At 41.1% G+C, this 58,910-nt stretch overlaps 1 protein-coding gene across 1 annotated transcript; it reads right to left on the bottom strand.

Annotated features, from left to right (window-relative positions):
* Positions 1–26,450: 26,450 nt before the first annotated feature.
* LOC133108958 (engulfment and cell motility protein 1-like) lies at positions 26,451–53,497 on the bottom strand. The gene is made up of 7 exons (XM_061218523.1): positions 53,284–53,497; positions 33,765–33,926; positions 33,010–33,122; positions 29,749–29,856; positions 28,958–29,040; positions 28,085–28,162; positions 26,451–27,109 (listed from the first exon to the last, which is right to left on the bottom strand). Exons 2-7 carry the CDS (start codon positions 33,797–33,799, stop codon positions 26,909–26,911), a joined length of 618 nt encoding a protein of 205 aa, XP_061074507.1. The 5' UTR covers positions 33,800–33,926; positions 53,284–53,497; the 3' UTR covers positions 26,451–26,908.
* Positions 53,498–58,910: the final 5,413 nt, after the last annotated feature.

The raw sequence follows: 58,910 nt of genomic DNA, 5'->3' as shown, positions 1-58,910 counted from the left end.
ATGGTGTCTGTTGCCGCTTTTACTCTTGTGATGGACGGCTGATTTAACGCAGAGTGAGGAGTTTTCCTAAGCAGTCTCAGATTCCCAGACAGAGTGGATACTGCGCCCGTGGGCTAGATGCACTAACGTGAAGAAAAGCCAGACCTCAATCTGCTTAGCTTTCGGGAGGTCCACCAGAGGCTGAATACGACCATCTGTCCATGGAATGAGGAAGTAGGTTGGGCAATTACCCACAGTGCCTCTCTCTTGGGCTGAGCAGCTGTGAGTAACCCGCTTTCCCCTAAAGCGTTACAGTCATGTGTAAGAGGGTCCCTCCATAGCACTCACACCGACAGGGTCTAATGAGTAGCACTGGAATTACAGGTTAGCGTTTTCACCGCCCAGACACTGTGGATGGTGAATAAGTAAGGGGAGTGCTGAAACAGGGGCAGGATGTGTCAGGGTAACTGGAGGCAGACCCCAAGCTTTTTCTCCTGCTGCAAAATGACAGGTTCATTCAGGAGAAAGGAGAAAGGAGTCTGCAAGGAGAGGCAACACTCAAATCTTAATCTAGTCCAAATAACTCTTAGCCAGCCTAGCCTATGATTCCCTTAATGCACTTAATGCATGGCTTTCAGCTTTCAAACACACTCCTCAGTGGAGGTTAAAACTCCATCAGTAACTCCATCAGTACTGTGCTCCTGTGCACTGCAGGCCAGCTATAACTGCCAGCAGCTTAGTTTATAGTCTAGTCTCTGAATTGAACAAAATGAAACTATAGTCTCATTCTGCTGGATCCTCTACTCTTCCATGAAAGAGTTAACTAAGGAGGTCGCAAACCAAAGTTTTTTCCCATACAACTAGACACACTCCAGGAATTGGTTGAGATTAATCCAGCCGTCTGGATTGCTTTGGCAGGGGCAGAGTCAGAGCAGTATATCATTACACATCTGGGAATTGAAATTTTACACTGGAAGACACATTAAAGAGAGAAACCTCTCCATTTGAGGTAGCAACCTAGAAGAGCAGTGGAGTTTATAGGTAAGCAGGAAAGCAGAAGAAAGGGCAGAAGATTAACTGAATGAGGCACTGTAGAAAAAAACAGACAGTATGTACCTACATGAAAACAAATGTACATTTCCCTGAGCAGACATGATTCAGCAGTCACCAGGGTGTTTTTGATTAAGCAGGAAACGGCACCCGTTTGGCAGCTGGTCACTGCGGGACACACTGTTTTTATTTGTGTTTTTTTTTCTTTTGCACTTTAAAGAGTCAAGTTGAGGGCAGCTCACCGCCTCACTTCTACCCCGTTTCACCCCGCTCTCTCTCGCGTCAGCTGAAGCTCTACTTTAAAAAAATGGAGGGAATGCTCATTCCAGGGCTCTCCTTCAACTGCGTCCAAAAAGAAAAAAAAGGGTCTTATTTAATTCCAGTAATACGAAACCTCATTCTTATAACCCCCCTCCCCACTCCCCCTGGTCTCCACCTTCATTTTTTCCATCTGTCAACATTCTAGGTTTTTAACCCTGTGGTTTCATTTTTAATGCATGCATGCATGCATGCTTTTCTACTTCCCTTATAACATTCAATACATTTTACATATAAATGCAATTGTTTTCATTTATGAATGCCTACACAATGTCGAATGTGATTGTAATTAGGAAGTAATAAATGACAGGTCAGAGAAACCCTGCCACTTGGCCAGATTGTGACTCCTCTAACCCTTTGCTCATTTTGGCTGCACAGGAGCAGACGTAGATGCATGGCTCCGAGGCCATCTTGGCAGTGACATAAACAACAGGGTGGGGCTCTCATAATCACATGTCACAGAAAGGCCAGTCCACGATGCGGGCATTAAATACGCCCGCACCGAGTCTCCGCAGCAGAACTAACCTCAGAGTACATTCTTCTGTCGAGCTGGGATCGTATTTCCTCTTCTTACTCTAACAATTAAATTCAAATATAGCTCTCCAACTGCTTCTTTCCACTAGCTTTCCTCCAGGATTTAGATTCATCCACTGACAACTGAACTGAATGTGCACAAGTCATTTTGATGAATATTTTCCACTGGCAACCTGCTTCTAATTCTCATCCATGATTTGTTATCATGCTTTTTACTTCCAATTCCATTTCCCCCACACATTATAAAAAAATAAATAAATGAAAGTGAAGACTACACAGGCATAGGCATAGGGCCAGTAATGCATTAAAGATTACTGATTATGGGCTCTGACAAGAAACCTTTCATATATGCTCCATAATAGTAGTTTCATAAGCATCTACTACAATGCACTAAAGGGAAATACTTCTTATTGAACCCAACCAGTCTTTCATAATACACAAGGGGAAGTTTTGGTACTCCCTAGATTCCCCTGACCAATTTGTCTGCTGTACTGATATAGTTATCTAAGTTCCATAAAGGAAAGCTTTTATATGTATATTAGTTTGGGACCATTTATTAAGTCAAAAATGAAATGTGATTTACACCAGCTTCATTTATATTAGCACAAGTACACCTTAACCCAGGATAAAAAAAAGTATTTTACATTTTTCTGACATAATACCAGTGGAGTGTGTAAAAATATTTTCAAGATACTATATACTTTATATTTTATTTTATTTTAATTGAATGTTTAATTGGAACTCCAACAGGCCAACTGAATTCATGTGGCCACAAAATTCAAGGGTGCTTTCTCTTTCTGCAAGAAAGCCCTGGAAAAGTTAGGGTTGGGTTTTCAAAATTGTTTCTTTTATTTTCCATGAGCTGTTCCTTTCAAAAGAAGAAAAAATGATTAACTTTACAGTAGGTGAATTTGGCTTCTTTCTGTTGAAATGATGTCTGCAAACCATTTTCTTCTTCAAAATAGTTTTCCGTTGCACTAGCCAGTTTTAGGGAAGGTGTCTTTTCTATTGCGGCTTAAATGCTCATGTGGTTCATGAAGAAATATAGTTTAAAAATCTTCATAAGTTTGACCTAAATTGAATTTAAAAAAATCTAAACAACCATATTGTTTTACAGTCCATTGTTAAAGGAAAGTTAAACATATTGTTTTGAAGCTCTGACTCACTGGCTGAAATAGTTGAAATAGTTGTTAGGCATATGCCTTAAGGATATCAGAAATGTATATATCTATATATTATTGAGCTTATTGAGGTCCTAAAAATTTAAAGAATATCAATTTTCATGTCAAAATATTTTATATTACATTAGTGAAGAGTGAAAATTAAAAATACTGTCTTTTAACACACAGCAATATAACAAAGAATAAAAAATAACGTCGTAGCATCTAAGTTTAATAAATGGAATGAATTTATTCTTGCACTCTCCCTCTCAGTCTGTCATTCTCCTTAAATCTTTGGTGTGGAATGTGATCCACAAGATTTGCTAGCCAGATATAACAGGCATGAGCCAAAGCAAGCAACAGAGGTCTGTCTAAAGAGTAACTCTTTCTGGTCTATCCTCCTTCCTCTGCATAAACCTGTTAACTCACAACTCAGGACGACTGGCATGCTTGCATCACATTATAGCGTGGGAGATGGATAGGATCGACTCACATAATTGCCCTTAAATGTTTTTGAGGGCAATTTCCACCTATTTTGCACTAGTCCTATACAAGTATCAATATGTCAATATGCACACACATGGTTGAAGACTTAAATTAAAGAAGAGGCTTGTACCATTCAGATTTAGCACTGAATATCTCAATTTCAAAATTAGATTAACCAGAGCTCCGTTAGCCCTGTTAGCCAGTACAATTACAGGTTGACATATTTTGCAAGTCCCAATACTGTAATTACCCAGGTCTGTATAATCATTCTGCCATGCAAACGCAGCAATATTCCTAAACTGTCCATCACCTGAATATTACACATTATACCTTGTTGGAAAGGATAGGAAACCCTTTACAAGAAACTTACCATGTTTCACATTAGTTTGGTACTGAAATGACAGATCAATGCATTTACAGAACACCAAGAAACTTTTTTTAGGTATTTGCTTAGGTATTGTCCCAAAAAAAAATAGTTTTCCTGAAAATGGCTGAGCGGATTAAGAAATACTTCAATTTTAGTTTGAAAACAGTCATAGCTTCATAACCGGGTGAGATATTTGATTCCATATATGTCGTATTGGGGGCGGCACGGATGGTGCCGTGGGTAGCACTGCTGCCTCACAGCAAAGAGGTCCTGGGTTCGAATCCCCGTCGGCTGGGGCCTCTCTGTGTGGAGTTTGCATGTTCTCCCCGTGTTTGTGTGGGTTTCCTCTGGGTACTCCGGTTTCCTCCCACAGTCCTAAGACATGCAGGTTAGGCTGATTGGAGAGTCTAAATTGCCCATAGGTATGAGTGTGTGAGTGAATGGTGTGTATGCCCTGTGATGGACTGGCGACCTGTCCAGGGTGTATTCCTGCCTTTCGCTCAATGTATGCTGGGATAGGCTCTAGCCCCCCTGTGTCCTTGTTCAGGATAAGCGGGTTAAGATAATGGATGGATGGATGGATGGATGGATATGTTGTATTGAATAATTTGAAAAACAAACTTATATTTCTACCAACCAGGAAATATGTCTGCTGGACGTGCAATAAAAGTGAGCTAAAACTGTGTTTATTCATGCAACTTCTCAATAGTATATTTTTGTTCTGATACTGGAAAATGATGACATTGATGTAGAGAAATGGTATCAAGGATTGCTAAAATATACTTTTTATTGTCTGAGTCTGTGGTGAGGTCAGGGTTAGTGTTGTGGGGGAGGGTGTGTTTTATTTCCCTGCTTTGCAAATTAGAGGCTGATAAGCATCTAACCTACTGTTCTCGCTATCGGAGAGTCTTTTTAACAATCTGGTATCGCTGTGTTGTGATTATATTATGTGTTTTTGGTATTCTATAAATATGAACGCAACATCAACGACTTAACCACAAGGGGGCAAAGTGGATAGGGTTAAGACCATTTTTTTTAAGGTTAATACCTTCCTTTTAATGAGAGGGTCCGCTGTTTGAGTTTCAGGCATTCTGTTTCTTTTATGTTTTGTGTTGCGTTTTACGTTTTTATGTTTTGATAAGCTTGAGAGTTGAATTCATCCCTTTGTTTATATTACAATATCATCCATATCTGCCCTCTAAAGTACAGAGCCCCTCCGGGCTCCCCAAGGGACATGGATGAGAAATGTTTGTAATACTTATATCCTGATAATATTTATAAATAAAGTCACATATGTTCTTCCAGGTTATTGTCATGGTGTAATTTCCTGGGAACAGTAAAAAGATGCTATCCAGCTGTCTATCTCTTGCTTGCTAGCAATATACACTCACTGAGCACTTTATAATAATAATTATAATTATGTACACCTACTAATTCATGCGATTATCTACTCAGCCAATTGTGGGGCAGCAGTGCAATGTATACAATCGTGCAGATACGGTCAAGAGCTTCAGTTAATGTTCACATCAACAATCAGAAAGGAGAAACAATGTGATCTAAGAGACTTTGATCGTGGAATGATTATTGGTGCCAAACAGGGTGGTTTGAGTATCTCAGAAACTGCTGATCTCCTGGAATTTTCATGCACAACAGTCTCGAGAGTATGCAGAGAATGGTGCGAAAAACAATAAATATCCAGTGAGCAGCAGTTCTGGGAGCTGAAATGCCTTGTTAATGAGAGAGGTCAGAGAAGAATGGCCAGACTGGTCAAAGCTGGCAGAAATGTGACAGTAATGCAAATAACCACACATTACAAGTCCTAATATAGTGCTCACTGAGTGTATATTGAAATTACCCAAAGAACAATCTGTAAATTGCTACACACTATTTTGTAGAGTTCTGGATCCTCCCGTCTAGTTAGCTTGTGATACAACCAGATGTGTGTATAACCACACTTGGACACCATATCAATGATTATAACAATTTTATTTTATTATTTAGCAAGCTACGTTAGGAAAATTTTCTTGACAAAGTCAGCTTAAAACCCGAGTGGCTGAAACTCTGACTTGAGACAATATCTCAGTATCACTTTTCTCGAACAAACTTAAGAGCTATAGGCTACCACCTGCTCATTCAATAGGTGCTTTCTTCAATTTCCATTACATTCTTTCACAATAATTATTTTCTTTTACGCATAATTCCCATTGTTGCTCTCAGAATAATAATAAAAAAAGCTTCTGTAAAAATGCTTTTTTGCTCACTACCCTCATGATTTAGTCTAGGTAGTGTGCAGTCCATTGCATTTTATAATGTGTTACTAATGAGTAGTTCTGACTTCTAACTATAGCAACAAGGTGAGTATGTAATTAGCTTCAGTATTTACCTTGCAACTTGCATACATACTCTCAGTAAATGAACACTTGGTGTCCAGGCTATTATACATATAGTTGATTTTTTTTTGCACCAGCTCTCACACAAAGCTGAAATGACTGACCTTTGTGTGAAAGTTACTGTTAATTTCTTCAGGTTTAGATTGTAGCTTTACAACTGCAAACAGCACCATCCTCCAAAATGACCGTTATGTACTAAAATACAATTACTTGAAGGAGAGCTTTAGTGGGTTCTTGAAGCTTCACTGTGGCATTGCTAGGTAACGCCCTTCCTTTCTGTTGAGAACAGTTGAAGATGGTTATCTGAAATTCTAGTGAAAATTTCAGCTGGGCTTCCCACCCCTTTCTTCAAGAAGAGCAGGAGGAGGACCACTCATGGACTGCTCAGGGAAATCTCTGTGTTTAGAGACGATAGGAATCTTTAAATAGGAATCTTTAAATTTGAATGTTCAGTGGAGGTGTACAATTCTATTCACACTATAAATGTCATGGAAATCTCACAACCAAAGCAGTTTCACATAATGTAATCTGGTGAAAAGGTGTAAAATATAAGTTAAATATTCTGTTTAATGTACATACACCAAGATAAATTATGCCCTTTAATTATTGCATCACGGCCTGCATTTTCTTCCTAAAATGTTTAAATATAACATAAGCATTACAACGTGTTTGTAAAAAGAAGGAAACTGTGTTCATGCATATACTACATGAGGAACAGTCTAAAGTCAGGTTTTAAAACCAACTAAAGTATATGCAGGATATGCAAGATAAAACAAAGTTAAAGCCAGTGGGTTTTCAGATCCTCAGCCATCCCAGCAGCGCAGTGCAGACTGTCATTTCAGGGCTTTTTTGAGCATGGTGTGGTCAAAGGGCGGAACTATGATTGGTGGCCAGACACCAGATGAGCTATAGTTTGTGGTCATGAGCAGTCCTGACCTACAGCTGGGTTTTAAAACTCAGTGTCAGCCATAGTTCTGCTGATTTTCACACATTTGCTTTTATACATTTGTACTGTGAATATGCAACTTCCCATTCCTTATATATTCCTGTATATTACTTCAACCTAATTCTATGTGCTTGAATTGCTAGGATATATTGATCAAATTGTCTTTTTTTATTTTTCTGTGTGCATTTAGTGTCCTCTGTTTGGTCACAGGCCGGGCCTTAGTGAGTTAGATTCAGAACTTTATTTTCCTCATGCAAAAAGGTAGCACAGAAGAGCATGCCACCAACAAATGATAATGGCATCTTACTTAAATAGCCAAAGAACAATTTTAATTAATCTTCTTTCAGTTAATATCCAGTTTTAATAAGCCATGCCATGTTTTGGTGCGTGGCATTGCATTTATTTGTTATTGCAGTGCCCATATTTATTGTTCACTTGAAAAAAAACTTCTTGTCTTGATTCAACGGCACCTCACAATTAATTTAATAAACAAATGCTGTTTTAATGCATGCATATATGCAAAGTCAATAGCTACCCATTTATTGGTGTCATTGACTTTAAGATTATCATATGTATGCATTACTGATCTGGTAATTACTTAATTTAATGAAATTCTTAGAAGTTTGCTTGAAGTTATAGTGTGCATTGAAATAAAATGTGATGATGTGTGTATCACAGCAGGTCACCTGAGCTGGCTGGACTTTGCCAGCAGTGAAAGCTAATATTATATTAATAAATATACACGTCCATTAGGGCTGGGCTGATGAGGGTTTTTTTTTTGCATTCAGTCCCTTATTTACGGTGCAATTTTCAATCATATGGTAACAGGATATACCGTTTCATATCTTTTAAGTCCACATAGGCTACTACAAGAAATAAGGTAATGTCAGTGTCCTTTTCACAGCAAGGGTTCAGCGAACCAAATGCATAATAGTATTATCATTATCATTGGAATTATCATTGTTGCCTGTATTGCCGTTGCATACATCTATCTACATTGTATAGGCTCTCTGGAACACGATGAGCCCACCTAGGAGTTTCTCTGACCAGTATCGATAATACAGTTGCAGAGAAAATGCGATACCTCATCCATGAGTAAGAAAAAACAGTATAACTTCTGCTCATCAAAGAACTGACGATGGCCATGTTATTGAAATGACGACTGAAAAGCATTTTAGCTAATGACATTACCAGGGGCGTCACCTGGTCTGGCCTGTTTTTTCCCCCTCGGTGGTCTGCCACACGGGGAGTTCATTATGCACTTTATGAGTGCTCCAGTGAGAAGCTGCACCAATCAGCAAAATGTTGGGGGCTGGTTCAGACTGATACTAACATGAGCTAAGCGACTGGTGTGGGCTGGGCCCGGCTGGGAAGAGCTTTTGACGCTCCCCCACCTCCTGACGAGAGTGAGCTAGCTGAGTGAGTGGCAGACTAAGTCTGACACTGACAGAGTTAGAGTGATGTCAGAGAGGTAGGCGCAACAAGCTAGCTAACTATGGTGATACACATTTGTTTTGTTGTTAAAAAATATGTATCTCCATACGTTAAAACAACGTTTTCCATCCTCCTTAACCGAGGATGGAGCTACATGCCTGTATCGCCCTGGGCCAGGTTTGTGACTGTCTGGGGCAGGGAGGATAGATGGTCTGTTTCAGGGATATGGATGAGCTAACTTAGCTAGCTAGTTAACATTAGCATGGGCCAGTTTCCGTTTTCAGGGTATACCGTGGTTTGAAAAAGTCACGGTTCCAAAACCACAAAAATGTCCCATCGTACTGTTACGATGGTATAAGCTGTTTTGGGTTTGATTTCATTCGGTATTCCATTGATAGTGCTGGAAAAGGTTACGTTATTTGCCATTATACAACGGATTTGTCCATTGTCTCTACTGTTCAATTTGCGTTCCAGCCGTGCCAATATCCACAATATACACATGGCTAAATGGAATGTTGACACATTTTTTTTTCTTTTCTTTTTTTTCTACTTTGTAACCGAAATGAACGTAACTTAACGTCATCATCACCTCACCACTTGTAGCCTACCAAAGTAAAACAAAATGAGTGATTTTAAAGTGTTCCTTTGAGCTTCTCTGGGATTTGGGAAGGAGCATGACCGAAAAAAAGACAGCTAAGGCAACATCCTCGGATCGTAATACCAGCAAGACCACCAGACCCCGGTGAAGCAAAAGATGACTCATAACTCATATTTCAATAACTAGTGTAACGTAAACTAGCAAGCTAGCTGTGCCAATACCCACGATATACCATATCTCGTCCCATAGCGCTTAATTAGCAAACTGAATAGCTGTTGGAATAAAAATACTACAATACGTTTAGCAAAAAAGTAATGTTTGCCCAAGAAGTGCTTCTAGAGCTAGTTTCACCAAGCTAGCAAGCTAATGGTAGTCTAACTTCAGTTACCAGCAGGGCTTTTCCACACTTAGGCACATTTAACATTGACGTTACATGAGCATGTAAATACATTCTGAAATTTTTTTTTTATTATTATTCAGTTTGCTTAGGAGCCAGCCTGCATTTGAATAAGAAATAGCATTTTAAATTGTGGCATATATTTTGCTTGTTGATGGGGCCGTTGTTGAAACTTCAATCAATATGGATATAACATATTATTAGTATAATATTAGTATACAAGATGTTATATTGTGATTATTTATTAGAATCTTCTTGATCTGCTGCTGTATATACTGAGGAGAGCGCAAGTAGGGAGGTTGAGACAGAGGTAGGGGGAGGGTGACAGACGGGAAGTGCAAATGCTTTTTTTCCAGGATAAAAAGTGTTGTATAGTTTAGTAAGCAAAATGTGGTATTTTACACCTCATAAGACCCATAATATTATTTTGTTTCCATCCAAATGTGCTTTTTGGAAAACAATGCTGAATACAATGTTTGGTGATATTGTCATCAAATTTAAAACGGGATTTATCCAGTGTCATGTGTTATTTTGGGTATTTCATTTTCAAGCTTGTGTCAAGAAAAGGGACTGTAGCATTACACTTTGCTGACTTTGATTTCTGTACTTGGAGCTCAGTTAGCTCATTTCAAAAACTAAAAATTGTGGAATTATATTGCGTAAAAGTCCTAAAATTGGATGGGGGTGGGGCTCGAGCCTCGATTAGGTAGACCTGACTCCCCCATAGAACTTGACCTGGACCTGCCTGGATACAAGTAACATTTCTTAACCTTTCCACCCAGCTACTAAATCATGTGGTGCACAGTTTTTGATGATCATTTTGTCGATCTCTACAAACTAGTTAAACATGAAATTAAAAGTTAAGAATGTGAAACATGTTGTGAAAAATGCTATAATTAAATATTACTGTTGACAATACATTACTATTAATACTATTAATACTAATTAATGCTTGAATTGTCTCCTTGGACATTCAATATAAAATAACAAAATGCTTTTCTTCTGCAGCATACCAAGATGTGGAGGTGCGTCTCGTGCAAAACTTTCACCTGTATGATTTTTCAGCTTTTTGTTTATTGTCTTCCTTGATGAATTTAAGCAGCACTGTCTCAGGATGTCAGGTTTCTCCATTAAGCTGTGTATATGGAGGGGTGGGGTCGGGGGTGGGGGGGGGGGGGGGGCAATGTGAATTTTTCCTCTGCTATGTCCACAATCCCAGCTCTCCCTAGGAGCCCCAGAAATCTGGTCTTCTTCCAGGTCATCTGGATTTCTCCTCTCATTTTCCTCCTGCAGGTTGTCTCCTGTCAGGCATTTGTGAGAATGGAAAGGGGTGGGAGTAAGATCCCATAGAAAAATAAAAGTAATTTTGGCTGCCACATGCCACAATAATAATAATTATAATTATAAAATTATAATGCATTGTACACTGGTCCTTACTATTAAGCAGGGCTACTCCTTGTTATCATGCACTTCTAGTTTATGCTGTATGTCTTTTATATTATCTGAAAAACAACAAAAGCTTTAAAATGAGGTACCCATCAAACACTTTCACTACCGTCATCACTCTAAGTACCAGCACTCTGTGAGAAACTCTATGAAACCAGAAAGGGAAGCAATGAAACAGTGTGGTGAAGAGACAGGAAGCCTCTTATTTTGGGCCCCTCCCAAGGTGAAAGGTGATTGAATTGTGGTTTTACTGCGAGGATCACCTGTTCAGTTCCCAACAATACCAGCTGTTCCTAGGTGCAATTCAGTCCTAGGTGCAGTACTGTAGGCATATAAATGAATGGTGGAAGTTTATCAGATTTTAAAATGACAAATAACCTACGAACCATTATTATCCAAATGATTGGATTATTGGATTGACTATGCAGTGGTAATATTAATATAATGAGTTCACATATAATACCCATAAAATGGCACAATATGTTATTTACTGGGAGTGAATAACATAAACAAATTCAAGAGGATAGAATAATTTCACTTAAAATATGTATTTAACCTTCAATACAATGGACTGAAGTGTATTGGCCAGTGTTTCAGAATGTATAATAAGTTATTTGGAAAATAAGAAGATAATCTTTGTTTTCCCTTTTTAAAATACAGGTCTGCAATATTTTTTAATGCAGGCAGAGTAGGTGACGTGGCTTTGAAAAGCAAAACTATTTTCAGGCCTCATGCCCTGTGCACACTACTTCTAAAAGGAATGGGGGAGCATAATGATATGCCTGGGGAGCCAACGTCAGTTGGATTCTGGCAGCTGCACTGTGCATTTCTCCAGACTCCATCCGCTACTGTGGAAAGTTGTGAGCACTGGAAAAGAATTTGGCCTATAAAAACCTTGAAAATAAAGCAAGGATTGGAAGATGGGCTGGGTCTCTGTCTGAGGGAAGAGAGGGGGGGGGGCTGAGAGAAAAACAAAATAGACGTAGAAAAAACAGAGAAATGGCAAGAAATATGGAAAAAGGGAAGGCAGCCATATTGAATGGTTTTAACTGGTTTTATGCTGGATTAAATATCAGGTCTGAAATAAGTCACACACATTGTAGTTATTTTGTAATTATATAAAAATCTATATGAAACTTAGTTTTGGAAAATGTGAAGAATGCTTTTAAACTCATTGCCATAAGATTCTCATTACAATACATAAGTAAATAAGAAAAGGAGGAGGGAGAGAAAGAGAGAGGGAGAGAGATTTTTTGAAATTTAAAACCCCCTTTATTGGGACATGGCTCAAAACCAGAAATGACAGAACTTCAAACCCAACAACAAACAACCCCCACAGGCAGAGAGAGGTAGAGAGAAAGAGAAAAAACGGGGTGGGGAAGAGAGAATGTATTATTAAATAAAAAATGTGTCTGCGGGTTTTCAGTGAAACTAAAAACAGTATCCATTTTGTAATTCAGAACTCAGGAGCAGTGGAACTCTGCAGTCAAAAATGAAACTTAGAGATGAAACTGTGGAGTGCAGCACCCAGCATTCATTTACCGTGGATATTTTACATACCGGCATGATCTCACCCCCACCCCCAACAAACACACGTATGCACGCAAGCACACACACACACACACATACCCACACATACACACACACGCCCACATACTAACATACACACACTCGCACACACATGCACCCACACATACACACACACCCACATAGACACACTCGCACACACCCACATACACACACACACACCCACATACTAACACTCACACACTCGCACACACACACACCCACACACAGACCCACACACACACACACACACTCACACTCTTGCACACACCCACATACCCACACATACACACACACCCACATACACACTCACACCCACTTGCACACACACACACCCACACACACTTACACACTCACATACACACACACACACATACACACTCACACCCACTTGCACACACACACACCCACACACACTTACACACTCACATACACACACACACACATACACACATACACACACACACACACTCACATACACACACACACACACACACACACACACACACACACACACACACACACACACACACACTCACATACACACACACACCCACCCACCCACACACACACACACACACACAAACACAATCCAGGCTGTGTGTCAGGCCTGTAAGAAGGGATAAAAGGACCTGGAGAGACTGCCTCAGTGTTGCAGACCATGCCTCCTCTGACATGTTCATGACGTAGTTCTGATCTCAGCATTCACAGGAGACTCACAGGAGACTCACAGGAGATTCACGGCAGAAAACTGCTGTATAATAACGGCCATACCGGAGGGGAAGGGGTGCACAGGGGCAGGAGGTTCATGGAACTTTCTTTGGCTGTGTGACTCACTAAACAGTGCTCCAATGTGGATGCAAGGACTCCACCCATAACTTTTGGACCAGTAGAATAAGTGATCGTTTGCAGGGTTCTATGGGGTTTGTTTCCTAAGCACCAGTCTAAAATATACTCCACACTAATTTGTGGAAGTCAACCACAGGGAGATAAAAAAACAATCGTGGACACATGGAAGCAAACCAGAGATCACAAATCCTTGCACAAATTTCTGAAACAGTATATCTTGTATTTATATTTACAACAATGAAATTGTCAACAAAGCTTGGTTGGTTTGGATCTAAACAATATATCTAAGCACATACAAGCCATTGCATTAAATAATGATCGATGTATGGATCACTGAAATATAATGTATTGTATTGCCCTGTTCAAAACAAACATAAATATAGACAAAATAGAACTTTATCATTCAAATTAGATTTTTGTATTTTTGTTTGTATTGACTTAGGTCACTTTTGGTGGACACAAAATTCACTCGAGCTCTAGGTTAGTGCAAAACAAAAAGTGGAACAGGCAAAGTCAATTCTGAATCTGGCGTAGATTCTTTTAAAATAAGGAGGCACTTCTAGCCACAGACCTATGCTGCTACAAATTGTCCCCCAGGGAGAAGAATTCAAGTCTGGGCACAAATCAGCAATGCACGTAACACCCTCATTCTTTAAATGCAGCTAAAGTTTTTATTTCAAGCTGCATTTAACAGAGTTTAAGGTTATTACCTTCTGGGGAGGGTCTGACTGCTTTGTTTTTACTTCAGTCGTCAAACAATAATGGAACACACTCTATATTATTTATTAAAGTTTTGTGGATATACACAGTGACACTTTATTAGGTATTTATTAGACTTATTTTTGGGACTTATTAAGTCTTCTGCTGCTGTAGCCTAGAGTTATGATGCGTTGTGTGTTGAGAGATGCTCTTCTGCATACCACTGTTGTAATGTGCGGTTATTTGCATTACTGTCACCTTCCTGTCAGCTTTGACCAGTCTGGCCCTTATTCTCTGACCTCTCTCATTAACAAAGTTTTTTTGCCTGCAGAACTGCTGCTCACTGGATGTTTTGAAGTACTCTTACAGTTTTTTACAATCGTTTTCACACTTGTCTCAATACCATGTCCACTTTTTCAAAACACTTAACACATTCACCATATCATTAGACTATGTGAACTAAACTGTGGATATTTTTACATTGCTTTCATACTAAAGGCATTCAATCACCACTTCTTCCAAAATTCATGAATACCTCTCTCAGTCAGTGTTCACTACCAGCAAATGTTTGTACAAATACAGCAACTTTTGCAGACATTTAGATACTCTGTTCAAAACAGTTAACTTTCAGTTCAAAACCCAATAAAATTCTGAAAAATTCTGAAAAATGAAACTATATGCTTGAAATACATAAGACAGATCATTCTGATTTGAGCAGAAAGTTTATTCAGTTTATTAATTTTTTTTGTTTGCAGCCTTGTTACCATCTATACAAAAGTGATCATACTTGCATTGAAATGTGCATGTATATAGGGAAAATATAGATGTAGTTGTCACTGAAGAGATTTTTCCACTATTACTGCTGTATATGTACTGCTGAAACATCTGGCTGTCATTTCAGTGAACAACCTACCAAGGTGTTTATTCAGTTTATTAAATTTTTTTGTTTGTGCCCTGTTACCACATATACAAAAGGGGCCACCTTTGGATTGGCATTTGCATTCTTTAGCCTTGGTGGGGAAAATGGATGCAGCCAGAGGCAGAGGAAGAAGACGTCGCGGAAGAGCATCAACCAAACCAAGTTCAATTGATGTGATATTACAGCAGTACTGTGATTTCAGAAGTCTCCAGAAAAAGCAGATGTATCAGTGCACATTTGTCTTTGACTCACTACAGGACCCAGCGGTTACCTCACACAGTCACACAGGGGGGAAGGGGAAGAATGTTTACGCCTCAACAGGAGGATACAATAGTTGGGATGGTCATTGTCAATAACAGCATCAGGCTGTTAGAAATATGCAACAACATAATCGCAGACAACAACATATTTCCAAACATTGACACTACAACCATTCAGGATGAAACAGTTGTACACTGTCCCCTTTGACAGGAACTCTGAGGGTGTCAAGGAGCTCAGATACCAATATGAAGTTTATGAAGGTATATGTGAAGGTTGGACATGGTATTGAGACAAGGAACAATATGAAGTTTATGAAGGTATATGTGAAGGTTTAGGACCACCACCCACATGAACAGATGTCACTTCTAGATGCAATGGCTGCTGGGTGTATGGACATAACAGTGGAACACATCCAGGGCTGGAAAAGGCACGCAAAGAGATGTTTTCCTCGGTGTATAGCAAGAGATAACATTTGGAGTGATGTTGATGAAAATCTATAGCCAAATGCAGAGGACAGGATGGATGGGCCAGGCCAAAAGTAGACTTCTGATACTGATAGGCAGACAATATATGTGCAAATTACTGTATATAGTGAAAATATTGCTTTTTGGTATGTATTTGTTATTGATTGTAATGTACTTTGAGTAATTGATTGTATTGTATTTTTCTTTTCTGAATTACAGTATATTGCACTGTGAGAACAAATGTCAAAATACTGTAAACCCTTTGAAGAATACTGTTGCTTTTGTGATTTGTTTCTTTATCATATATTATTTTATGTTACATAGTAAAAATGTGGGATTCTGGGATTCCAATATAGTAAAACATTCATTCATTTACAGTTTACTGTAAATTTACCACACTTAGTCATGACATCTATTGTGAGAGGCAAACCAACAGATCAAAAGTTTCTTTAGCTACTTGGCTTGAAATATTTGTGGATGCAAAAATAGAGGAAAGGGAAACACATAATATATGTATTTAGCAATGCTCCAAGTTGTTTGTGTTTTGTAGTTCATTGTACATTGAGTGACAAAGTAGTCTTATGGGAGAAAGCATGCGCTATAGTTATGGCAGCAAGAGTCACTTTTGGGTGAAATATTAAGTGTTTTGGTGGTTGAAGTGCCTTTTGCACCAAAGGTTAACTGATGTGCTCAGGTGTGTGTTTCAAAAGCACACTGTGTGAAGAGTTTTGAAAAAGTGGACATGGTATTGAGACAAGTGTGAAAACGATTGTAAAAAACTGTAAGTACATTGAAGGTTGCTTGAATATAGATAATTGTGGATTGTCATCATCACCAAAATCTTCATCACAAAATTGAGCATTAGAAAAAGACTTGGCACATCATCGCCAAGGGCACGTTACATTTGGAAAATGGAAAAAAAGATATCTGCCAGGGGAAAAGCTTCAGTTTCGTTGGTCAGTAGTTCATTCATTCATTCATTATCCTAACCTGCTTATCCTGAACAGGGTCGCAGGGGGGCTGGAGCCTATCCCAGCATACATTTGGCAAAAGGCAGGAATACACCCAGGACAGGTCGCCAGTCCATTGCAGGGCACACACACCATTCACACACACTCATACCTACAGGCAACAATCAGCCTCCAATCAGCCTAACCTGCATGTCTTTGGACTGCGGGAGGAAACCGGAGTACCCGGAGGAAACCCAAGCAGACATGGGGAGAACATGCAAACTCCACACAGAGAGGTCCCGGCTGACACCATCCGTGCCGCCCCCAAAACGACCTGGTTATGAAGCTACGACTGTTTTCGAACTAAAATTGTATTGTAAAAGTATTTCTTAATCCGCTCAGCCATTTTCAGGAAAACTATTTTTTTTTGGTGTGTGTACCCTCTATAATTTGTACTACTAACGTCATATAAAAACAGTTAATTGGCAAAGGACCATAATAATTGCACAGTTTAACTTTCAGCAAATGAGCCATATGAACTATGGTTCAACTGCATCTGACTATTCAAAGGCTTTTGTGGATCCTATAAATAGCTGTGCATATCCAGTGGTGGTTTCAGAGTTTCTGGGCTCTAAGAAAACAGTGAAGAAACAGGGTATACCGGTGGGGTCCCTCAGCAGCACATAGAGGTAGTTTTAGTTTGTGTACCTAAACAGTGAAATAAGTTTCTTGTTTCATAGTGTCTATAAACTCACCGAGCACTTTATTAGGAACATTTTTACTTTATTACACCTACTTATTCATGTGATTATCTAATCAGCCAGTTGTGTGGCAGCAGTGCAATGCATACGATCATGTACAGGTCAGGAGTTTCAGCTAATGGGGGAAACCATCAGAATGGGGGAAAAAAAGGATCTAAGTGACTTTGACCATAGAATGATCGTTGATGGCAGACAGTGTGGTTCGAGTATTTCAGAAACTGCTGATCTCCTGGCATATTCACACACACACTAGTCTCTAGAGTCTGCAAAGAATTGCGTAAAAAAAACACAAAAAAATCCAGTGCGCAGCAGTTCTGCAGACAGAAACGCCTTGTTAATGAGAGACATCAGGACTGGTCAAAGGTGATAGCAAGGTGACTTCCTCTGGAACGTGTGGTCTGCTCTCAACTGTCAACTTATCTCCTCCAGAACAATCTTCACGATCCCAACCAGTCTGGCTTCAAGAGTGGCCATTCCACTGAGACCGCCCCAGTCACGGTCACCGAGGCACTCCACTCTGCTAGAGCCAAATCCCTCCCCTCTGTCCTCATCTTCCTTGACCTCGGCTGCCTTCAATACAGTCAACCATGAGATTCTGCTCTCATCGCTGACTGGGCTGGGTGTCACAGGATCTGCACTTGCATGGTTTTCTTCCTACCGCTCTGGTCGTTCCTACCAAGTGACCCACACCCCCTACAAACTGGAGTCCTGCAGGGCTCAGTTCTTGGTCCTCTCCTCTTCTCTCTATACACCATGTCTCTTGGTTCTGTTATCTCTTCCCATGGCTTTTCTTACCGTTCTTATGCCAATGACATTCAACTCTTTCTTTCCGTCCCTCCCAATACCCAGGTCACCACACAGATCTCTGCCTGCTTGGCTGATATCTGCGTGGATGACTTCTCACTACCTGAAGCTTAACCTTGGCTCTACATCCTTTTCGACAATTGACCTCTCACTGATTGTTGAGGACTTTGTAGTATCCTCCTCCCATATGGCCAAGAATCTTGGGGTGACTTTTGATAACCACCTCACCCTGGCTCCACATGTATCCTCCACTGCCAGAACCTGCAGGTTCTTCCTCTATAATATACGCCGTATCCGTCATCTCCTGATGGAGAAAGCCACCCAGCTCCTAGTCTTGGAACTCGTCATTTCCCGTCTGGATTACTGCAACTCCCTCCTGGCTGGTCTCCTGTGCCATCAAGCCCCACAAGCTGCTCCAGAATGCTGCAGCCCTTCAAGGCGCTAGTGTTGGCTAGCTGCTAAGGGGACTGCCCCACTTTACACACTATCTTTAATGGCTCCCTACTCCCCAGCAAGACCACTCCGGTCTGCCAGCTCTGGTCGCCTTGTGGTTCTCTCACTACGGGCACCGGGCGGTCGAGCTGCACGTCCACGCCTGATTTCGTTCTGGTTCCTCAGTGGTGGAATGACTTGCCTACCACTGTCAGGACAGCAGAATCCCTCCCCATATTTCAACGCAGACTAAAAACACACCTTTATACCTTAGTCCTCCCTCCTGATTTCCTCACCTCCTTCCGATATCACTCTTGAAAAAGAAAAAAATGCACTTACGATGACTGTCTTTTTGTTTTATCAGCCCTTCATGTGTATTTTACTAGTTATGGATTTGATGCTTTTAACCTATGCACTTTGGATTAAAAGCATCTGCCAAATTACTAAAATCTAAAATGGTGACTCAAATAACCACACATTGCAACAGCGGTATGCAGAAGAGCATCTCTGAACACATAATGCATCATAACTCTAAGTGGATAGGCTACAGCAGTAAAAATCTAAAAAAGAAGTCTAATAAATACCTATTAAAGTGCTCGGTGAGTGTATGTACAGACAGCATATTTTAACAAACTACAGTTGATTTTGAAAGAAGAAATACAATTAGATGACAAACCCATATACTGTATATTAATCCTCATTTTTGAAGCATCATCCAAGGAAAATTGTCTACTTATTTGGAGCATAGAAACAGACCTAGCAGACATATCGTTCTCACTAATGAGACCAGTGATACTTTTCTTTTTAAATCCAGCCAAATTTGATTTTGAACAGCCTAAAAGATGATCCAATTCACAGAATTTATTGTAATCTGTATCTCCTGCATCTCATAATCTGTTGCTATGACCTCATTCATCTTATTCCTTGAACCTTAGCATTACATTTGACAAATAATGTCAAGCTTATATTATCACATTTATTTTTAAAAGATTGTGATTTTTATGGTCACTGAAATTAAAGATACAGTGCACTTTGTAAGTGTTTGGACTGTGGTACAATTTCTGTTCTTTTGACTCTGTACTCCAGCATATTGGATTTGAAATAAAACAGTGAATATGAGGTTAAAGTGCAGGCTGTCACCTTTAGTATGAGGCTTAAATGAAGGCTTTGTGGAACCTCTGGTAAATAAATTCACATAGTGTAGGCTGCCCCTTGTAGCAATAGGGACCAACATATTCATATGACTCCTGCATCACTACCACCTCCTCTGGGAGTGGTCTTTCCCTCCAGTATGTAAGTATGGAGTGTCAGGCCGAGCTCCCCAATGGAAAGAAGGCAGCTTAGGGGTGATGAGATTCTGAGTGCAATCGTCAAGAAAATACTTTCCCCTTCCCGGTCCTATGACATTCCTATGCATGCTAGTTTATTTCAAGCAGAACTGTTGAATAATGAAATAATTTATTGTTAGAATTGCTAGTTGTCTGTGATATAACGTAAAGATGGACGTAAAGCTACACGTAGACCTGTTGTTTGAATATGGGTCTGTAACTGATGCCTCTTCTGCATTACTGGTTTTAATAAAATTATTTATTGGTAGAATGGTTAGTTGCCTGTGATAATAAAAATGAAATTAAAGCTCAATAAAATAAAGTATTGAGTAAAGAATATTGAAAAGGTTACTCATTTTCAAAGAGACAGAATAGGAATTGATACCAAGCCAAAAGTAAACCCTTAAATCAAGACTGCAGCCTTTCTGCTCTGCAGTATTTCTTCAAAAAATTGGAGAAATGGATTTGGGCCTAAACAGTCTATGCGACAATAGCATAAGGACTGATATTTTAATGCATACGGAGCAATGGTCTTTGTGTCTCTTCCATGTGCTTTTTATAACTCTAGAAAAACAAAAGACATATAATTTGACTGCATATGCCAGCGCCCATGCTTTTTGGCATGCATCCAAGAATCAAAGCTATCCTTCTTCAAAAGGAAGAGAGACAGTTGTTGTAATTATGATTTTGCGGGGTATTTTACTGGATAATTATCATGTGCTACTTCATATTTTTATTTACTTTTTAAGTGCGGGGGGTGGTGGGAGGGGCTGTCACCATGTCAATAAACCACCAAGCATAAAACTTACCCTTTCAAACTAATCTCAGGGATTGATATTCTTCAGTTATTTTTTTTTAAACTGTGATCTGAAATAAGTTGCATTGTCCGCACCTTCAAAACTCATTTGACTCAGGAAAGTTCAGATTTCATCTATTTGGCAGAAGAAAGATTCTTCCAGTCCATGGCCGTTCAAAATATTTCCTATGAAAGGAAAAAATTTGTTAACTATTTCTGGAGAGATGGGTATTTCAAAAAGGGAAGAGCCTGGATACCTCACAATACACATCTATAATATAACTTCTGAAGTTGTTTCTTTTGCATTTAATACAAAAACACCTAAAATGACAATTGTACTCTGTCACCGACATAGACTTTACCATTTACTTCTTGTTTTACCACAAACCTTTTGCCTGTGTGACGATGTTATGGTAACAGGTTACTGGAGGGTGGACTCACTGAAAGATAAAATAAATACAATTTATAAAAATATCAGCACAAAAGATTCCATCCAGCCTCAATAGTGTCTAAACTCAAGATGAGTGTCCGGGCATACGCTTCCCAGCTGCCTGGCACCCTGTTATTCTGACATCAGTTAGCATTGTAAAAGGGAGGAGCACCCACTGCTGGTATGAAGCTGCATGGACAACTGTCTCTTTATCCAATATATCCACGGAATGCCAGACATACTGCTTTTATTAATGTTGCAAGAAACAAATAAACAACTGCATTTTTTGACTGCGTGATAATTAATATGAGGATTTAAGATATCCAAAGATCAAATTCAGATGTCTTTATTTAAACCGAGGAATTTATTAAATACTTAAGTTGCTTCACTTGTGTTCTATATTGATTGATTATAGTTTCTATGGTATATATCAGCATGGACACCTATATGAAAATGTATAGGTTATTTTTTTTTTTTCCACGAAAAACGTTGCTGTTAAAAATCCACTAGATGGAGACATAGTTACCACCGAACTTGTGCATCTGAGTAAATAAGCCGGTGTCTGCTCGATTCCGCCCCCTTCAGGCAAAAGGTAGAGAGCAGTTGAGTTGTGTGAGTGGGATAATTCCTTTGTGTGCTCTCAAATAAGCATCTTTCACATTTAATACCACTCCTCCTTTAATACCAATCTATTGAGCCTGTTTATCGAAAACTGTGGAAAATGCAGTTTTAGAGCAATTATATTATATAACAGGCACAGATGTTTTGAATGGTTGAATGGCTTCATAGCACACAAATGATATTTTAAGCATGACAAGAACTAACTCCAATGCAGAATAATTTCTCTAGAGAGCAGTGGGATGGTTTTGTTGGCTTAAATCTGTTCTAATATCTGCCTAGTTAGCTGTCTGCGTAGCACTTCCATATTAGAATGTGCATGCCTAGATACAGAGGAAATAATAGGTGTGTATGAGTGTGTGTATCTGTGTTTGTGTGCTGTGCTCTATGCGTATGCATTAGTGATTTTTGACAGTACCAGAATGTGTGTGTGCGAGCGTGTGCGTGTGTGTGTGTGATTGTGTGTGTGTGCGTGTGTTTGGTTGTGTGTGTGTGTGATTGTGTGTGTGATTGTGTGTGCGTGTGTGTATGGTTGTGTGTGTGATTGTGTGTGTGTGTTTGGTTGTGTGTGTGTGTGTATATGATTGTGTGTATTCATACAGTATGTGTATATAACACATCCTTTCCTCTTTCTCTCCTGCAGGTTGTTTTTCCCCTCTCTGCAGAGCCTCCCTGAGCAGGGGAGTGATCCTCTGTGCAGTCAGGGCGGGACAGCCTCTTATCTACAGCCCAGCGCATCTGTTCTGGGTTATGGAAGCCCCCTTGGCCACGGAGTTCTGCTCCTCGTCCCGGAGGTATTCCTGGATCGGCCAGCCATGCTGCCTGGTGACTGCCGGCTCCTGCTGCAAAGATTCAGCTTGACTGATTTTGCCAAACAGGCTGGATGGCTCTGTTTTTATCGTTTATCGTTCTATTGCAGTCTTTATGAGGAAAAGTATTTATCTTCAGCAATTTCATTTTCCAGAACAATTGTAAGATATGTATTCCTCCACCATATCAACAGTATTAAAAACGATTACATTTTATTTTGAAACTATTATCAATAATATTTATTATTATTTGCCTTACAAGAAAGATGCTGACAGTTTCAATCAAACAATGCTGATGTTCCTGTATACAGTATATTGTCTAATCAGTGTTGTTGGAATGCTCTTGGTCACTAACCAGAAGCCATGCATTCCCTGATTACTTACTTCATATGTTTTTTTGTAACTCCTCAGATATGATTTTCAGATTATAGCATAGTGTAATATACAAATTGCAACACGCTGAACAGTGCGAAACCTCACTTGTGTTTCAGGTTTATAGATTTTACATTGTTAATACTATACATTACATCTCTTTTATTTCCTGTTTCCTACCCAGTGCAAGAATGTAGCTTTATTTAACTTAAAAATGGTGCTGTGTGGTTGAATGTCAGAATGAATCAGTCTGCAACAAACAATGACAGCATCCATTAGAGATCATAGTTATTACTAGCAAGCCAATTGTGCCACCTGCTGAAGGTGTTATTCTAAACTGGTTACTTTGGAACAGTCGTACCTTAGACATCCTGGACTCTTCTGCAGAAGCCCAAATTAAAGTGTTCTGCTACTGTAAAGTGTGTAAATAATGCCCTATGGCCTTTAGACATATGATTTAATTACAAATGGTTTATGTAAAAAGGACATGGGGAAATGCACATATAAGGTTTACTGTTAGGACCAGTTACCTTGCATATCTGCTGATAAAAACGTTACAAAACGAAGTTATGATTATTTTCTATGTGTATCGGGGCAGTGCATTCCACTGGTTGAGGAATATATAAGTCCTGAATGGAACCATGCTGTAGCCTTAACTGAAGTTCTATCAGTAGGAAATATACGGCTGGTCCACGAATGAAAATCTACATGCAATACCCTGGATAAATCAAATAAACAAATACTTAATGCAAAATAAATTCTTCTAATCAGTAGTTACACTATGTTATGTAACCATCCCTTTAGGGTTCTACTCCAGGATAAATTATGTAAGTGCCTTCTGTCCCCAGTTATTAAGCATGATTAAAAGTATGGGAAATTCCTGAAGGAGACCCAATTGGATCAATGCGTCACTTTGGCACCCAGCAATCAGAAGAGAGTAACTCCAGTGTTGTATTGTTATGCAATAGTCTAGTGCTTGTATAATTCAAAACACATGACGGCTCCAAAAACACTGGGCACATTTCCCAAATTCTTCTTTTTCCAGAGAGTATTCCATCTGTTTAGAGGAAGGAGCTGGGACTTTTTCCCACCAATGACTGCTCTGAGTATGTGCTATAAATAATACAATAAATATGCATATCATCACTACGCGAGGGATAACCCCCACTAAAAATATGACATCACTGCCTGTCACGAGTTCAGAGCACACGGTTGGAGAAAAGCCACAGAAACTCCATTTCTCAAATTACAACACAGAGCATGGAGTTTAGTGTCATTTCAACCACTTGAAGTATTGTGAATGTTCATCATATGTCATATTTTATAGTGGGTTTATTGCAACAAACCTATTTATATCCTATTTATATTCATATCCTAGGCTAGAAACAATGTCCTTTAGCCATCATGCCTCCAATGACACATGTTACTTGAGGGCAGGGTAATGGTTTCAAGTAATGATATCGCATCTGTTATTTTACTTATTTGCTGGATGACTCCACTCAAAAAACTGTGGTATGCCCTGAAATATGAAGCTTCTTATATTTCACACCCAATGTTAGTTAGTCTGCCCGATGTCTGCCAACAGTGGATAGCAGTCCCCTTCAGAAAAAGGCAAGATCAACACATGGTTTCTTGTGCTATCATGCATTACAGAAATGCCACTCAATTGAATAGAATATCTTCTGAGTTACAGATGGGAGAAAATACAGGTGGTGTAAAATATTTACTCTCCATATTGTATTTGCACAGGTGGTACTGTAGGTTTTCTTGCTTCAGTACTCTACCCTCTCACACAACCTTCGCCTCTGTTTGAGTTTAATGAATGCAGCCATGCAAAGCAGCCCACACCTGAAACAGTGATAAACATCTCTTCAGCCAGTCAGTGTCTAATCTGATCTGAGAAGACAATGAAGCCACCACACACTCCCTTTCTCTCGGCTCTGCATTCATGGAGTAATTATTTAAAGCTGATTTCCTTCAGTGAGACTGGGGATGTCTGCTCTCAAAAAGGGGTGTATTCACTTTTTTTCGTTCTTTGGCTTGAAATGCAATTTCCTATATTCTATTTTCTTTCTTCCATCTCGTTTCTTCCATTTACTTTCCCCAAGTGAGCAAGCGAGCACTTCATATATTCAAAACTCTTATTGTTTTTGTGTTTGCTGTAATACCCATAATTCTTGGTATTTGACACTTAAAAGGAATTGCCTAAAGCTACAGCCTTTGTCAGCTCAGAAATGGACAGACAGGAACTGACATAAAGTCACTCCATGCAGTAATGTCTGGGATAACCATTGGGCTTCAGAAATCTAGTTTTTTCTTATAATCTCCCTGCCTAAAAAAACACAGACACAAACAAAAAATAATAATTATGGTATGTCATACCATTATTAAACTGGTAAAAAGCATGGATGATAATGAGTGTGAATAAAATATATTCCATTGTATAAAATCACATGAATGAAATGTAAAATATTTTGGCCTCATTTCACTGCCACTCATTTCAATTGTGTGTCATGTTTACAACAATACAGAAGACAAACAAACTTATCAAATAACACAAAATAAAATGCTCTATATACATACAATTATTATTATTTTTCTACAGCCATCTACTTTATTCTTTATTGTTCAGTTCTGTATAGATCTAAGTTTATTTAATGCTTATTTTTCTCTAGACCCAGTTTGATGTATCTGAATTGTGAAATGCTTATGCAGTTCACCAAAGTCCTACGTTCTTCTGTACGATTACCGTGCCCACAATGCATTCAGTCTTACTCAACAAAGTTAGTACATACAACTGAAGTTTGTGAAAAGTTTGTCAAAAACTTTTACACCTGCAAGGCACCACCACTATATTGATTACCTGGAATACATCCACCAATCACATCACAGCAGCACTTTTCCAATAACCACTTGGATTATTGAAGATTGCTACTCTGAACCCCGAAAGCAGAGGTGAGAGAGTGCCACCAGCTCGACCTGAAGCAATAGATCATGAAGTGGGCCTGTCAGATTCATGGACATGCTCACCGGCTTTTATTGCTATATGGAGTTATGTTTCTGTTAGTAAGGCTGTGCAATGTTTAGGCAGCTTGCTTTATGTGATAATGCTATTTGGTGTGGTGTCTATTTGAGCCCCAAGCATTCCTTGAAAGCCACATTAATATCATGGGAATATTATATCACACACACACACACACACACACACACACACACACAGATCAATGGCATGAATGAGAGTTACTATACCATCTATACCATTAAATCAGTAAAAACAGAAGTTGAAAACCACATTTATTATTCCATTCACTCACAATATGCAGTTGTGAAGCACACACAGACACAGACCCACAGACACACAGACACACACACACACACACACACACACTCACACACAGGCCACACAGACTTAGAAACACATGAATACAAATACACACTTTACTTAGAGTAGAAACATTTGCCTCACTTCATCGGAGCAGACCTTGCTAAACCTCAGTTAGAGACAAATGACACAACATTACAATATGACACAATGTGATCCAGGCCTCACAGGCCAAATGTTTAAGTGCTGACACATCAAATCACACCTTTAAAAAATGTCATTTTTACAAAGTATAATAAAGAGAAATATCATTGATCCAGTTTTTGTTGATTTGTTGGTGTTCTCTGGTTGGAGATCAGTTACAGTCATAAACAAAGTGTCATTGATCCAGTTGTTGTTGATTTGTTGCTGTTCACTGGTTGGTCAGTTACAGTCATAAACAAAGTCATAGCTGCTCGGCTCCTTTGGAATTGGGGGCGGGGCCTCTGGGATCTGAATGTTCTCGAGGTCCAGGAGGCGGAGCTTCATTTCCATACTGAGCAGTGTGTCCAGGTCAGACTTGGTGAGGTCACTGGTCATCTCCTTCCCAAGAAGGGCATTGAGCCCATCCATCCACACAGAGTACTGGAACAAAGTGACATGTCATCATTTTACTAAAGAAATACGTATAGCCTAACAACCGACAAAATAAATTATAAACACCTTGAGAGGGTAATAATATATCGATTGAACAAATACTTGCCACAATGTTCTTAATATTAATTAATATTATATGAGACTCCTTACCAGGACTACTCCACAGGGACTAGACCGCAATAAGAGATGGTGAAGCACACAGAGCTCAGAGTAACTGAACAGTGAAGACTAATGTTTCGACGTCAAACTATGTCTTCCTCAGAGCCAAAAACAGAAACAAGGGGTACCTGGAGGTGTATAAATACCCTCCCATCAATTACATAGTGCAGGGTGCGCATGTGTCAAGAGCATGTTGTGGAAAACATATCCACATACATAGAATAATGTGTTACTGTATGCAACATGATCAATGTTACAAGAAAAAGAAACCATCAAAACATTCATCATAAAACAACATAATGTAGAACAATAACAAGTATGGGCGCAATTAACAAAACTGAAAAATAGAAATGACAGAAAACATGAGAGACTGAGACACTTGTTTAACCCATAAGGTTACATTACATTACATTATTGGCATTTGGCAGACTCTCTTATCCAGAGCGACGTACAGTTGATTAGACTAAGGTTCCACCTTAGTCTGATTAGACTAAGGTTCTACACTATTAATTAATTCTATTAAACTGAGATGGGGAAATACAAATGTGTGATGTCACTGTAGCTGTAATATAGCTTACACTTGAATTTCAACAGTGCCATAAATGGTCGGTTGGTTGCATTTCCAGGTGAGAACCCACTATGCTTTTCAACAACAAATCCCCAACTAAAATTTAAATGATAAAAATCTAACAAATGAGTAACAGAATGTGCATGGCCTGTAAATTATGTTGGTAAATTTGTGGCCTTGGGTAGGGATGTCAGCTGGGAAACTAAATAATCCATGTGACACAGGCTGATTCTTACCTCATGCTTGTCAGGAGCGATGAAGTTCAAATACTCGTCTGACTCATAAAGCAGAGAGAAGGCCAGCTCCAGCAACTCCTGCAGCGAGACAATGCCTGAATTGAGTCCGAAATTTAAATCCTATTCACTCCTCCTCATTTCCACATGCTGCTGTCCCGCTGAGACAGTAACTCACAGAGCTGGAGCATTGCAGACACAGCCATGGGGACACAATGGGGTGGCAGTTACAGTCAGCATCCACCTCTGCCTCCACCCCTTCATTACCACAACATCACGCCCTTCTCCAAATAAACACATCCACCCCAACATGTTGGGCACTTGAGGGAGTCTTGCGTTTGACAACCGGAGATTCTCCTTTCCTAGGCTTACATGTTTATTCAGAAGCTCTAATATGGTTTAACGAGCATTACTGACATGCTGCTTTTATACAGCTCTGAAGGGTGTGCACTGCAATAACTTGAGGGTAAAAGTGAGTTTTCTCCCTCTGGTTATAAACAAAACTGCATCTTCAGGGCATTCTGGATACCCAGCTCCCATGCTATAGTGATTCTACTTGTAACTTGATCCTTTAATAAACAATATTATTGCATTGCAGAGAGAATGGTAAAATTTGATTAGTTGTCTTCTTTTACACTGAGTATGGGCATAGTACAAAGCTGCACTGTGCTGTGTGTCCATGTTGCCTTCAGCATGAAAGAAATTAGGTCGTAGACTTTTGCAGCAATTTTTTAGACAGTATTTTCTGAGATGGAAGTAATTTTGGCAGAGAGAAGAATGGAAATTTTGTGTTCAGGCCAGCGAGATCTGCCGAGCGAGGGAGACAGACTTCGCCAAGCGCCCACGCAAGTGCTGGCAGAACATCTCTGGTCTCACCTTATTCTGCTTGAGGGCCCCCTTCTCCTTCATGTGAGGGCAGTCCTTTCCAGTCACAACCGCTTTGATATCAGCCACTGGTACTGTGGTAGAGGGAGGAAAAAGTGAAGGCAGAAAGTGAAGGCAGAATAGAAAAGGGTAACTTAATCAGCAGCCCAACAGTAGCCTAGCATGGAATGTAGAATTATTCTGAGCGACAGGAACATTCATGGATTGCTGACACATGCCGTTATTTGGATGTCTGTTTCCTGGATGTCTTCTTTCAATAAACTGCTGTGTTAATATGTGTGTTAATGCTTGAGAATGCCCCCATGCTGGCTTTTTTGCACACTGCCTGGAACTTTGCTCCATGAACCAAAATTGATTTTGATGTAGCTGGATTCTTTATTATATTCTGTATCTGCTATGCAGATTCCATTATGAGGAGAAAGAGCAGTCATCTGGCAGTATGGGTGAGTGTTCCTGAGCAAGACACCTAACCCCCAATTGCTCCTGATGCGCTAGTTGGTGCGTTGCATGGCAGCAGTGAGTGTGCATGTGATTGGGTGAACGAGAAGCATAAATTGTACTGCCCTTTGGATAAAGGCGCAATATAAATGAAGACTGTTTACCATTTAAAGCAATCATACTTTTTTATGACTGATTGACAGCACATGGTAGCACCACCCATTACATGGTTTATGAATTGCCCTTAATAAACAGGTAGTCTATGTTTTTACTATATATTTTGTGTTTTTGCTTTAAAGGCACATGGGCCAATTGGCAACTCTTCCTGAGATTGGGGTACTTACGCTTTTCCTGCAGGGAGTCATGGGGTACTTCAGCCTGGGGGTTCTCTTCCAAGTCCCCGTAATGCAGGACCTTGTGATTGGGTGACAGACGACAGTACCAGAACTTATCTGGAATACAGACAAACAAAGATAACTTATCTGGAATACAGACATACAAAGATAACCTATCTGGAATACAGACATACAAAGATAACTTATCTGGAATACAGACATACAAAGATAACTTATCTGGAATACACACATACAAAGATAACATATCTGGAATACAGACATACAAAGATAACTTAACAGGAATACTGAAGAAGAGGTGGCTCAGATTGTCATGTCTGTGAATGCGTTCCTTTACAAAATCAGGTGATGGAATCAGTGGTGTGCTGGTGCCAAAAAAAAAACTGCAACTGGAAAAGCTATCACTTTGAGAACACACTCCCCAATTCAGGTTTCGCCTAGAACATCTGTGGTTTTCCATCACATCTGTCAAATTAATATCCAGGTCAGCCATCCTCTATGCCACATCTCATATGATACACATTATATAAACCCTGAGAATGATTTGAGGATTGATTAAAGACTAATAGCCTCTTACCGCAAAAATAAATTTGTTTTTATCCTGCACTACAGTACTTCTCCCTGATTGAAATAGTGCCAAATCATCACCAGCCGCCAGAAGAATGTAGGCTGTTGAACTTGAGATGAAAGGGTGATAACACTGGCCTAATAACTAATTAATTTTCTGAAAACAGTTTTGGTTTTGCTTTACTGTTGTTTTTTTTTTCAGTTTACAATTCATAATGTTTTTATATATATATAACTTTGTAAATAATGCAGTGCATAATCTGCTGCACTAAATATTCTGGATGGCTCATGCTGAAAAGCCCATTAAATTAGCCAATCCATATGACTAAAATCAATGCACAGCATCTGGGCAGTTCTAATCCAAAACAAGCCCTTTGTTTACAAAGACCCCCCATCCACCTCTACCCTGCTGTTTTAATTTACCTGATTAGTATTTTCTGTATATGAACCATTATATTGACATACTAAACACATTATCATTTAATAATGACAAAGAAAGTGGGTTGCATGACATCAGGAAGAAAGGGACTTGAGGTTGGTCTTAACTGTATATTCATGTCCGAGTGATAATTGAAATGCTCAATTGGAGGGCACAAAGGTAAGAGTGGCAAAGCACCTGCCTTGCAAATTGCCTGAAAGATGATCTTTATTGAATTCAGAAAGCTTGTTGATCCAGCAAGTGATTTTAAAGATACATTTTTAGGCCTTCCATATTTCAAGATCCCCTGACTTCCCAGACCACAGTGCCCTCATTAAAATGGCTGTTGGAAACCATAAAATGGAACCATAGTGCTGTTATACTCTCAGGCCCCATGATTGGCCTGAGAGCCACTTATGAAATATGTTAATGTTAAAATGTTAATATTTAATGTGTAAATGTGATATAACTTCAGAGGGAAAATAGATACAACTCTTTTATTTCTGCACTGCACTTTAGCATGGCTGAGTGCCAGAAACTATGAACAAGAAAGTCTTTATAACATTACATGGACATTGTCACTTATCCGGAGTGAATTAGCAAATTGCCAAAGTGGAGAAAATCAGAGTTAGTTTCCAGAATACAAAACTGCAATATCACCAAGAAAGCATGTTGTATTTTGATTAAAAAAACAAAACAAAACAAAAACAGACAATGCATGTAAATCATATGTGAACAAAATTTGGTGTCCTAAAACATAAGAAATCAATCCAATAGATCCCCTACAGTCAGACAAAACAAAGTAATTTCTTAAAAACAGAATAAATAATATTGGCTAAAACTGAACAATTTCCACATGAAGCCTGTTGCAATTTGCCATAGATATGAATATGAGCAAAGCAAATAAATCATGTAGCAAAAACACACATAGAGTGTTGCGAGTGATACCAATTTAAGACTTCTGGGAGTCAGTCTGAGTATTTCTTAAGGCATATGATGTACATGGTCATATGCATGATACAGGTAATGCAGCAGACACAGAGAATCAAACTGAGAAGCGTGAAGAAATTCAGGTGAGCTCTTCCATGTTAAATGTACAATTTTATTAATTTAGGTCATACAATACTGTGTTATTTTACCTACTGTACGGTAGATGCACCAAGTACCCATCCTGCCGAGCCCTCACAATGCTGATTTAATGATACTTATGATGTACAACCACATCCCTTGGCTTTATGTTTTTCACAGACTCATCCTTAATGCCTTTAATTCCAAATATCAGCACTCTGGAACAAATCTGACACAAAGTTACCATCTCACAACACACAATGAGTACACGCATAAACAAGTCCAGAAAAAAGACAGAGGGACACAAGCTAATGAACCCCACAGAGAGTTGGGGGGCTGAGATTCTGGGATTTCTGGGTAATTTAATCTTCTTCCAACTGAGAAAAGAGCTCATTTAACCAGGCAGGCTGATAACATTTCCCCTGAGCTTTACAACACATTATTCAACCACAGTCAGCAAGTGTGGAAAAGTCTATTAGGCTGAAAGATCACAACTATATCTGAAGTAAAAAAGCCGTAGTTTAAGGGCAGCAAGTTCTATATTTTTTTCAAAAACAGCTTTTTAAAAAAAAGATAAAACTGCAAGGCTACATTGGTTTGTGACCAAAACGACTGAACTCCCTCGGGTCTCTGAAGTTCAGGACTCACATCAGTGTGGAACAGGATATTTTTGTAAAAGTTGCGAACAGCACATGAAAGTGCACATAAATTAGTTGACTCCTGGGGGTCACGTGTGGGTTCAGCAAAGTCTAAGGTATGTCAGGGCAGTGTGTCTTGCAGGTTACTGATTTCAGAGGGGACCGTTTATCAGCGGCTACATGTGCATGAATATGAAAGAGCCAAAGATTTCTGCTGTCTGTGAGTGCAGTGTTTGTAATGTTTGCCTGCAGAACCAGACTCCAGTGTTTACGCAGACAGATGATGTGGAATGTCCACCTTGCCCAGAAAGAAATGAGAGGCAGGCAAAACATCATCAACACGCTTTTGAAGCAGCTTCACCCTGATAAGACCATCCCTGCCCTTCCTGCAGCAAGGTGTGCAAATCAAGGATTGGCCTCCACAGCCACATGAAATGGTATCAACGCCAGCAGCAGCGACGAGCCAAACCACCCCCCACCCCACTCCACCCGATGGAGCATCGTCATCATGGATCTTGGATGGAGTCGGCTGTTCCACAGCCCATCCGCAGCACAGCCTACCTTGCCTCCTTCTGGTGCTGATCTTGCGGAAGCAGGTCCCTTCACACAGGCGGTTCAGCCTCTGCTGTTTGATCAGCTCCACTATCTCAGGCTGGATTTTCTCTCGTAGCTCCCTGTGGTGGGTCAGTAAGAGCGCAGAGGAGACATGGAACATGCTGGAAGTATGGATACTATAAATATTACTGTATATGTAAGGTGGAAAGGCTTCTCTTTTTGATATGACAACTGTGCATACATGGCCCTGGAGAATGGTCCCCGCCAATATTATCATTTTATATTGGATGGTACTATTATTTTCACAAAATAATGAAAAAAAAACAACTAAACAAAGCCGAATGTAGACCTGCTGATAAACATTCAGGAATCCACAGTAGGTGAAACAGAGCGCTTAATGACTGCCACTAGGGGATTCATCTTGGAGACATCTGTAGTTGACAAAAATATGTGATTATTTCTAAGAAAATGTATTTCGGAAGAAAACCCAATTTGAGACCAAGCAGGGATAGAATACAAGATATTAGGGTTACACTTGTATTTGCAACCATTTTGTAAAATGCTTGTGTTCCAAGAGCCAACTCTTAGGTTATTAACATTTGGTCAGTCTCTTATAGAAACTCAATATAGAGAACATTTTACACAATTATTACAGATTTACCTATTTTGGACAAACCAATGGCCAAAAGAGGAAGATGGCTGTGATTCCCTGGACTCACAGAAGCCCCAAAACAACTCATAAGTGGCTTCCTTGTACTCACAGGACGGGACGAGACTGGAAGTCTTCCTGGTTCATCCTCTTGTAGAGTGGAACTTCAGGATCTCTCTGTAGCTCAGCCTCTGCAGGCAGGTCCTAAATAGGTTTTGGGATTAGGCCAGGAGATCTGACCTCACACGACCCGGTCCTTTGAGACCTGCAGCACCTGTCATCAAACAGAGATCGACCTGAATCAATTGTTGTCAGACACAGAGAAACTGGAACCATTTGTAATCAGAGAAACTAATGTCAGACATATGTGTCAAGGTTACTTGAGTCAACTCAGATATTGATTGCTCATTTCACCTATTCAGTAAGACATACTGTAATAAGCAGATTTCTGGAACTCCATAACTCCACACTTAGGAGGTCAGCACCACTGGAAGCAGGTCATTGATCATTACCATGAGCCTACTGCAATTAGATGGTATTGATTGACATCATGCTTCACATGTTAAAACATTTTCCATTGTATTATGTACACAAGGATGGAGTATTGTATTAGTATGTTGGCAAATGAACAAGAAAACAGTGAATCAATTAGTCAGACTTAAGCAGATTTTTTCTCTACTCAGCACCCCTGAGACAGTACAGACAATGCTTATTTATTCATTATGCTTTGCCATGGAGACACCCTTCACCAGAAGAACCAACACAGAGAGAATTCTACAAATTGCCATGTATCAGTATTACACAGATGGATATTTGCCATTTAGGCATCTGCAATATGATAATTCCAGACAATATACATATTTTCAATAGTGCCATTCTTTATTTTTTATAACTCACATTTTCTTCTTTTCATGTATTGTAACATCTGGGATGGTGAATGAGCCGAGCTCCCATCCCAGACCTCATCCCCATGCGCATTGTCTGTTTCCCCATGTGTCGCCCAATCACTCAAGCCCAAAGCTGCTCCAACATCTCTTTCTCTGTCCCCTGGGAGCAGCTAAAAACACTGGCAGTCCCCGCATCTCGTACACGAGTGAGACGAGAGGAAATTCAAAGGGTTTACCCCTGGGCTATTGTACTCTGCAGAGACATGTCTGCCATGATCCACTGGCAGAACACGTGTGGCAGCACATTAATAAATCAACCTGCCCATGTGTGCTTTGCTATTTGCATCAGACACATTCTTTATAGTGCTTGACAGATAAAGGCCTGTAGAAAATGTACAGCAGTGACCTAGATTTCACATAAATAGAATTTTGATGCCTAGGCAAAGGGCCTGATGCACAATGTAAATGTACAGGTTTATCACAGCTTCTGTGGAGCCCTTCAGCAAAGTACTCACCTCAGTTGGCCCAGTAAATGTCCAGAAGCATAAATGGACAGTATCATGTATTTTATTACATAGCTCTCAGTCTCCCTCCTGGTCTCCCTCAATCATTTCTGCACTACTCTGCACAGACAGCCAAGCTGGAGTTGTGTTAGGGCATTCTCTCTCTGTGTGTGGAAGGTGAGAGTGATGGGAGATTGAGACGGTTTCTGTGAGGTTAAATTGTGATCAGACTGCACAATATCAATCAGACAATGCACTGCCCAGAACAAAACACAACCACAGAGGATGTGGTCGCATCAACAAATCCCACTGCAACAAAAGATGTCTACCCCCGACCCTGCATTCAGACGCAAATAAATATAACACACACTGACAACATTAAATACGGAGAGAGAGAACATCTATTCAAAATGTGTGCCCAGGCTTTATGATTCAATAATACGAGTCAACAAAATGAGATTATTGCAGCCAGCGTCAAGCATTTGAGCTGAAATTGAACATCTGCTGTTTGCATGGCGGTTTTTTGTTTTTCAATTTGGCGCTGGAGATTACATGCTATTTAATTAAAGATGTGAGTGACAGAAGGTTCTGCTTAGAGTTTAATCACTTGTGAATCTATTTGCTTTTGCAATGAGTTAAACTGGGTCAGTGCATCAAAAAATGTGATTCTTCTTTTTTCCAAACACAAAATACAATTTTCGTAAATGTCTCACAAAAATCAGCTTCAAATAAATATCTCAGGGTAGATTACTAGAGTAGCCTTGTCTAATCCACTAAATAAAAAATGACTAGTCAAGTATTTGATGTGGATTGTTTGGCTTATCTGAATGGGGAAAGGTAATTGCAGAACATCAGACAACCACTCTACTCAGTTTTAATATTCTCTAAGCCGTTCAGGGAAACCATCCTACAACACGTTCATGTCGCATTAATTTCTCCAAACATACAGTACAGTACTCTGTATCACAAAAAAATACAGTTTTGTGTGTACTTTCAAGAACGACACTTATTTTAGTAATGGTTAATGGGCTGCATCTGTAACCACAAAGCAGTTATGAATTTAAGCCATGTCTCAAAAAATCATTAGACATTGGTTAATTCGACATGTTGTCATTTCTAGAAGAGAGAAAGTAAATGTGTAAACATATTCATAAATTATAATGGCCTAATGAGCGAAGGGACAAAAGTACATTTCAGTCTGTAAGTAGTTGGACAAGACTAGATAATGAAAGCACAGAACAGAAATGGTATCACTGTCTAAATACTTATAGACTGCACTGTATATGATTGCACAGAAGAATAATTTCATTTATTAGGGATCAGACGATTCTTCTAGATATTTTCTGATTACTGGTTTAGCCAAAAAAGTTACTCTTGACAAAATGAGAGGCTCATGGAGCTAGTAGCCAAAAGTAGTCAACTGCTCCCACTCCCCTTGAATATTTCCTCTTGTTTTGACTTCTACTTAGGTCAAAATAATGTGGACTGTCAGAGTTATAAGATATGCAGACATGCATGTAAATGTAATTTACATCATAAGCTGTGGAATGAAAATATGCTAATATTTAGTGTGGATTTCATATGGAACGATGAGAATAAACCCTGTCATTATCTGAACTGCGGATGCATAGGCAAGGCTCCGTTTATTCCAGTGTGGTCTATGCTGATCATCTGACACTGCAACACACCAAGCCAGCCCTGCGCCCCTTTCCTTTCTGTTCAGGAATAAAGCGGGCGTAATTATGCCGTCTCCCCGGCATTGAGCTCCAGCTATTATGGAAGTGATGAAAGAACACAAAGAACAGGAAGCAGTTTGGTGGGTCTGTCTTTGTGTCTCTGAAAGCCCTGCATGATGTCACACGAGCATGCTGGAGCAGGGCCTGATGAGCACGTGCCAGCAAGGATGGCCACAGACAAGTGGCACCCCCCAAACACTCCCCCAAAATGCATATGAAATTATTCAGCTCCAGTTTTTTTATTTTTTCCAGTTCCTTTATTAAGGAGAGCAGACAGACCACTCTCCTTTTGTATTGCTCTGCTTTATTCAGACAGGTGGAAGGCAGAGAGGGTGACACACAGAGAAAGGGTGATTGATAGGTCTGACGATGCCATGGTGGGAGATTGGCATATGGCTCCAGTGGCCACCTATAGACGGCGCCACATGCCTTGCTATTCTGTTCCAGGTTTTGAGCAACACGGTGTTAATGTTGTGGCTTGTCCTCAGTATACAATTCATATTCAGGATAAATACTCAAATCCCTTTCAGAGATTTTCATTCCAAATTTTTATTTAACTACAGGTACCTCAGCATAGAGGGTGTATCTACAGAATATGTCAACTTGAACTTCATCATTGATTATTAGTAACCAAATCCTCACCCTCTTAACAGGCCTACTCAAATTCTGGTTTCATTATTCTGTGAAGTGCTCTTCCTGTTTCCCCATTCTTTGTTATATAAATAGAGCAATCAAGAAGCATTATTCTCTCATTGGCAACATTTCCTCTTCTCAAAAACATGATAACTCCCATATAATAGCTATTAAATGATACCTTCTGACGTCTAAAACTGGAATCTTTCAGAGAAAATGTGAACAAATCAAGACCAACAACCTCCATTGTAGGGTGTACTCTGAAAAACAAAATACAGAAATTCACATATTGTCCTCTGAAGAGAGAGGAAATAAAACTCTCATCTCTTTCTCACATGACACAAAAAACATTCTAAATGTCCCTTCAGTACCATTCGAAATGCTGCATAAACTCAACATTTCATTTTATACTCAGCACTTCACTACCTATTACCACAAGGCAGCTGAAACTATATTACCTAACATGAACCTTACCTCTAGACATGCTATCTTAAGATTTTTCCAAATAAATGAATGCATATACAGTAGTATCCGTCTGTGACAGTGCACTTAAAAGAAATTGATTGATTGATTGTTTTAAGTGGAATGCAAATTCCGCATAGACCCCACCCTTCGCAAAAGAGCTCTCTAGATAATTCTTGCATTATTGTTCAACCTACTCCAGAAAAAAATGTAATAAAATAAATAAAATAAACCATTCAAATAAACCATGCAACCTCTACTATAAGAACACAATAAGCACATCATCACTACCATACAATCCATATGTGCCTAATTTTATGATTGTCATACTTATATATAAAAAAAAAAACTTTAAACATGCAGTGGAATCAGATGTGCAGTAGTTACAATGAATCCCGTTTCTATGGAAACTTTACACAGCAAGCAGATACTGTAACCTCTAATCCTCCTCATAAAGGTAAGAAAGGAACAGGACCGAAGAAAAAAGAAAGGCATACCATGGAGGATTTCTTTCCTTGCTCCGCTCCTGTGTTTACAATCAAAAAAGTTCACCTCCCTCATTCTCAGCCCCGCCAACACCCCCACAATGAGGACGCTCAGCCACCAATAAAACAAGAGGATATTCTAGCAAGCTGTTGGTAGCTTTGTAACATCATAGTGCAGACTACTGGAATGATACCTCTTTCTAAAATACAGCAATACCTCAATCATACCATAAATTGCTTAGGAATTGTAATCTGGTACTGATATCAAATTACATTAGTATCATAATCTTATTTAAAAAATATAATCTAATCTAATCACTTTTGGATTACTTATGGACGACTTCTCTCATAAAGTCTAAAAGGGACAATATTTACGCTATCAGAGAAAATGGACTTATTCAGATCTTATTTAACGCTGAACATTGGCATGAATCCCAACCCCAAGATACTACTGTGTTCTCAGTGGTTCACTTTTTTGTATCATATTATTTTTCTCTGGGAATCTATTTGTTCATGCAAGATGATTGGTAGTGCATGATAACTCAACATATAATAGGGATAAATGGTGCTCACTCTCCTATCCCTACCCAGAAGAAGCTGCCACGAGATCCCCCACTCTTTCTCTTTTGCATGCTGGTGCCTTGATTTTAGCACTGAGGGATTGTTTGAGTCCTTTTCTGTTGTTTGGATTAACATAGTCTGATGCATGTGACTAAACCAACAGTGTTCCTTGGGGACTTCTTTCCTTACGCCACAAGTCAATGCAATTTCAGATGGCTGTACAATAAAAGCAAATATTTACTCAAAGGAGCAGTCTGGGCTTTGTGATTTTTTTGCCACTGTGAAAAACATATCCCCCAGCAAAGAGGCTGTCTGCAAAGAGAACAGTATGACAGGTCTCGCAAACAAGATGTAGGAGCGCTGCTCAATTCACCTGCCAGACAGCCTTTTATCATACGAATAAACCTGGCACTTTGCACAAATCTCCAGTCTCACATAGAAAACAACTGCCATTCTTTGACATTCACATGAATTAATATATAACAAATTAGTATACATGTGTATGCTTACTCATGAGATTCATTTCTGACTTGAACTTTACGATGAGAATCTTTTTTATTCTTTATAGGAAACAAATAAAGCCTTACTTCTTTATTATGAAAATGAAAAGTCAACAGCATGTATGACAGGGAGAAGGCATTGTCGATTATGACTGCCCATCAATGGACATGTGTTTCAGTGCCAGAAATTCACTGTCAGTACAGGTTTACGTGCCCCATAGGAAACAGGCGCAGGGCATTCATATTCAGCTGCTATTTGTTGAAACATCGATTAACATGGTGAGCCACCGGAGTGGATATCCATTAGGTTTAGAATGTGGCCAGCCTAATGTGAAACTTCTTATTATTTGGTATCAGAGATACAAGTGAAATTCGAAAAATTAGAATATTGTGCAAAAGTTCATTTATTTCAATAACTCAACTTTAAAGGTGAAACTAATATATTACATAGACAAATTACATGCAAAGCAAGATATTTCTAGCCTTTATTTGTTATAATTTTGATGATTATGGCTTACAGCTTATGAAAACCTCAAATTCAAAATCTTAGAAAATTAGAATATTACATGAAATCAATCAAAAAAGGATTTTAAATACAGAAATGTCGGCCCTCTGAAAAGTATAATCATGCATATGTACTCAGTACTTGGTTTGGGCCCCTTTTGCACGAATTACTGCCTCAATGCGGCTTGGCATGGATGCCTGTGGCACTGCTGAGGTGTTATGGAAGACCAGGATGCTTCAATAGCAGCCTTCAGCTCTTCTGCATTGTTCGGTCTCATGTCTCTCATCTTTCTCTTGGCAATGCCAGTTAGGAGTAGGGAGGAAAAGCAAGAGTGAAAAGGTGGGAGGGAGTTCCAGAGTTTGGGGCCAGCTACACTAAACGCCCTGTCACTCATAGAACGGAGATGTGCAGTGGGGGTGAGCAGGAGGTGGGTATTGCTGGAGCGTAGGGTGCGGGTTGGTCAGGTGAGTTTGCTGGCCAATCAACCACAGTAATCCCATAGTCATTGAACCAGGTTTTGGTACTTTTGGCAGTGTGGGCAGGTGCTAAGTCCTGCTGGAAAATAAAGTCAGCGTCTCCATAAAGCTTGTCTGCTGAAGGAACCATGAAGTGCTCTAAAATTTCCTGGTAGACGGTTGTGTTGACCCTGGACTTAATAAAGCACAGTGGACCAACACCAGCAGATGAAAAAAAATCTACACTGACTGTGGAAACTTCACACTGGACTTTAATAATAATAATAATAATACATTTTATTTAAAGCGCCTTTCATGTCACCCAAGGACACTGCACAGTAGTGGCAAGTGGCAGTCATAAAACAACATATAGGGACAGACACTGTACACTTATTAAAAGACACTATGCAAAAATGTAGACAATAAAATAAAGTATATAAAACAACAAACAACAATAGGATGGCACATGGCGAGAGTGAGATGGAGGGGTCAGTTAGGAGTAGGGAGGAAAAGCAAGAGTGAAAAGGTGGGAGGGAGTTCCAGAGTTTGGGACCAGCTACACTAAACGCCCTGTCACTCATAGAACGGAGATGTGCAGTGGGGGTGAGCAGGAGGTGGGTATTGCTGGAGCGTAGGGTGCGGGTTGGTTGGTATGGGGTCAGGAGGTTTGAAAGATAAGATTATGTTGGGCTTTGAAAACAAGTAGAATGATTTTGAATTGAATACGGCATTGCACAGGGAGCCAGTGTAGTTGATGGAGGATGGGAGTGATGTGTTGCCAGGGCCTAGTGCGGCTGAGAACTCTTGCAGCGGAATTTTGAATGTATTGGAGTCTGTTTAATCTCTTTGCTGAGATACCAAAGAGAAGGGCGTTACAGCATTTAAGCATCTTGGATTGTGTGTCTCTCCATTCTTCCTCCAGACTCTGGGACCTTGGTGAGACGGGTGCGTGGGGGTTGGACCCAAAATGCACGACTCAGAAACAATAGTAATATAAAGACCCCTCAGGGCTTTATTCGGGACGAATCCCAGGAGAGTAGTCAACACAAGCAAAGTCCATACACGTAGATCCAGCCAAACAAAAAGTAAACAAATAAAAAGCACGGTGCCGAGGGGCTGAAGAGGCAAACTCGTAGTCGGTAAACGTGCAGGGAGGTCCGGTAGCAGGAGAGCTGTCAGCGGGGCTGAAGTACAGGCGGACGGCAGGCAGAGTCGTAGTCGAGGGCGATGCGGAAGTCGAAACCATAAAACAATCAGCGAGGCAAAAGTACAAAGACGGTAGGCGAGGACGTGGTCAAAAACAAGCGGTGGTCAACAAAACAGAAATCAATAAACTATGGTCGGTAAACAGGCTTGGATCGTAACGTGTAATCAATAATAGAAATGCTCAAGAGTTGCTTTGGAGTTCAAGAGGCAGACAATTTCGCGAAGAACAGTTGCGCGACTGGGCTATAAATGCGGGTGTAGACAGGTGTAGACAATTAGTTAGCGCGTAGCAAGGAAATGGAAAACAGGTGCGATGGATGACAAGTCTAACAAGGAGATTAGTAATCGTTAGTAATAAACCTATCCTGCCCTAGCATTAGTAAATTAGTAAATGACATGCACGAGAAACGTAAGGTAACATGAACACATGATTAGTCTTGTTAGTTTCTACCCAATCCTGATCTAGCGTTAGTCGTTTTAGTAAATAGACGAATGGAAATAATTAGGGAGTGAATGACAGAAGGAGCGAGAGAGAAAAGGCGGAACGCAAGGTTTGCGGAAAGACATGTAAAAGTGTATGCATAAACAACGACCAGTTAACGTAACAATAAACATAAATCAAAACATAATACAAAACGAAACTAAGACGATAACCATTCAACATAACAAGGTAATATAATCGTAACGAAACATAACTAGACATGACGAGAAAATAAATCGTAACAAGAAATAAACTAAACAACATGACGAACCTAGACTAACATAATACATGATAAGACACTACGTGACTAAGACAACATGAATAAACATAAAACATGGCGAGACAGACCTGAAACGTGACAGGACCCCCCCCTTAACGACCGACTCCTGGCGGTCCTTGGAATTTATCAGGGTGGTCACGATGGAAGTCTCTGATGAGCGATTTGTCCAGAATGAGACTGGGAGCGACCCAGGAACACTCCTCAGGGCCATAGCCCTCCCAGTCAACCAAGTATTGCACACCACGGCCCCTCTTACGAATGTTCAAAAGCTCTTTCACAGTGAATGCAGGGTGGTTATCAATGATGCGGGGGGGAGGGGGTGGGGGATCGGGGGGACAAATGGGGTGAGAGGATACAGGCTTAATACATGAAACGTGGAATGTGGGGTGAATTTTAAGTGAAGCAGGGAGTGACAGTTTAACAGAGGATGGGTTAATAATGCTGTGGATCTTAAAGGGACCAATGAAGCGGGGTTGCAGTTTGTGAGAGGTGGCTTGGAGGGGAATGTCCTTAGTGGACAGCCAAACGGAGTCACCTGGTTTGTAGGCTGGAGCTGGTGTGCGGTGTCGATCCGCGAAGCGCCGATTACGGTCTGCCGTGCGTAAAAGCGCGGCCTTGGCATCCCTCCAGATCTTAGCGCAGCGCTTCATGTGGGTGGCGAGGGAGGGAACGGCGATCTCGGCCTCCTGGTCAGGAAACAGTGGAGGTTGGTAGCCAAGAGAGATCTCGAAGGGAGATTTTCCGGTAGCGGCGCAGGGCAGGGTGTTGTGCGCATACTCCACCCAGGTGAGCATCTTGCTCCATGAAGCCGGATTCTGGTTAGAGACACAACGAAGTGCGGCTCCCAAATCCTGGTTGGCCCTCTCGGTTTGCCCATTGGACTGGGGGTGATAGCCGGATGAGAGGCTGGCCGTGGCACCGAGGGCCAGGCAGAAGGCTTTCCACACTTGGGAAATGAATTGTGGGCCCCGGTTGGATACAATGTCTGAGGGGATTCCGTGGATGCGGAACACCTCCTTTATCAGTACGTCCGCGGTCTCTTGGGAGGTGGGTAATCCAGGTAGGGGGATGAAGTGGGCTGCCTTGCTAAAACGATCCACTACGGTGAGGATGGTGGTGTTACCTTCGGAAGGGGGAAGTCCGGTAACAAAGTCCACCCCAATGTGGCTCCAGGGTCGGCTGGGCACGGGCAGCGGTTGGAGTAGACCAGCAGGGGCTTAGTGGGAGGCCTTGCTTCTGGCGCAGGTGGTGCAAGCCTTGATGAAGCGCCTGGTGTCAGGGATCATGGAGCTCCACCAGAACTTTCGTTTAAGCACCGCCAAGGTGCGGGTAAAGCCGGGATGGCAGGACAGGAGGGACGAGTGAGCCCATTGGAGCACCGGTGTCCGGGCAGCAGAGGGAACGTAGAGACGTGTTCCCGGGTTGGACCTGGGATCGGGTTCCTCCCGTAGAGCCCTCTGGATCACCGCCTCAATCTTCAAGGTTACGGAAGCAACGATGCAGGAACCCGGGAGGATGTTCTCAGGCGCCTCACGCTCAGGACAGGTGTCGAATTGTCGGGACAGGGCATCTGGTTTGACATTCTTAGACCCCGGGCGGTACGTGAGAGTGAAGTTGAACCTTCCGAAGAACAACGCCCATCTAGCTTGGCGTAAGTTCAGTCTCTTGGCCGTCTGGAGGTATGCCAAGTTCTTATGATCGGTCCAGACGATAAAAGACTTCTCAGATCCCTCCAGCCAGTGCCTCCACTCCTCCAGAGCCAATTTGACTGCTAAAAGCTCTCGGTTCCCTACGTCGTAATTCCTCTCTGCTGGTGAGAGCTTCTTGGAGAGGAAGGCGCAAGGGTGCAGCCGATTGTCAGAGGAAGAAACTTGCGAAAGCACGGCTCCCACCCCAGTGTTGGAAGCATCAGTCTCCACCACAAACTGGCGAGTGGGATCGGGGTGCACCAGGATAGGAGCGGAGGAGAAGAGTCTCTTAATCTTGATGAATGCCCCCTCCGCCTCGGGACCCCAACGGAAAGGCATGGCAGTAGACGTGAGCTTGGTGAGGGGGGAGACCACTTGACTGTAGGATCTAATAAATCTGCGGTAAAAGTTGGCGAATCCCAAGAAGCGTTGAAGTTGTTTCCTAGTGGAAGGCGTAGGCCAGTCAGTGACCGCCTGAATCTTCTTGGGATCCGCCCTGATCTGTCCCCTCTCCAGGATGAAGCCCAGGAACTCGACCGTGTCTGTGTGGAAGACACACTTCTCCGCCTTAATGAACAGTTTGTTCTCCAACAGTCTCTGGAGAACTTGCCTGACGTGTGTTTCATGTTCCTTGGCATTGGTGGAGTAGATAAGGATGTCGTCCAGGTAAACAAATACGTAGCGGCCCAGTAAGTCCCGAAGAACATCATTCACTAGTGCCTGGAAAACGGCAGGTGCATTGGTGAGGCCGAATGGCATGACCAGGTACTCAAAGTGTCCAAGGGAGGTATTGAAGGCGGTCTTCCACTCATCACCCTCTCGGATACGAACCAGGTGGTAGGCATTGCGTAGGTCCAACTTGGTGAAAATGGTGGCATCATGTAGGGGATGAAAGGCGGAGTCCATCAAGGGCAGAGGGTATTTGTTCTTTACCGTAATGTTGTTTAGCTCTCTGTAGTCAATGCAGGGACGCAAGGAGCCATCCTTCTTTTGTACGAAGAAGTATCCGGCGCCCACAGGTGAGGAGGATGGGCGAATCAGTCCATTGGCTAGGCAGTCCCGGATGTATTTCTCCATGGACTCCCTTTCAGGTCTGGAGACATTGTATAGCCGGCTTGAGGGGAGTGTGGAACCGGGTAGCAGCTCGATGGCGCAGTCGTAGGGTCGATGAGGGGGAAGCGTCTGTGCCTGTGTCTTGGAGAAGACCGTGCCAAGGTCATGGTAAGGGGTGGGCACCTTCTCCAGGGTGGGCTTGGGGATCTGTGGTGGGTTGGGTGCACCCTCTGCTGGTGCAGGAGCGGATCGAAGACAGGATTGGTGACACTCATGACTCCAGGCTTGAATCAGGCATGAACTCCAGTCAATGGTGGGGTTGTGTCTCTGGAGCCAGGGTAATCCCAAAATGAGCTGATCATTAGGGGACCTGATGACGCGGAACTGAATCATCTCATGATGGTTCCCAGAAATGATCAGTTGGATGGGTTTGGTGATGTGCGTCATGCGGCAAAAGGTCTTTCCATCCAAAGACCGAGCATTCTCGGGATGGGGTAGTGGGAGGGTGGGGATGTCCAGTTCCATGGCCATTCTTTCATCGATGAGGTTAGCGTCAGCTCCGGAATCCACCAACGCATTAACCTGGATAGTTCTGTCGGGGAGAATCAACATAGCAGAAAGTGAGGGACGATGGTCGTTCCTGGCAGACCCTTCATGTCTGTCGAGCGCTCTTACCTCGACAGATCTCTTGGATCGGAAGGTGCACTGAACCTGGGTGTGTCCCAGCCTCCCACAATAGAAACAGGAACCGGTAGCTCTCCGACGTGCCCGTTCCTCGGTTGAGATCTTCATACCGGCACGGGACAGGTCCATGGGTTCGAGTCCTTCGGTTTGATTCTCCTCAGGTCGGGAACTTGGAACTCGCCTGGGGTATGGCTGGCCGGGTGGGGCCAGTCTCTCAGTCCGGCGTTGTCTGGAACGGTTGTCCAAACGGATGGTGGCACGGACGAGTGGGTCGAACTCAGTAATAGGTTCCAGTCGCGCCAACTCGTCCTGGAGAGTTTCACTCAGGCTGGCCAGGAACAGGTTAGCCAACGCTGCATCATTCCAGCTGGTGGCTGCCGCGAGAGTACGGAACTCGATAGAATGGTCCACCGCAGTTTTCCTGCCTTGGCGAAGGGCGATCAGACGTTGGGATGGCTCTTGGTCACTGGATGCATGCTGGAAAACCTTGCGGATCTCCTCGGCAAACTCCGGGTACCGGGGAGGGAATGAACCCCCGGACCACACAGCTGTCGCCCAGTCCAAGGCTCTCCCCTTGAGTAATCCCATCACGTAGCCGATCCGGCGGTCATCGCTGTTGTAGGTCTGAGGTTGCTGCCTGAACACAAAGTCGCACTGGAGCAGGAACGCCTTACATCTCTCCGGTTCTCCGCCGAACCTCTCCGGGGGGGGTTGTTGTGGCTCCCGGAATTGCCAGGTTCCCATGGGGTGGGAGGGTAGAGGTGCAGGCAGGTTGGCAGGTTCCTCCAGTGGGTGTGGCTGGACCGCGATGGCGAGTCTTCTCATCTCCGCACACAGCTCACGAATCTCCAGACGAAGTTCGGAGATTCCTTGCGAGTGTTGCTGGACAATGGCGCCTTGTTCCTGGAGTGAGTAGAACATGGCGGTTGAGTCAGCCGGGTCCATGTTGGCGAAATTGTTCTGAGACGGGTGCGTGGGGGTTGGACCCAAAATGCATGACTCAGAAACAATAGTAATATAAAGACCCCTCAGGGCTTTATTCGGGACGAATCCCAGGAGAGTAGTCAACACAAGCAAAGTCCATACACGTAGATCCAGCCAAACAAAAAGTAAACAAACAAAAAGCACGGTGCCGAGGGAAGAGGCAAACTCGTAGTCGGTAAACGTGCAGGGAGGTCCGGTAGCAGGAGAGCTGTCAGCGGGGCTGAAGTACAGGCGGACGGCAGGCAGAGTCGTAGTCGAGGGCGATGCGGAAGTCGAAACCATAAAACAATCAGCGAGGCAAAAGTACAAAGACGGTAGGCGAGGACGTGGTCAAAAACAAGCGGTGGTCAACAAAACAGAAATCAATAAACTATGGTCGGTAAACAGGCTTGGATCGTAACGTGTAATCAATAATAGAAATGCTCAAGAGTTGCTTTGGAGTTCAAGAGGCAGACAATTTCGCGAAGAACAGTTGCGCGACTGGGCTATAAATGCGGGTGTAGACAGGTGTAGACAATTAGTTAGCGCGTAGCAAGGAAATGGAAAACAGGTGCGATGGATGACAAGTCTAACAAGGAGATTAGTAATCGTTAGTAATAAACCTACCCTGCCCTAGCATTAGTAAATTAGTAAATGACATGCACGAGAAACGTAAGGTAACATGAACACATGATTAGTCTTGTTAGTTTCTACCCAATCCTGATCTAGCGTTAGTCGTTTTAGTAAATAGACAAATGGAAATAATTAGGGAGTGAATGACAGAAGGAGCGAGAGAGAAAAGGCGGAACGCAAGGTTTGCGGAAAGACATGTAAAAGTGTATGCATAAACAACGACCAGTTAACGTAACAATAAACATAAATCAAAACATAATACAAAACGAAACTAAGACGATAACCATTCAACATAACAAGGTAATATAATCGTAACGAAACATAACTAGACATGACGAGAAAATAAATCGTAACAAGAAATAAACTAAACAACATGACGAACCTAGACTAACATAATACATGATAAGACACTACGTGACTAAGACAACATGAATAAACATAAAACATGGCGAGACAGACCTGAAACGTGACACTTGGTTTCCAAATGAGATGCAAAATTTGCTCTCATCAGAGAAGAGGACTTTGGACTACTGAGCAACAGACCAGTTCTTTTTTTCTTTAGCCCAGGTAAGACGCTTCTGGCGTTATTCAGGAGCGGCTTCACAAGAGGAATACGACATCTGAAGCCCATGTCCAGGATCCGTCTGTTTGTGGTGGCTCTTGATGCATCAACTCCAGCCCCAGTCCACTCCTTGTGAAGCTCTCCCACACTTTTGAATGGCCTTTTCCTGACAATCCTCTCCAGGATGCGGTCATCCCTGCTGCTTGTGCACCTTTTTCTTCCACACTTTTCCCTTCCACTTAACTTTCTATTAATGTGCTTTGATATAGCACTTTGAGAACATCCAACTTCTCTTGCAATTACCTTTTGAGGCTTTCCCTCCTTGTGGAGGGTGTCATTGATGGTTTTCTGCACAACAGTCAGGTCAGCAGTCTTCCCCATGATTGTGAATTCTACTGAACCATACTGAGAGACAATTTAAAGGCTCAGGAACCCTTTGCAGGTGATTTGGATTAATTAGCTGATTAGAGTGTGACGCTTTGAGCCTACAATATTGAACCTTTCCACAATATTCTAATTTTCTGAGATTTTGAATTTAGGGTTTTGCATGTTATGAGTCTATATGATATATTATTTTCACCTTTTTAAATAAAATAAATAATGAAATAAATGAACTTTTGCATGATATTCTAATTTTTCGAGTTTCACCTGTATAACTATAGATAAAACCTATGACCTTTTTACCAACTACCAATCACCAACTGCCAATATGAATTGAGCCATATAGAGGCATACACAGCCATACAGTTGTATGGACAAAAGAACCAAAAGCACACTCAAGGATGAAATGAAAATGGCAGGCTTTAATATAGAATAGCCATGCAGGGGTTGAATGCAGGCAAACTGATAAAACAGGCAATCAAGTTTGTACAAAAGTCCGAAAACGGGAAGGCAGTCCAAACACAGGGCAACGGTACAGAAACACAAACCAAGAATCCAAAAGTCCAAAAGTCCAGAAAAAGTTAGGTAATGGGTAATTCAAGATAGAACAGAGGCAAATCCAAACAAACAGGAGTCGGGGTACAATAAGAGAGGGAGTACACAGAGCAGGCAGGCAGAATGGGAAACCCAAACAAACAGAACAAAGAGCAGACAGGTAATAGGACAGGGTGGCTGAGCATCAAGGTAAACGAGCATAACGAGTGTCATCATTCACTTCCTGGTTTCTGTGTTTCCTGTGTTAGTATTCCGTTTCACGTTTTCTTTTTTCCATATCACATGTCCACACCCCCCGCACCATATATGTATTTCCGCTGTTGAATTATCTCACCCGTTCCTCGTTGTCTTGTCAATTGTCTTGCATTTAAGCTCACCTGTTTTTCTGTTCTGTGCCAGGTCTTGTGCCCTGCATTCATGCTTGTGTCCATTACTGACCAGGGTTATCGTTTGCCTGCGCCTTACCTGTTCCAAGTCCCTGTCTTCTGTCCTGTGTCGTTCTCCTGCCTGCCTTACCTGCCTCTGTCCAGCCCTGCTCCAACCCTCCTGCCTGTCTACCCATCTCTGTCCCGCCCTGCTCCAACCCTCCTGCCTGTCTACCCATCTCTGTCCCACCCTGCTCCAACCCTCCTGCCTGTCTACCCATCTCTTTCCTGCCCTACTCCAGCCCTCCACCCTCCTGTTCGCCTACCTCGCTGACTGATCTCCAGGTTCTGACTTCTGCCTGTTCCTGGACTTTGCCCTGCCTTCTACATATTTCTCCCATTTCTTGGACTTTGACCCCTGCCTGGACGTTGATTACGATTCTGCCTTACCTGTATTGTTCTGATTGCTGGATATTGACGTTTTCTGTATACTACAATTAAAGCCTGTTATTTACTACATCTTGGTGTCTGCATGCGGTTCCGATCAGTTTCCTAACACTTCATTCAATTCAATTGGAAATCAGGCTGGTAGCCTACCTGCTGTACCTCCACCATATTTTTCAGGGCTTAGTAGGACTATGAATGAAGCTCTCAGTTTCAGGTTTCATGGTCCTACTCATACCCCTTATTTTTATGCAGATATTGAATTTGTACCATGTGATTCTTATGCTGCCTCCAGCTAGGTAATCTTATTATTTCAGCAAGTCTTCATATTCATCTTATTCTTGGACAGGACCTAATGTGACATAAGGGCCATGAGTTCTGATTTAAAGAAGATAAATGAGAAATATACATGATCAATGTATTTTAGTTCCATTTGGATCTGGGTGGTTGCAGTCCCGGGTGTAAAACAGGCTATCATCTTTGAACTATCAGACAAACAAGCAACCTATTTCTATATGATATATTGATGCTTTATAACAGGGATAATCAAATTACAGTCCTTGAGGACAAAGAGGACTGCTTTTCCACCTGCCCTTTTCCTGGGTGTCAAGTGTGACAGTCTGGCCAATCAGTAGCACTTCTTGCTCAGGTAATTACCCGGGAGAAAAGAAAACCAGGGCTGTATTTGAATTTAAGCTAATGTCGCCTGTTGTACATTTGGATCTAAAAATAATCTGTCAGGGTTAACGATTGCAATTCAAAGAGTAAATCCTATAAATAGCACATGCCTGCCATCCCGGGGTTTAACCTGCATAGAATAAAGACTAAGTAATGCTTTGGCTTTGACTGAATCTGCAGTTCAATGAGGAAACTGTTTAAAACACCTGCCATTTCCTCATTCATCCTTCAGTCATGCAAATTCTCATTCAAATAAGCATTCCTGTTTGCACCGCATTGTTTTCACTTGCATTTCATATTAATATCTTCTTACATTATAAAAGCGAAGACTATTTGATAATGATGATCCTGCAAGAATCTGTGAGTACAATAGAACTGAATCAGTGCATGAACACTGATGCCGCAAAGATATGCATGCATCGAACTTGAAATACATAATACTTGAGATACTTAAACAGTAAAATGTTACTGCAATTCAACTCTAACCGAGTACAAACTGAGCCCAATGAGTACCATATGTACTCTAAGTGTTGATTTAACACTGAACATTTTACTGTGATTGGACAATGGGAGTTTATGGACATTTTTATGGATGGTATTCAAATTCAGACCATATTTACTTGATTCTAAAAGAGTAAAAGTAAAATACAAAAGGCCTTCTCTTTGATTATGTCCCACTTTGTCTGCCTGTGTGAAGTACAAGCACAGCTTTGGTAAGGACCATGTTAAGTTTAGTGATCAATTCAATGTGAACAAGGAAGAAACTATTATTTTTGGTCAGCCTATAGCCTAATGGCTGAGGTGCTTGTCTGGGACCTGGAAGGTTGGAGGTTCATGCCCCAGAGTAGGCACAATAAGTGTAGAGGTTGGACCCTTGAGCAAGGCCCTTAACCCCACATTCATCTAGGGGGGATTGGCCAATTATTAGTGATTTACCTTGGATAAAAGCAAGAAAAAAAAAAAAAGTATAGTTTATAATTATTGACCTAGAATAAAAGTAGTGATGTTGTCTGTGTGCCAGCAATAGCCGGTGACTTCTGGTCTGTGATGAGACTGCCAGCTCTGGCCCACAGCCCCACCTCATTTCTGCTGATTAACGGTCCTTCTCATCTGACCCCTGTGGACTGTAGAGCAGGGCAATGACTGCAGGTGCTTTGCAGCGACTTCAATGTGGCATCAAAAGCATGATGCTTTCATAGCACAGAAAACGGCTGGGTAGCTATTTCACTAATGTGGCATCAGTCACCAAGCATTCTCAGCTGAATCTCATCTAAAGAAGTATTCTGTTTATTTATTTATTTGTTTATTTAGTGACCAACGTGGGGCTAAGCATGTGGATTCCCCACCCTCATTTGGAATGGAAAACTGTGCGCAACCACAGCTATATTCATGTGTTAACCCCACTGCTGATTTGGGAGAGTGTACACATCCGTGGGTCTCCTCTGAAACACATCGAAACGCAGCTTCTGTTCACATCACAGATTACAGCTAAGATTGCAAAGAGTGAAGCTGGAAGAAGACTTTTCTCAACTGGCTGTAATATGTGCCTATGGGTGCCAGATTGAGTAGTGGGGGTCACTGGATAGGCATGAAAAACAGTTGCGGGACCGATTGAACCCTCCCATACCACCTGAACGCCGAAATAGCCCATGGAACTACTGGTCTGGATTCAACCTGTGGGGCTAATCCATGCACACCATGGCGCTTTAACCAAATGAGCCACCCAACAGCCCCCTGTTGTATTTCTAACTGAACTAGATATAGGGTTACAAGTAGAGTGTGTGTTGCACTTCTGGCATCCCATGTCACATCTCTGAGCCAGCAAAAACTCAAGTGTTTCCCATGCACAAAGCAAAAAACAACTTCTCATTTATTAGATTTAATTGTAATTTCATCGTAGCTGTGCTTATCGAAGGCAAGTCACAGATTATGTTGTGCTCATTTATAAAAGTGGAGATTTACTGAGGCAACGGAGGTCACAGAGCACATAGCCTTCTAGGATTGGATCCTTCATCCGGTTGGTTATAAATCCAGTTCCTTAACCCAAGTCTCACTCTCCCATCGCATGTACAGTCATAATAAAATAAAATTACACTGGATTTGGGTGTACACTGGTGTATGCTCCAAAGTATTTAGGAAATGATTCAGATTACAATTACTTGCTAAAACAATGTCAAATATTTCATTTAAATATTCAGGGTAAGCATTACATTTGTTGGTTGTTAATGTTTACCTTACGGTTTTAAAATCCAACAACATGCATTGCAGGGTAATAACTAGACTGTAAAATTGGTATAACTGGTATGTTTTAAACAGTTCAGGTAGACCTTTTTGACCTTTCCGTCTTTAAAAAAGCAGTTGATTACAGTTCTGGTGATTTAATTTCATATAAATGCAATTTAATCTTGTATGTAATTACAACTGGGAATATGAGAAAGGGCTATTTCCCTAGCTGCTTAATATGGTAAAAGATTGAAACATTTTTATTGCAAAGCAAAAACCAGTCAATTTGGTCTTCAAGGAGCACACAAAAGAATGCAAGACACACTGAAAAAAATTCAGTTATATTCTATGTTGATATTTCTGAGGGACTCACACACAGCAGTAGTGAAACTGAATGGAAAATACCATCCTTTAAAAGCAACAACAACAACAACAACAACAATGACAACAACAACAATAATAATACTAATTATAATAACACTATAATACTGAATTAAATAATGCAGCTATTGCACTTGACAGGGGCACCTACTCTATACATTTCCCTTGAACCCACTTTAAAACAAAGCATGCCTCTCTCTCTCTTTGCCTGTCCACACATTTCTCTATCTAGGCAACAACAAAGCCTCACATTGTAAGAAGAAAAAAGAAATCAATAAACAAGGTTCATAACACCCTCTGTAAAAAAAATAAAACCAAATTACTTACATGCCATTGTCACATCCATGCCTTTTCTCTTTTTTGGCCAAGTAATCACATCCTTTTGGAGGTGAGCAGCTGACAATGAGGGATGGTAATTTGGCAGGGTGAGCAGAGTGCAGAGGACAGCGAGCAGCAGATGGTCTGGGGACGTGCTCTTTAATGGAAGCACAACTCCGTCAAGCCATACGCACAGAACATCTCACTCACCCCCCTCTCTGGAATATAATTCAAGCCCAAAGAATAAGCGTGCAGCTTTACTGATGTTTATATTAGTGTTCAAGTCTGATTGGGCAGGGCCTCGGCTGCTCCGGCCAATAGCGGCGGGAACAGCTGGTCACATGGGCTGCAGCTGTAGGAGACTGAAGGGATGGGGGGAGGGGAGTTGCTGAAGGGGGGATCAGAGGTTGGTAGGAGGCGAGCTGCTTGCTTAAACAGAGCGGTCGTATCAGTGCCACAGTGCCTACCTTTTATGTCTCAGAGGTTGTGTTTTCCAGTTGTTGTAGCGTTTACTGTCATTGCATCTCTGACTGAGAAACAGGGTGGCTGAGCGTCATATAGCTCAAAACCACACCAAACTCTCCATCTTGTGAAGCCAGAGCTGGGGGTGCCGCGATTAGGATTCAGTAGCCATGGAAACCAGCTGAACTGTCCTGTCAGCCACCAGATCTACCTTCCACACCTCCGTATCCGTGTTTTACCATGAGCTCTCTGCGGCCATTCCCTTAATATTTACACAACGAGACAAGTCAACCAGTACACATGCGGAGGGGGAGGGAGACAGACAGGGAAAACCAGAAATGCTCATGCCTCAGAAAGCCATATTATTTATTCACGGGATGACGTCAGGAGATGTGTTGGAGGAAAATGTGTTTGTGTGTGTGTGTGTTGGTGGATGCATGTGTGTGTAGGTGTGGGGGATGCATGTGTGTGGGTGTGTGTGGGGGGGGTGCATGTGTGTGTGGGTGTGGGGGGTGCATATGTGTGTGTGTGTGTGTGTGTGTGTTTGTGTGTGCGTGTTTTTGTGTGGCTTTACTGTGTCAAAATGAAAAATATAGATGGTATAGGAAAAAGATAGATGGTAGGAAAATGGTCAAGAAATCTATCTCTGTTTTATGTCAACATAATAAAGACATATTACTGCAGCAGAGATGCAACTGGCCATGTGATGCAGGTTTTTCGGCCTTTTCTATCACACACAATTATTTGCATTTTCAGTCCTTTGGCTCTAGTGCCTTCCATGAAAAAAATGGAATGCTTTGGCATTTTAAATGCCAAAGAATTCTGGACATTAAAAATGTTTCACTTGCTCTATATTTTGGTACATTCCAATGCATTTGTAATTTTATACTGCTACTGATGTATATTTCAGTGAATGTTTTAGTGGATAAATGATCAAGGCTCACAGTACATCCCAAATACTGTACACTCCACCTGGGAAACCCTCCTAAGATGCCTGACAAGAAATAAGGGATCACAGCCACTGTTGTTTCTCTTTACTACCTGCCATTGTAAAATCTGTGTATTTTCAGCAAAGCCTCCCAACCTACTTTACCGATATTTTATATGAAGAAACGTAACCAAGTTTTGACCAGGCTACATCTTGAAAGGATTTCACTGACTCCTTTGTGGTCATTGAATGTGAAAATAATATGAGAGGCTGTGCAGATGGTGAGGGTCTATCCTCTCTCTAAAAAGAGCGGTAAACAGCAGCAGAGAGATGTTCAGAAATGCAGAGCATCAGGTTCATTTTCACATACACATTCCGTGTGTGGCTGTAGTCTCGCTCTCTCTCTCTCTCTTTCCATGGATCATCTGTTCAGGCAGCAACAAAGACTAGGTAAAACTGATAATATCCCTATCCCAAAAACTGCCAACCTTCCGAGCCAACCTCTGGAAGAATATTACTCACCTACTCAAGGATTTAATCAGTTACCACCAGCAGTCTAAAATGACAATCGTAACAGCGGGTGGTGCATCAGTAACTTCAAGGTAAGAGAATATGCTTTTGAGAAATGGGGAGTGTTTGTCAACAGCAGCAAATGCTTCTGTACAGTGAAGCTAATGCAGTGTGGTTCTATGAAACATTAAAAGACCAATATGTCATGATGTCACATCATTTTGAAACAACATGATTGACTGAAAAGAGCCAAATGATTCAGCCAGAGATGGGTGGGTGGGGCATACTGGTTAATGGTTGAGAGTTTGAGTCTCAAGTGGGCCATTGAAAATGTATACAGTAACATGTAAGATAACTCCCATTAGTTTCCCTAGATAAGAGCATCTGCCAAGCACCAACAGAAACAGGAGGGTGGGGTTAGATCTAAGGTGTGGGAATAGGTTAGAAAAAATAATTTACATACCAGGGCAGAAAAGTAGATAGATCATAGATAGATCTTATCTGACTGTAGATAGATCATATCTGAGTGATGAGTTTCAAGACAAGGCCTGATCTGTCAAATGAATATCAAGGACATATTGGGAGAGTAAACTCTTCATTATGGATATCTATTGAAAAATATAATGTTCAATAGATATGTAATATTCACCGATAAGAAACACTGAATGTTTAATAGAAATGATTTGGTCATCAGCATTACAAGAGTGGCCAGCCAGAATATTATAGAAACCCAGCTGGGCAATTCAGCTTAACTTGAACAATCCTCAGGGCAGCAACGAACCAAGAACGAAAAGAAGACAAACCCCTTTATAACTCTGTATGGCTCATTTCTTTGAATCAGTTCGCCTTCACCGTTATGACTGAATAGTTGAAGAGGAAATGCCACAGAGGGGCCTTAGACTTGCCTGGCTTTATGGGCCTAGAAAAACTACAAGGTGAGGTGTACTCATCAAATTGCTCTGAAGGTTTTTTTTAATCAATCTTACAGGGATTAAATATACTAGTCCCTCAGTTGTGTGAAGGTTACATTCCTGGGAACATCATAAGTCTGTTTTACATGCATGTAATTTTGGAAATGAATGTCTCACTTCAAAAAGGTTGGTTGGAAGAAGTTATGAATCTTTTGTAAATGGCAATGCAATGCAATGTTTTCAGAGGGCAATACATAATAGTAAAATAATTGTGCAGGTGAAATAATCAGATACACACATGATAATGTTGAATAAAATCCATAAGTAAATGTATAATTAAGTACTGCACATGGCTTATACTACTTCTGTCGTCCACTCGAGGAAGGCCCAAGGGAAGGCCCCAAAATGTTTGTCCTGTCGTGTTAATGTTTATGTTTGTCCTGTCCTGTCGTGTTAATGTCTATGTTTGTCCTGTCGTGTTAATGTTTGTCCTGTCATGTTAATGTTTGTCCTGTAGTGTTAATGTTTGTCCTGTCGTGTTAATGTTTATGTTTGTCCTGTCATGTTAATGTTTGTCCTGTCGTGTTAATGTTTATGTTTGTCCTGTTGTGTTAATGTTTGTCCTGTCGTGTTAATGTTTGTCCTGTCGTGTTTATGTTTGTCCTGTCGTGTTAATGTTTGTCCTGTCATGTTAATGTTTATGTTTGTCCTGGAGGGTTAATGTTTATGTTTGTCCTGTCGTGTTAATGTTTGTCCTGTCGTGTTAATGTTTATGTTTGTCCTGGAGGGTTAATGTTTATGTTTGTCCTGTCGTGTTAATGTTTGTCCTGTCATCATCATTATTTTATTTTTTATTTTTTATTATATGTATTATTATTATTATTCTTATTCTTATTCTTATTATTATTATTATTATTATTTTGGCCAATATTAGTACAGTGTACATCCTATGAGTTGCTTCAAGCATGCCCATTCCCTTACTTCTTTCCATGAGGTTATGCTACCTCATGGTGATGTTTCTCTGAAACAGTTCACACATTTCCACATTTATGTGACTAATTTATGTAGGTGGTGGCCCTTCTCTTCCATGCATGTGACAGGACATGACAAGATCACATTTCATACATCTGGCTCAACACTTTTGGCTGAGGGGCCTTTTATTGTTTATCGAATCTGGCCTCCTCTGTCTGAATTTGAGCCCATTGACCATCTGTCCTTTCAGAATCTAAATCCCTATGATTCCCCTCACTGCTGGGGACACAGACAGCTTGAGGTTTTGGGACTATAATATACAGTACTCAGATAAGGAATAATAATAGACAGCTGGAAGGAAAAACTGCAATTCATAATGAAACCCAGGAGATGATGATGATGAGTTTGTTGGATGTACTTAGTATGCATAAAGAGGATGGCCCTGAAAAATAATTGATGAATGCTGTCAAAATGATGCTCTTGGCCTATCACGGGTTTTTTGCAGTCTAGATGTTCATTAGGAAAAAGTTCCAACATCCACAAATGACAATTTTTGTTGATACTGTCCATTAATTGTAAAGTGTATTCATTATATGTGTAAAAGTGTCAAAACAAAACAATAGAGACAAGATATTTATGTGGAAGACGACACAGTTGCAGGGTTAGTTTGATTCGCTATACATCCATTTGCATTAAAAGTCGAAGTGCTTTCCCCGTTCATGGTCCTGTGGTCCAGTGGTAATAGCTGCAGCTGTTTGAGTGCTTCTGGCTGAAGTGCCATCAGTTTGGTAGAATGAAAGATATATAGCATATATCTTTCAAAGCCTCTACACAGTCAAACATTTAACATGAATTGAGCTCAAAGCTGAATGTATATCAATGCTAGAAAAATATTATTCTATGAGAGTTGATTTTACACTGCACATTTTTCAGTGTAGACAGCAGTGTTGCCAGCAATGACTTACTTTCACCCTTTTAGCTTTGCACTCATTGGGCCATCTGGTAAACCACAGACAACCAATTGACCAGGAATATTGTTGTTGTGTGATAAGGCAGGGGACATTTTTTATTTTTGCCAAAATCCTTCCTTCCATTGATCAAGCTGTGGCCAGTTGCCTGACGGAACACCTGACAGTTGGCAGAGGCATAGTCAGTTATTGACAATGAGGCACATAACTCTACAGTATGGTGAACTAATGTCTCAGGAAAAAACAGAATGCCCTATTTTTCACAAAACAATGACCCATAAGTCTTTCAGTGTGAATTATAATACAGGGGGATGGCATTGCTTTGGAGAAAGCAAGAGGAAGGGACAGAGGGAAAGAGAGGAGATGAGCAAAGTCACCTTCAAGCCAAAACAGCATGACGAATATATGCTGAAATGTGTCATAGTAATCATAATTAATGTACAGCCAGCCCAGGATTTATTGCTTGAGTGCAGAAATAATTTGCAGGATGTCAGTGACGCACGGTGCATTGAGCTGGAGTGCTGAGGGGTTGTTCTCTTCTTGTCTGCTCCAATGCGAAGTGTCCTGGTCATATGACTAGAGTGAGCTGATTCCCTGTGATTCTGGAGGGGATTGGGGGGAGTTTGGGCACTGGTGGTGCGTGGGGCCTTTGTTTCTAGTTGAATGTGCTGTTTGTTAACACAATCACAGCCAAAATTACTATGATGGACATATACATGGCAGCTGATTGTCATGTGAAATCAGAGTTCAGTTAATATTTATTAAATAGCTCACTTTCTGCTTTCTAATTAAAGCATTTGGAACAAAAGCTGAGCATACAACCTGCTGGACTGGACATGGCACATATACCATGACTTACCATATTTGGTCACAAGTAGTCCATGC

This window comes from Conger conger, chromosome 1 (assembly GCF_963514075.1).
Source record: "Conger conger chromosome 1, fConCon1.1, whole genome shotgun sequence".
In the NCBI taxonomy this organism is placed as follows: Eukaryota; Metazoa; Chordata; class Actinopteri; order Anguilliformes; family Congridae; genus Conger; species Conger conger.
Note: the sequence above shows the minus strand (reverse complement) of the source record. Positions and strands in the feature narration are given on the sequence as shown.

What these genes read in the sequence shown, in the direction of transcription:
- LOC133108958 (XM_061218523.1), bottom strand. Translation starts at nt 33,799, where the DNA reads ATGAACCAGGAAGACTTCCAGTCTCGTCCCGTCCT. An exon ending in TTCCAGTCTCGTCCCGTCCT is followed by an intron (nt 33,123 to 33,764) that starts GTGAGTACAAGG and finishes GACCCACCACAG; the next exon opens with GGAGCTACGAGAGAAAATCC. An exon ending in GGGCCCTCAAGCAGAATAAG is followed by an intron (nt 28,163 to 28,957) that starts GTGAGACCAGAG and finishes GTCTCGCTGCAG; the next exon opens with GAGTTGCTGGAGCTGGCCTT.